Genomic DNA, 72,089 nt, shown 5'->3' with positions numbered 1-72,089 from the left:
TGCTAATTTTGTATTTTTAGTAGAGATGGGGTTTCTCCATGTTGTTCAGGCTGGTCTCAAACTCTCAACCTCAGGTGATCCACCTGCCTCAGCCTCCCAAAGTGCTGGGATTACAGGTGTGAGCCGCCGCACCTGGCCCTGGTTTTCTATTTTTTAAACTACAATAATTCTGTTTGTTTTAAATATTTGTAAAGATATGTACAATAAAACTATTCTTAAATCATAGGAGAAAACCAAACATGGAGCAATAGAGCAATTCTAAATGAAATGCAAACCTAAACTACTTTTTTAACACGCTTGTAAATAATCACTTGTTTACAAAGGAGGTGGTAATTCATGTGAGAGGAGTAGGAAGAAAGATTTTGGTCCCTTTGAAATTTTATTATTCTTCTTCTAAGTACATCCTCTAGAAAGAAAGCAAACCAATAGCATTTTGGAATTGTTTAGTCGCTAATTGTATTCCATGAGCATTCTTTCTGGTTCACTAGAATTCAGTGTATAAATCTGGGGACAAAGTGAAACTCTGAAGATACGAGCTTTGGACAGCAGGATGGTGAATAAAGGTGGTGGAAAAGGAGACTTTGATATTGGAGAAACTGGTGTAGCTCAGAACATAGAACAGAAGAAGCCAACTATTTGCCCAAAGTATCCGTCTTTTAAAGAGATACAATTTTAATCAAGTGAATAGGTAGGACTTCAGTCTGGGTGTTTATTTTTGTCTATTTATACAAATTCTTTATCACTCAGATCAAAGAATTTGCATTAGGTAATAGTTGTTTCTATATTTTCTTAAATCAATATACACAATGAATTGTTATAAGATTATAAGACATGCCGAACTGGATCAGATTTACAATTCATCCACCCAAATCCTACCTGTTTTAGACCAATCCAGGGATATTATGTATGGTGACCTGGTGGTTACTCTCCAGACAATTTTTAAAGTCTAGGATGAGCCTATACACAAAGCCTAAAATAGTATCTGGCAAGTGTTTGGCTTGGTAATGGTTAATATTTGTTGAACAAACGAGTGACGAGTGCAAGATAAAAATCTACCATCATGTAATTATCTACATTCTCTTTTTTTTTTTTTTTTTTTTTTTTTTTTTTTTTTTTTTTTTTTTTTTTTGAGACGGAGTCTCGCTCTGTCGCTTAGGCTGGAGTGCAGTGGCCGGATCTCAGCTCACTGCAAGCTCCGCCTCCCGGGTTCACGCCATTCTCCTGCCTCAGCCTCCCGAGTAGCTGGGACTACAGGCGCCCGCCACCTCGCCCAGCTAGTTTTTTTGTATTTTTTAGTAGAGACGGGGTTTCACCATGTTAGCCAGGATGGTCTCGATCTCCTGACCTTGTGATCTGCCCGTCTCGGCCTCCCAAAGTGCTGGGATTACAGGCTTGAGCCACCGCGCCCGGCCTACATTCTCTTGAAGCTAATCTTTTGTGTTATGTATTGTGTATGACAAGTCTTTTGTTCTAAGTGTATTACATTGTCTTTTTTTCCCTTTTTTTCTTTCTTTTCGTTAAAGTGTATTACATTGTCTTAAAAATTACTTAAGCATCAAGAGAGTTCTTTTCCAACTTTAGTATTACAGAATTTGATTTGATTAGTCTTAAAGCATTAGACAAGGAGGGAATGACATACCCCCTTATTTGATGCGCTCCCCACCCCAGCTGAACCCCAGTCTTACTCGGAAGTAGAAGGATTCTGGCTCAGGTTGTAAACAGTAAGCCATAAGAAGACAAACTGTTTTGCAGAGTATTTTTAGTAAGTAGCCTGGCCTACCTAAAGGATAAATGTTAATTAGTTATGATTTCTTCTTAACACGGAATGTTACAAGATTAACAGGAGCAGATAAGAAAGAGAAGCATAATTGATTAGTAATGCTGGTAAAAGGTTAATCACAGGGAATGATCTATTTCTATGAGGTAACGATTTATTACATAGCTCCTAACAAAGCTTTTATAGTATATATTAATAGCACTTTGAAAGGCCTGAAGGGACTAAAAGAGGAAGGACACAGAAGCTACTTCCTTTGGCCAACAGAGAATTTGTTGACAGAGAAACTCACTACCATATTTTACAATTTCCAGGAACTGGAAACAGTTGATTAGCCACATCTGTTGTGAGTATGGGAGTGAAGTGAGGAAGTACTTTGCCATATATTCGCTAGTCCAGTACTTTGCCATATATTTCCTAAACCGTGCAGGAATTTGGCTTATTCTTTTGGGTAAAAATGCAATTAAGAGAAAAGATCTAACTGAAGTTTTTAATGAAGAAATATACTGGATAGAGCAGGACACACAAGAAGGTCCTCAGATGAAACAACTCTACGCTAAGGCTATGAAAGTTTGACTCCAGTGGCCTTCTGAAACAATGCTGGAAATTTAAGATAGGGCTCTAGAGCTTACTTCCTTCCAGTTTAAATCTGGGAATTTGGTTCATGAATTAATTTTATTCACACTGAGTGTATCCAAAGAAAAATAAGTTTTTCCTGTATTTAATTAGAAAGAATAACAAGTAGCAAACTTTCAGAACTTTCTTTCCCCCAGTACCTTAATCTCAGGCAGAGGACCATATTTAAGAAATCATTTTAGATTAAGATTCGAACTCACACCTAACCCACATCAGAAAGTCAGTGCTGTTTTGCATGTGCATTGTTAGAAGAATTTTCTGCCTCTGGCTTCTCCTTAGTAAGGATTCAACGAACTGTAAGCATTAAGAGAATTGCTTTGGAAAGTACTTCAACTAGCAAGAATTGGGATGACTTCAAAATGTCTTTTACTGGTTTTGCGGGTACTTATTTTGGCACTTTTCCTGTGGGGCTGCTTCAAGTTGGAAGCCTTCTCTAGAGAAATGTGGAGAGGATAGCACGCTGTCTTCTTTCAGGGGCTTAGAACTGCTCTTTCTTCTTCTTTTTGGACATAGATTAAAAGTTTTGTTGTTACAAACCCTAAGCTACTGCACTATCCCTTGTGATCCTCTTTGGAAAGCACCCTTTGATTACTTTTGGCAAGCTGTCTGTTTCCTCCTGAAATCCTGATACATCACCTAATACTATGAAAGAATATGAGGCATTTTTAGTGTGATCTAAGAGTTTTGTACAACCAGAGAGACAGAGAGCGAGCAAGCAAGAGAGAGAGCGAGAGAGAGAGATTCCATTTCCATTAATGGATTACCGGACTTGAGATAGGCTTTGGACTCAAACTTGGTGAAACTCACCCAATAGTTTCGTAGACAGTTATTTTGGATAAACATAGAAATTGTCACTTCTCTTCTTAAAGCTTGAAACTTACATGTGTTTTATCTGTGTTTCTTCCTGAGGATAGGACCCCTAGCCCTCTCAAAAAGTATAAAAGAGCTGAAACTCACCAGATCATAACATCCAGACACTGAGACTCAGGGCCCCTCGTTCATCATGATTGATTGCTTTCTTATCCATCCCAAGTTCCTGGTTTTCCATACATAGTTACACTTCTTTCCTGCTATATAAAGTCCTAATTTTAGTCAGTCAGGGAGATGAATATGAGACTGACCTCCCATCTCCTAGGCTATAGCACTTGATTAAAGTCTTCTTCTTTGGCAATAACCACTGTCTCAGTGATTGACTTTCTGTGCTGTGAGCAGCAGGACCTAGACCAAACCCCTGGTGTTTCAGTAACACTGGCAGAGCATGGACTATGGAAAGTGGGCCAGGTAAAGTGAGAGACGCCAAGGTCTCTGCCTGCCCAGTGAGATCTACTGCCTGGGAATGGCTTGGTCTGCTGTAGTTACAAGTCTTACTTCTCTGTTTCCAAGTAGGATCATTTAATTCTGCCACATTTTCCTTAGGAAGCTACCATGAAAACTTTCTACCTTCGTCAATGTCGCTCTCCTTTCAGTGAAGGTACTTTTAATTCTTAGAATTAACCTCAGGTATAAGACTATTGCAGCATCCATGTCCTACTCCCTTATGAATTTAGAATCAAAGTCATATGTTTTTCAGTTTGGAGGGGCCATTTGCAACTATGTAGTTCAACTTCCTCCTTTCACAACTAAGAAACTGAGGTCTTTGTAGCCGGATGAGGAAGTCCCTCATCTAAACTTCATGGTTAGAGGTTATCATGGGTCCCAGATCCCATGAAACCCATACTCCTGTTTTCCCCAGTCTAATCTTTCTATTCGGAGACCTTGAACTTGACACGTGGCACTACTTAGATAAGAAGCCTGAGGATCAAAGGCCTCCGTGGAGGGGTTTTGTAGAATGAGATGGGAGATTAGAATAACACAATGAGAGGGAAATGTTTTTAACTTCTGCAGGAATTTTTTCAAGGTATGGTTTCAGGACCGTGGTTTCACCAGGAGTCTTGCAGTAATCCAGTCCCCTAAAATTCCTGTCATTATTTTGTTATAGGGAGGATATTTTCAGCAAATAGACAGGAGTAGAGGTCATGCACGAGACAGCCAGTCTAGGAAGGCAGTTCAGCTCTCCTTCAGGTTTGCTTTAGTCATGCTATATTAAAAGTTGTGAGAATTTTCCCAGAAAAGAAAGCTATATAACAGAATGTTAAAACTGAAATTTCAACAAGGCATAAAGATAAAATAAATGCAAAATTCTCCAGTAAGTTGCTAAGTCACAATATGTAGATGGTACAAGCGTAATATCTGGGAATGGATTCCAAACCCTTGGATCCCTTCAGAGAATAAAGAGAGGGTTTTTGTGAGCTTTCCTTAAAAGTGACTAGTAGCTGTGCTATGGGGCCTCAGCTTTTTCCAGTTGGGAAAGTTACTGTCTCCTACACCAAGCCCAGCAAATTGGCAGGGGCTTCTGTGGGACTACTCTTAAAGAGCTTAATGTGTGTTTCCAGTATGCCAGAGCACGCTAGACAAGTTGATTCTCTCCTGAAAAGTCTAAATGCAAAAGTTGGTTCATTAGGACTTTGAAGGTCAGGCCAGGAATCTGCTGTTGCATGGCGGCAAAGATGCTTTGGCAATGTTGCATGGGGGCAAAGATGATCAGGCCACGAATCCACTTTGCATGGGGGCAGAGATGCTTCATTGTTGCCTGTGAACCAAGGGTTGGTGATGGGGGGTAATAACTGGTGTATAGCCCCTCTGCTGGTGGACCAGAGGCTAAAGAGGTGTGGGCATCCTGGGGGAATGAGGAGTATTACTTAAGTCTTGAGAGTTGATGCTGGAGATGTCTCCTATGATGGAATGTTTAAAGAACGCTTGAAATTGGCTCAACTACATAATCTTCGCTATCTGCCATGCCCAAAGAAAAGGAAGTTGCTCAACAAACCAGATCCCCCTACCTCTCCTCTCTGCTTCACCTAAGGTTATCAGAAAAAATATAAGCCTCTCAGTTAAATTTGAATTTCAGATGGACAAGTAATCTTTGGGACATACTTACACTAAAAAATCATTTACTATTCATCTAAAATTCAAATTTAACTAGGCATCTTGTATTTCTATTGACTAAATCTGGTAACCTTACCCCCACTGCACCTTTCTTTGAGCAGCTGGTGAGTAGGTGAATAGTGAGAGGAAGGAAAGAACGAAATTGGCACCGTGTTTTATGCTTCAAAGCTCTTCCCCAAGAGTAAGAAGACAAGTCAGTGGACCTGCCAAATTCTTCAGGGAAGGGCAGAAGAAGAGTGCCCTAATGAATAAATTTTAAAAGGATAGGATGGGAATAATAGATAAAAATGATGTTTTGTGTATACCACAAATCTTTGTTAAATAATCCAGTTCTGTCTATCTAACTTTGTTTATTGAGCTGTTCCTCTCCGGGACCATAATTATTAATTCATCTTGGAATTTATGCTTTTCAGTATCTATTTAGGGAAATTTTACCTTATCATATAACTAAATAATTGTATTAGAGAATCTTGGCAAAGCTTTGGTGGGGAACTAGTTTATAAGGCAAGTCCCTTAGGATTTCAAGTAAAAGAAAATTCAACTCAAACAGGCTTAAATAACAAAAGAAGTGTATAGGTTGAGTTATTTGAAAGGCTCAGGTATAGGCTGATTAATCTAGAAGCTCAGTTATGCCAGCAAGGACTCCATTTTTATGTTTTGTTTTGTTTTGTTTTGTTTTGTCATTGTCTTTTCTCTTTACAGTCAACCGTCTAAACTTTATTCTAAGTCTGACTCCCTTGTTTAATAGGGTGACTTCAATAGGGAACAGAGGAAGAGACAGCAATGCTGTCTTGGCATTCCAAACAGCCTGATTGGTTGGTCACATGCCCACCTTATAGTGAAGTCTATCAAGGCTTTGCCAGGAGGCTAAGAGTGGGTTCAAGTTTTACAAAAACACATGAGCTGCATGAGAAAGACCAGACAGATGACTCCCTAGGGATAAGAGTAGGGAGTCCTGAATTATTTTGAGAAAGTGAAAGCATGAGAATGAATGCTAGGTCAACTGGCAAGTTTACACCACTGTTGATTATTTAAATTTCTGTAATTGACTGCCTGCAGAGGAGATACCAAAAACTATTTATCTGTCTGCATGTTTATGCAATCGACCAATCTGAAAGGACCTGGCTCTCAGTGGAGAAGCCCAGCTCCCAAGGATCTCTTGATTGCAAGGTGTTAACTCCTTAGTTGCTATATTGAAGCGTCCAAAAGCTACTAGGGAAGGTGACAGAAGACCATGATAGAGTGGGGCACTCAGAGGACACAGGGCAGTGGCAATTTGCCAACTGAAGCAGAAATATATCAATATATTTGAACAACCTTTATACTTGTACCCATGTGTACCAGCTGAATTTTTTTTTTTTTAAACCACAATGTGATTTTGCTTCTGAATAGACTCTCCATTTCTCTTAGTTTTCCCATTGTAAAAATGAGTGGGTTGGATTAGATGATTTTAACAATTCCTCTGAGAACATTGTTTGTGTTGTAGTCGATAACAATTTGTATAAATGACCCTTTAATTCTATCATGTACATTGTGATATGTCTTAAATAGAATATCGTAAGCTGTTGTTACAAATTTTAAAATGCAGAGAACCAAATTTCCATTTGAAATTTGGCACGTTAAATTTAACTGAAGTCAAGTCTAAATTTAACTGGATTTGCACACTGAAATTTTCAAATAGATTGTTTTTAAGACCATGAGGGATTTCTTGTTGTTTCTCATTTTCTGTGTTTTGCACTTAAAATGTGAGAAAAAGACAGCCAACTTAACACCTTAAAAACCACTAATGTTGTTTTGACCTTAAGGAGAACTGAGGAGGCACAAAAACAGAAATGGCTAAAGGAAAATTAGAGTTAAGATGGAAGCCATCCATTCTCCTAAGGATGGTTCAGTGGCTGAAGTTACTCATTTCTGGTAGCTGCCTTTGGCCAGCTTACCCAACGGTGAGGAGAGAGGAAGGGAGTAGTAGACACAGGTCATTCCCACTTTCCCACCCCCACAGGTTCAAATGCCCTCACAGGTATGGGTTTTTCTCCAGGGTTTCACCTGCCACTATAACACTTTCTGAGAAGTCTACCCAATCTCTTAGTGTTTCACCTGGCTTGTCATCTTAGATACAAAAACCTCAGAGGACAAATTTTTTTCCTAAAATAAATGGGAAATCAGCAACAATGGTGATGCTGTTTCCTACCTCACACCCCTTTCTTTGTCCTCCTTTACCCATCTTGCCCAAATCAGTTGATCATCCCTGAGGGCAGGGTTGCAGGCACTAAAATTATAAGCAAGAGGAAAGAATAATATGGATTATCTTTTTCTACAGAGACATGAATGTTTGTAGTATTTTGAATTTGTCTGATGGAGCATTTCAAACATTTGCAGATCTAGATTTGTAGATTTTTCTGAACAAGTTGCCAAAGCTATCAAAGTTAAGACAAGCTCTTGACGTTTGAAAGAGAACTTCTTGTCTAAAGCTAGCATTTTCTATCTTCAGAGCAAAACCAATGACTAAGTAAATCCCTAAGTCCCGCTCCTTCTCTTTATATATAATCTCTGATATAGTTGTATGTGTATACACATCTATGTTAATCAACTCAGATGAAAAACTTTACTTAGAGAAACTTCTACGGAAAAAGAGCCACAGGTATAGGGATGAATGATCTTATCTTTCTAAATGTGTTTTCTGTTATAGCAGTGGATATAGATAAAAATGTTAAAAGCATTCATAGTGCTTTTAACAAAAACAGTTCTGAAATATAATTTATAAAATTTGTTGCCCAGAGGCTAAAATAAATTTATTAGCCATAGATGAGTACTCTGGTTTAGGTCTGCATATGTGGGTAAGTATATATCACGCCTAATGTACGTTATATATAGTTGGTATATATTCCTCCAACAACAGCTTAATAAACATTGTCTCCACAATTAAATTATTTTAAAATCAAAATTCATTTTTGAATATTTATAGATCTGTCTCAGTGCATACAGGGACAAAAATATAATATAAAATGAAAACAAACATTACTTGTAAGACCGACATAAGTCACCTCACTTACTGAGTTCTCAATAACCTCAAGTTAAATAACATTATTTTCATTTTACAGATAAGAAAACTGAAGGTGAAAAATGTTAGTAACTTGTCCAAGGTCTCACAGAATTTGCTAGTGGTAGGCTGTCATGGTTTCAAACTCCATTTTTCTAATTCTAAAGCCCTTACATTTTCCACTGTATCATACTATCATACTATATATTTTTTTACTTTACCCCCCTTTTATTTTCTTAGTAAGGGGAACTGGCTATGTTGTCCAGGCTGATCTTGAACTCCTAGCTCATGCAATCCTCCTGCTTTCAGCCTCCCTAGTAACTGGGACTACAGACACGCCACTGTACCCAGCTCATTAGTATTATTATTATTATTGAGACAGAATTTCGCTCTTGTCGCCCAGGCTGGAATGCAGTGGTGTGATCTTGGCTCACTGCAACCTCTGCCTCCCGGTTTCAAGTGATTCTCCTGCCTCAGTCTCCTGAGTAACGGAGATTACAGGCTCCAGCCACCATGCCCGGCTCATTTTTGTATTTTTTTTATTTTTTATTTAGTAGAGACGGGGTTTTGCCATGTTGGCCAGGCTGGTCTCGAACTCCTGACCTCAGGTGATCCGCCTGCCTCAGCCTCCCAAAGTCCTGGGATTACAGGTGTGATTCACTGTGGCCGGCCCCAGCTCATTATTTTTAAGGCATTCCTCATTGTAATTTTCCAGGGAAATAGGAAAAAAAGGTTGGAAATAGTGGAAAAGTCAAATAAACAAACACTAGTAATAGCAATGATATTAGTCATATTTATAGTATTAAAAATTATTACCTGTACACCTAAGGAGTCATTGAGGACTATTTTATAAAGCCAGCTAACCAAGAGACACATTAGGGGCACATTTTTACAATTCTCTACTTGGCTTAAAATATGACTTTAGTAGCATGAAAATGCACAAAACACTTATCATGCCATTGTATAGTATGCTATTTCTTTGTCATACTTGAAAGCATTTCTCAAAAAGATGTCTGAACCTTCAGAAAATGTATATTCCCTCAGAAAAAAAATTGTTCTATATGTGTTAGCTCAGGTTTGCACAGAAGACCCCAAAATGGGATTAGGCAAGAACTCGGGGAGGGAGCTACATGAGATGGGGAGAACCCTCAGACTGAAGTCTGATTTGCATGGGGAGAAAAGAGGAAAGGGAGGAGAACTGGGTACCCAGATTGTTTTTCACAGGTCGTTTTGTGAATTCAATTGAGATAATATATGTGAATGATTTAACAGTTCCTGTGTGCTAAATATATACTCCATAAACAGGTTTTGTTTTTAATTTCAATTTTTAGAAATCATTGCAATGAGAATTATAGATACTTGATGCAAGTCATCTGCCCTGTGCATTTTTCTTATAACAAAGCCGTACCACTACAATGGAAAATTTATGCCAGACCAGTGGTTCTCTTTCCTTGACTGCTTAGTGAGCAATCTTCACACATCCTTGAAGCTAAAAACTTTCTAGGTAAACCCAAAGGAAAGCTAAAGCATTCAGAATCAACATTTTGCTCTTATGTCTGCTTAAATAAAAATTTTATTCTAGAAATATTTTACTTTAAAAATCTTCTTAGTTTTATAAAATATCATGCTCTTTGCAAATATTTTAGAATAGAACATTTGGAATAAACAGTAAAACTCAAAGTATTATTCTGTCCAACCAATTCTAATTTACACTTAATTTAAAAGTTGAAATATTTTAAAATAAAATAAAAGTTGTGTCTACATAAACAAATTAAATTGACCTTTGATTTAATAGACAAGTCAATTTAGTAAAAGTAAAATTGAAGCTTTGAATCAAAACAATGATTTCCTATGTTATATATGAGAACAAATATTATTTGATTGAGCTTTAATTTACATAATTTTTCCAGAACTTAAATTATATCAAAGTCATGGATGTTAAACTTAAAATTGGACATGACATTTAAAAACTTCCTATTTTGACTTTGAAGGAAAAGGCAAAACTTGTACATATTATTGTAATATAATAAATATACAAAATAAATATATATATTTTATATAATAAATATATAATAAAAATATGTGTTTTATGTGATACATGACATTTATTTCAGCATCCTTTATTTTAACATTTTGAAAAAGTACATGCTCATTATAGAACATGTAAAATATTCAGAAAAATATGAAGAAAAACAAATGAAGGAGAAAAATAAATTTGTCTTTGGTTCTACCTAGAACAGCCTTTGTTAACATTTTAATATATTTCCTAAATAAAGTAAGCTGGGATAATTGCTCTTTAATGTTAAAAATAAATGTTAGGATTAATACTCTAGTATCATGTTCTCTTATTCAAAATTATGTTTAATTTTTCTCCTTGGTTGTGGGTCAGTGATTTTTTTTTTTTTTTTTTGAGATGGAGTCTCACTCTGTTGCCAGGCTGGAGTGCAGTGGCACTATCTTGGCTCACTGAAACCTCTGCCTCCCAGGTTCAAGTGATTCTCCTGCCTCAGCCTCCCGAGTAGCTGGGACTACAGACACATGTCACCATGCCCAGCTAATTTTTGTATTTTTTAGTAGAGATGGGGTTTCACCATGATGGCCTGGATGGTCTCGATCTCTTGACCTTGTGATCCACCCACTTTGGCCTCCCAAAGTGCTGGAATTACAGGCGTGAACCACCGCACCCGCATGGTCTGTGATTATTAACTCATTATTTTACTTCATAACATCCTTAACTTCTCTTAAAAGTGATACTGTTGTTTTTTACTTAAAGTAACTTTAAATCAGGTTTCTATGTTTGGGGCAGTTTATAATGTACTACATAGAGAAACCCTTGTCTCTTAAAACTACAATTAGGAACTGCTATTAAAACGAGGAAATCATTAACATGAACGTGCCTTCCAAAAGTGTAAATGAAGTTTCAGAAAGACAAGAGCATTGTCTACCAAATTTCTTCTGCGCATGGCCCAGGGCAGCTCATTGTCTTAACATGTAACTTTTAATAAAGAAGATGGTAAAAGTTTAAACTCCTAATGCCAGTTTAGGTTCCATATCTAGATTTTGGGTCACAGGCACAAAATCTAGAGTGTGAGATTTGGGATTACGTTTACTTTTCTTTCTTTGTTGCCATAGATATATAAGAAATCTGTGACCAGAAAAATTTTAAAGGATAGAGAAAATGAGATAATATAATTTAGTACGTATCTACCGTTTTTTTGATTTTAATTTTTTTGAGACGGGGTGTTGCTCTGTTGCCCAGGCTGGAGTGCAGTGACACAATCTTGGCTAACAGCAACTTTCGCCTCCCAGGTTCAAGCCATATCTACTCTTTCTAAAAAACGTTTTCCGGTGAAGGACACACTGTCATAGGTGTGATAGCATTTGTGCTTTAGTGTGGATTTGGGTGTTAGATGAGCAAAATAGATAACTGTCCATTTCCTGTGTGAAACATACTTTTGAATCGACTACAGGCTTCAAGTGGCCGTCAATGGGATAGAAAATGCCATTTGTGATAGATCACAATTAAGAGATTATATAACAGAAAAGAAAACATGTTACAGTTTTTGGAGAACATTATATTTTTAATAAAATGGACTTCCTCTTCCCTCAAGAAGCATCTTTTTTTTTAATATTAATTGTGAATAGGCAAAGGATTTGTTTATTTGAGATATTTGCTTTGGAAAAAATAAGAAAAATAATTTGAGTGAAAATGATTGCAATTAGGCAAAGGTAGTGGGGAGAGAGAGAAAGAGAGAGAAAATCTGGGAATCAGAAAAGAATACAGTGAAGTGGAAAGACCATGAGCTTTGCGATCACATAGGTCTGAGCTTAACTGAAATTGGGGTTTCATTTTTGGTTCATTACATTAATAATTATGTGAAATGATTCCTCTGAGGACTATTTTCTTCATCTCTAAAATGGGACTGTTTCTCAACTATCATTTATTAAACTCTTAGTATGTACCAAGTAATTTGCAGAATTCCTTACATTTTCATCTTAATTAATTAGAGGTACTACTGTTTTCTAAGGCAAGTATAATTTTTCCTATTTTATAGAGAGAAATCAAGCTTAGGAGAGTTATGAAACTTGCTCATTTCCGTAGCTAATTAATGGCAAATTCAGATCTGTCAGTGTTCTTTAACCACAATGCTATCTTACCCTCCCAATGGTAACAGTTAAGTCATAACAAAAATTATAAATTGATGATTTAAACATTTTATATCATGGTAGTTGAGATAACGTTGTTCTTTTTGGGAAGTGCCAGCAAGGGAAAATTAGTCAGAATAGCATTTTGACAGCTGTCTTATTTCATTTTCTGCTGCTGTAACAGAATATCACAGACTAGGTAATTTATAAAGAAAAGAAGTTTGTTTGGCTCATGGTTCTGGAAGCTGGGAAATCCAAGAGCATGGTGCTGGTATCTGATGAGGGTCATTCCATGACAGAAGAGCAGAAGGTGGAAGGGTAAAAGAAAGGTGGAAGGGACAGACAGCTAAAGTCCCATAATAACTAACCTATTCCCATAATAATGGCATTAGTTCATTCATAGCGGTGGAGCCCTCCAACCCAATCACCTCATGAAGTTCCCACCTCTCAACACTGTCACAGTGGCAATTAAATTTCAAGAGGAGTTTTGGCGGGGACTCTTACACCACAGCACTTCATCCTTGTTGCCCCAAAATTCATCTTTTTCTTAGTACAAAATACATTCATTCCATCTTAATAGCCCTCAGAGTCTTAACTCATTCTGGCATCAACTCAAAAGTCCAAAGTTCAGAGTCTCATCTAAATCAGACAAGAGTGACACTCAACGTACAATTTATCTTTTGGCTAATACTCTGCAGCTGTGAGCCTGTGAGATCAAAACAAGCCATCTACTTCCACAATACAATGGTGAGACAGGCATGGAATAGACATTTCCATTCCAAAAGAGAGAAGCAGGACAGAAGGGGTAACTGGTCCCAAGCAAGTCCAAAACCCTGCAGGGAAAGCAACATTAAGTCTTAAATCTAGAGAATAGTCTCCTTTGGCTCCATGTCCTGCATCCTGGGCACACTGAGGTGGGAGTTGGGCTCCCAAGGCCTCTGACAGCCCTATCGCTATGACTTTGCTGGGCTCAGCCCATGCTTTAGCTCACTCAGGCTGGAGTTTCACACTCATATCCTATAGTTCTGTAATCTTGGGGGTCACTCCACTTGCACAGCTCCACCAGGCATTACACTTTGAAACCTAAGTGGAGGCAGTAATACCTCACAGCTCTTGCATTCGTCATGCTTACAGACTAAATACCACGTGGGCATTGCCAAAGCTTATGGCCTGTACCTTCTGGAGTAGTGGGCTGAGCCACTTGAGTCACACCTGGAGCAGCCAAAGAATACTGCACTGGAATGTGGGGATCAGAGTCCCAGGGTGGCGCTTGGCAACAAGCCTGAGTAGGGAACCCTGGGTCCATCCCCCGAAATGATTCTGACCTCTGATGGGGGGTGTAGCCTTAAAGATCTCTGAAGTGCCTTTGGGGGCTTTCTCCCACTGTTTTAATGAATAGCGCTTAGCTTTTTTTTGTATCCATATTCATCTCTTTTTAACAATACACCCTTAATATTACCTCCCAAACACACATTTTCACTGTTTACCTAGCCAGTCTGTGAATATTCTGTCTTTATGTTCTACTTCTCTTTTAATTATAAATTTCATCTTTAAGTCATTCCAGTATGCAGTTATAAGTAACTTTTTAGCAGTCTGAATGCTTTACTGCTTAGATATTTCTTCCACCAGATATCCTGATTTATCACTCTTTGAGCTCTGCGTTTCATAAAGTCCTAGAACATGGACATTATTCTGCCAGGGTCTTTCCTACTTTATTAAAATTTTTTTTTTTTTATTTTTTGAGATGGAGTCTCACTCTGTTGCCCAGGCTGGACTGCAGTGGCGCGATCTCGACTCACTGCAACCTCTGCCTCCCAGGTTCAAGCGATTCTCCTCCCAAGGTTCAGGAGGTTCACTCTCCTCCCGAGGTTCACTGCAACCTCTGCCTCCCAGGTTCAGCCTCCCTAGTTGCTGGAATTCCAGGTGCATGCCACCATATCCAGCTACCTTTTTGTATTTTTAGTAGAGATGGGGGTTTCACCATGTTGGCCAGGTTGGTCTCGAACTCCTGACCTCAAGTGATCCACTTGAGTGTAATGCTGGGATTACAGGCGTGAGCCACCACCCCCGGCTCCTACTTTCTGACACTTTACTCCAGTTTCCAATACCTTGTTCTTAATTTCTCTCTGACATCTCAGCAGAATAGCCTTTGCTGTCCACATTTGTATCAACATTCTGGTCACGACCACATAAGTAATTTCTAAGAAGATTCAGGCTCTTACTAGTTCTGTGGTCTTCTTCTGAGCCCTCACTAGAATCACCCTTACTGTCCATCCACAGCAACCTATGCTTTTTCTAGCCCACTCCTCAAATTCTTTCAGCCTCTATCCATTACCCAGGTCCCAGGCCACCTTCCACATTTTCAGATACTGCTTATGGCAACTGATACTTCTTGGTATCAGTTTTCTTAGTTTATTTTCTGCTTCTGTAACAGGATACCTTAAGTTTAGGTAACTTATAAAGAAAAGAAGTTTATTTGGCTCACGGTTCTGTAAGTACAAGAGCATGGCACCAGTACCTGGTGAGAGTCATCCCATGGCAGAAGTGAGAAAGATGGAAGGGTGAGAGAGAAAAAGAAAAAGAGGATAGAACTCCTGTGATAACTAGCCCACTCCCATGATGATTAAACCACTGCTGCAATGATGGAATTAATCCATCTGGGCGGGCAGAGCCCTCTTGGCCCAATCACTTCCCAAAGGTTTCAGCTGTCAGCACTGTCACAGTGGCAATTAAATTTCAACATGAATTTTGGCAGGGGCATTCAACACACAGCAAACAGCCTTTATGGAATTTATCTTCTGATCAATTGTTTGACTTCATAATCCCACTCTCACTCTCTCTCAAAAGTGCATAGTCACATAAGTTACTTATTATCTAATGTGGAAAATAGGTTTGGAGTTTGTGGAAAGATTTATAATACCCTAACAATAGCCGGTGGAACTCCTGACTATCACACAGTTATTAGAAATCACTATTTTTGGTTATTAGTCATATTGGATCTGTATTCAGAAAAATCTTCCATTTAAATAGAAAGTCAATGTCACACCAAGAAAGGGCTGAATGGGAGTCAAGTAAAGGATATTGCGTTACTTATTTCTCTAGTCAAATACAGCTGGAATGATCAAAAACGTTCCAGGACAGTGGCAAGATGGTTCCTAATGACCTTTGACTGTAATAGACTCCTTGTCCCTCATAGTTACAGCATATCAGAAGCAAAAGATATTTGAGCAAAAATATGAATATAAAAATTTAATATTTAACATTTGTAAATGTTTTTCATTTTAAGTTTAATCAACGGAGAGATTTTTCTAGCATGTTCAGTTTAGTTCAACAATGATGAGTGCTTGATATGGAAAAAGCAAGCATATGGCTACACAAAAATGAAGACGTGGCTGCTTCTGTTCTCCAACCCCAGGGAGGAGGGAGCTCTCTTCTTACCTGGTAGACAGACATGGCACTAGATGCGCCACTATGCAGGATACAGTAGTTGCTGTGCTAAGAGACATTATGGGAAAATAGAGGTCCTGCCTACATGCTGAAATGTTCATCACCATTTTCAAATTTTAAATGCATAGCAGTTCTAAAACTGTTGCTTTTAAGGAATTGTAAAGGAAACAGAGGGTCATCCTAGGAAAAAATCAAATGATTACTAGGGGAGGTCTCAAGGCCAACGTAGGGATTGTACTCACAGATCAGAAACACAGTAATTGAAAAACTAGAGGACCTACAACTCAGAAATGATGTTTTATAATAAATTTAGCTACTATTTTTATCTTGTGTACTTCATTAAAAGTCTAAACTAAATTTTAGCTTTTTTTATTACTACAAAATTAATGTATGTTATTTTTGGAAAATACAAGTAATAATAAATATAAAAATCACCTGTAACTTCACAAAGTTAACATTTTGCTGTATAGGGTTCCAGTATTTTTGCATTTGTAGATGAATAAAATAGTCACAATTATGTGGTCATCCTATAGATATAGTTTTGTAGTGTGCTTTTTTCACTTAATTTCATTGGATTTATTTTTAATGTCTTTCCACTTCAGTATATGGTACGGTATTTTTAAAGACTGCATAGTATTCCCTTGTAAGAAAGTACATGAAATTTAATTTACTCAGTCAATTTGGACATTTAGGTTGTTTTCACTTTTCTACTTTTATGAACAACGTTGCAATGAAAATACATGTGCATATATCTTTTCACCTGGCTATGATTTTCTAGGGTAAAATCTTAGAAGTGGAATTGCTTTTGATACAGGTTTCTAAATTTTTTCTACAAAGCTTAATCAATTTATACTCAATAAGCTTCCCTCATACCTGCAGACCCAATCCTGGTCAACCTTAGTATTTAATGTTTCACTCTTTGTCAGTTTAATAGGTAAAACCATATTTTGTTTTTTTAATATTATGTATTATGCTAAATATAAATGTACAAACTTTTTGGCAATATTCTTTTCTATGTTTGAATTATTATAGGAAGGACACATTGATTTGAAATCCTGAGGACTAAGTTATACAGTTCTGTGTTGACTTTTATTCAATTCTTTACTAATTTTCTGATTTTTAAGCTATTTCTATTAATATACACAAGTCAGGTGTGAACTGCATAAACATCTTTTTTTATTAGAAATAAGGTAGCTATTCTCATCTATCTTCAAGTGCTCTGAATCTGTATTTTTGCTTTAAACATGAAACCACAGGCCAAGTTTCGTTTCTCATTTACCACTTCTCCACCTGAGTTGTCAGTTTTGCTTTTGCTCTAACCCAAGGGCAAATGAAAGGGCATCTCGTTAAATCACTGTGCTGGGCAAGGTTCACGTATCGTTACCTACTTTGCTTTGCATACTTTTTAGTCTGTCATTTGGAAATAAGTTTAAACCTAATACTGTTCAAGATGTGTTCTTGTGTTTAAAATAATGAGTCTATACATTTAAAGTCTTATAGATTTTTAAGACTCGGGAGTCTTAAAATCTATAAAGACAATGATAGCATTTTCATTTGAGGATGCTAATGTGAACACTTTAAGAAAATGTAACAATGTTTAGGAAGTAACCATATCAAAATGGCAATTACATAAGTGACTTGTGTATGGACTAAGTATAGGCTTCTTCTAAACATTGGAAAAGACCAAGGAAAATTATTTGACTTGTCATTTTCCTTGCATATACCAAGCTCTTCTTGGGTGTCACTATTTCATTCTTTGATAAAAAAAAAAAAAAAAAAAAAGCAACTACGTGGATTCTAAACTCCATGAAAAACAAGTTCTGCTTCTACCTTTTAAACTCCTATAGAGTCGAATAAAGTGATATACATATATCACTCTATTTATTTATTGTGAACAAATACGAATAAATATATATATATTTGTTCAACTTTTTTTTTTTGAGATGGAATTTCACTCTTGTTGCCCAGGCTGGAGTGCAATGGCACTATCTTGGCTCACTGCAACCTCCACCTTCCGGGTTCAAGAGATTCTCCTGCCTCAGCCTCCGAGTAGCTGGGATTACAGGCATGTGGCACCACACCCAGCTAATTTTGTATTTTTAGTAGAGACGTGGGGTTTCTCCCTGTTGGTCAGGCTGGCCTCAAATTCCTGACCTCAGGTGATCCACCTGCCTTGGCCTCCCAAAGTGCTGGGATTATAGGCATGAGCCATCATGCCCGGCCTCAACCTTTGTTTTTTTTTTAGATAGAGAGGGGTCTCACTATGTTGACCAGGCTGGTCTCAAACTCCTAGCCTCAAGTGATCCTCCCATCTTGGCCTCTGAGAGTGCTGGGATTACAGGCCTGAGCCACTATACCCCACCATGTTCAACCCTTTAGTAGAAATTTCAGTGCATTTATATGCTTTTTGTAATTGCTGATGTATTTATGCATACATATGCCATTTTATTTTGTGTTTTTTATTTACTATGCGTTTTCTTTGCTTTATTTTCTCCTTTCTTGCATTCTGTATTTTGTCAGTGGATAAAATAGTTATATTCATCTCAAGTACTTCAGTCTGAATATTAACAGCATCATTCAATAGATGCTTTTCAGCTGCAACTGTATACAGTATGTCTGTGGGTTTGTGCATGTGTATAAGAGAAAGAAAGAGCCTGGGTGCAGTGGCTCATGCCTGTAATTCCAGCACTCTGGGAGGCCAAGGTGGGCAGATCACTTGAGGTCAGCAGTTTGATACCAGCCTGGCCAAAATGGTGAAACTCCATATCTGCTAAAAATACCAAAAAAAAAAAAAAAAAAGTAGCCTGGCATGGTGGTGCACACCTGTAATACAGCTACTCAGGAGACTGAGGCAGGAGAATCGCTTGAACCCTGGAGGCGGAGGTTGCAGTGAGCTGAGATTGAGCCAATGCACTCCAGCCTGGATGACAGAATGAGTGAGACTCCATCTCAAAAAAAAAAAAAAAAAAAGAGAAAGAAAGAGATTTTGTGAATGTGTAACTGCAATATGCCTGTTTTAGAATCCACCAATTGCAATAAAAAGATTTAACAATTTTTATGGCTGTCATGGTGCATTGTGTACGATAGACATTTTGCATTCACAGTTTGATGTTTGAAATTTTGATTGAAACTCCACAGCTGTATGACATAAAAAGCAGACATTTAAACCACTGACCTATGAGGTGATACGAAATGAGTCACTTAACTAGTGAGTCAGGCCAAACACTTAGGATAGATACCTCCTTTCAACTTTTCTTTTTATACATTTTGCAGTAGCTCTGAAAACATTACATTTTATTCAATTCGTATGAAGTAGATTATATGCTATATTGAAGTTGGTAAATTTAGGGATTTGTGGAGGTTTTACAATGGATGGTTATGAAATACAAAGGGTCTATATATACTCTGTAAGGAAAAGAGCAGTATTGCTTGCTGAAGGCTTTGCCACAGATATTTTTTAAATTAAAAATAAAGTCTCTAGTCATACATAAATTTTGATGCATAAAATGTTATTTTTTCTGTAAACATCACAGTAATAGTTTGTATCTCCTGTTATGTATATAATTAAGAGCAGATGAAAGAGTGCATTTATAGTGTACAGATCACAAATATGCTAGGCAGGAACACTTTTTTGTTTTATTTTGAACTAATAGAAACACAGAAATAAAATATTTTAAATCAGCATCGATAGGACCTAGCAAGTAAAAATGTTAAATTTCTTATCAATGTTGACAAACATGAAGCACTCATAGATGATGTTTAACTCTCTCTAACATGAGAGTGTTAGAAAACTAGTTAATTATTATATATATTTAATTAGCAAATAAGAAAAATCACTGAATAATATCAAATTGACGAACATCCTTTACTAGGTTGGCAGATAATTATAATAATAATGTGAATATTTTGTCATAGATCTTTAAGCACATGCAGCTAACTCAGAAAGTTTCACAGTAACTTGAAAGTACCTTTGGATCTTAGAAATTTGGTGCTTATATACATAAACCAGAAATTTTTTAGTTTTATAATGTCTGCCCAACTGGCAGAATACTTTCCCCCTACTTTTAGATTAACAATGAGCATTTTATGTAAATTTACATTTCACTACCATTTACCTTGTCATGAGAACCTTTATGGCTAGTTTGATACTTTGGATATTTAAAGTAGGGTTTTTTTTGTTTTGAATTTTGTTTTTAATGCTGTAGGTTTATCTTAGGATGCAATTTCCACTTGTCATATATGTTTAGGAAATACAGCTCTATTAAGGAAATGGCAAAGCTAACAAGAACCAATGAGTGTAACTCACCCTAGGGTGGATTTTTACATTTACAATATAAAATCAAGTCACTGGCACAGTTGTTTTTCCCTGTACACTTATACATAAAGTCTAGTCATAATCGTTTACTTCTAAAACTGATAAAAACAAAGAATGTTGGCTCAAAAAAAAAAAAAGAAAAAAAACCTTTAAATAATAACCAGCATTTGCAGGGGAAAATCCAATCCACATCAGACTCCATGAAAGACAAAAGGAACTTGCAGTGGTATGTAACGGTTCGCAAATATTTTGGTAGTTACAATCATCCTCTTGCTTTTTCTTCTGTGGCACCTCTTTTTCTAATGGGGCTGGAGCCATTATCTTGCTAGCAGGTTACACCAGTGGTCTGGTTTTAGAAGCAAATTTGTAATTCTTTTAGTTTTGCCTGGCTTTTATGAATGAGCTCTGTAGGAAAATAGGTTCTTTGTGGCATGCACATTTGACAAGTCATTTCTCACTTCTGAGATCGCTAGGTAGAATAGAGAGTGATTTGAGGAGTCAAGATGAATCACAGAGGAAGATTTTTTTCCACTCACCTTATCATCATACTGTGCATTTCTGCATCTATTTAAAAATTAACTTGTGACCCCTAGTAATAGTCCATTCTCAGTCACGCACATAGCTTCCCTTTATGACTGTTATAACTTTTCACCACAGAAGTGATTTTGACTTGTTAAGAGTGGACAGGTTAAGAAACTCCCAGGAATATCAGGTTAGTTTCAAACTTTCAATACAGCCCAAATGGAGTAAATATGTTTGGGACAATATTTGCGACCATGCCTGTCTTGAGTACATTTCTTTTAAAATTAATTGTAAAGTATCAGACAACACATTACCTAGGATTTAATGGAGAGGTTTTCTGGGGTAAGTTTTAAAAAGTTGTTTGAGAAATGCTTGAGAGATCACTATACTTTTATATTTGTCATTTACATCCTCGCAGTAACTTTGCAAATGACAACAAATAATGTTAATCTGTAGTGATTTCCTTGTGTGTTACGCTGAATTGTAAAAATTTTATTTTGTTTTCCTAACTTTGGATATAACTGGCAAGGCATGATTGTGTTAGGATGATAGAGTAATTTTCTGGAAATTCTTGGCAATGTGTTGATTTGTTCTTTAACGACATTAAATTATCACAAACTAGCCTTTAGGCTAGTTTAATTCAGATAATAAAAATAATGAAAAGTTATAAATATGAGTCTGTATTTCTATGTATATCTGTATGTATATGTAGAACATCTAAATATGTATAGAAATAGAAATTGTTCAAATTAAAAATGAAGAAATATTATGGTTTTTTTTTTTTTTGAGACGGAATCTCACACTGTCACCCCAGCTGGAGTGCAATGGCGCAATCTTGGCTCACTGCAACCTCCGCCTCCTGGGTTCAAGCGATTCTTCTGCCTCAGCCTCCTGAGTAGCTGGGATTGCAGGCGCCTGCCACCATGTCTGCTAATTTTTTGTATTTTTAGTAGAGACAGGATTTCACTATATTGGTCAGGCTGATCTCGAACTCCTGACCTCATGGTCCACCTGCCTTGGCCTCCCAAAGTGCTAGGATTACAGGCGTGAGCCACTGCACCCGGCCTATGGTTTTAAAAATATGCAAAATGTCAGACAACTAAATAATTTGTAATACATTTTTAATGCTATTATAATATAATGTAATACTGTAATATAATGTAAATGTAAATTACATTTCTTACCAGCAGAATCCATATATAACAAAATAATGTACAAACTTAAGCTTTGAACTTTTTTCTATTAGAGTTATACTACCTACAAAATTATAGCTATTTTTTTCTTTCAGAATTGGTACATTATGAATATAAAATACACTAAGATTTTATTAAAGCCTACCATTATTATATCTATTTAAAGTATTAAGAAACTGATAATACATATTTTTTGGTGTTATTTTAAATATTCTCAGTAAAATTAAAGTGAAGAAGTAGAAATAAAACAAAATCTCAGTATTTTAAAAATGAGAATGATTAAGAATTATTTGATGTTAGTTTGAAAATTTGTAAGTAGTCAATAATAACTTAATAATCAATTAATTAATAACAATTAATTATAATCAATAATTCATAAGTTTGCCAATTTATAAAACCGAAAGCTCTATTTTCAGCTTTTAATTAGGCTACAAGGAGATGTTTGATATTTCAGATTTCTCTTAATATGAAAGATACATGAGATGAAATTAAATTGGCTAGTCTTTGAAAGGATTCTAAGTTTTTTCTGATTTTCAAATCTAATATTTAGAAGTAAAATGGTCAAATCACTTTATACAGTAACTTTTTACTCCACATTTAAAACTTTATTATTTTTACAGTATCCTTGATAATTCTATAGACATAGATATTACCCACTACATTTAGGTATGAAAGATTAAAATGACCTTATTAGTATCACAACATTAAGGGTGAAGCTAAAATAAATAGCACAGGTTTTCTCCTTTCCCAACCAATAACTTAGCTGATTGATTCAGCTATTTTTTAAAGGCAGTATTTTTCAAAGGCAATAACTTTCATGATTAGTAACGGTGTTTTTGCTGATTTGTTTTAAAGAAATGTGTGTCTTCTACCTTCTATATTTTGTTTTTGTTTAACTTTTGGAGATCTATTCAATTGCATTGAATTTAGTTTTGAAGTTTTCCAAGAATATTTATTTGTTATTATTTACATGGTCTTTTTTTCTATAACCGTAATAATTTACTAAAAGGTTATTAGAATTAGGATTAATATTAATATGTTGTTAGAAATTAATACAGTTCAGAAGAATACTTATGTAAGGAAGTTATACTTTTATTTAATAATAGTTTAAGAAAAATTAACAAGTTTGCCAATTTATAAAACCAAAAACTCTATTTTCAGCTTTTAATTAGGCTACAGGGAGATGTCCAATATTTGAGGTTTCTCTTAATATGAAAGATACATGAGATGAAATTAAATTGGATAGTCTTTGAAAGGATTCTAAATTTTTTCTGATTTTCAAATCTAATATTTAGAAGTAAAATGGTAATTCATTCAAGTCAACAGTGGAGGTAAAAACATAACCCATTTTCCCTTGAATCAAAAGATGTTTACAGTAGCATGCTTGCTGCTGCAGAGTCTTTTGTGATTGCCACTCTAATTACATGTTTTTCACATCAAAGTCTTCAAAAGTAATATAGGTACAAATTGACTCATAACTATTTATTGGGTAAAGGAATTCAAGAAGGTTTCTGTGTATGGAAAAAATGTATGTAAAATACAAGTGATATCTTTGTTAGATATTTTCTACTTCAGCTGAATACAGAGCAGCCTGTCTCCCTATATTACTGGATCTTATCTTGAAATTATAGGCACCAAGCAAATAATGCTATAGGGAATGTGTAGCACTACCATTTTAATTAAAATACAAAATGATAATCTGCATCGGGGTAGAGTTAAGGATTTGATGAGTTCCAATTATATTAGTAATAACATTTTCATTTGATAACCAGATAACTGGGTAATTAAAAACATGTAATTAAAGCAAAATCAAATCCTAATTTATAAAGGCAATGAAAACAAAAGAGCATAGTAAAACCCCATTAAAAAGTAGTTGCTGCACCATTATGAATGAGATACATTTTTATCAATATCTTATAAAGCAAATAGAGGTTGAATCCTGCCATATGTTTATGTGTTAAAATACTAGAAGACCATATGATAAAGTCCCAAATCATAAACACGATACAAAATCCCCATGAGTTGTTTTTGCCAATCCAAAGCCATTCTGAATAGGCATAGGATGAAGTACAATGTTGGAAGATGATGAAGAATCACTGTACAAAGCTTCAAAGATTGAGGTCAGAATCTAGCTTAGTAACTCAGAAACAATTAATTGCAGAGTGCAGGTATATTATATTTTTGTTACCTGCATTGTTACTGCATTTCTCATCTGAAATAGGCAGATTCTAAATGATTCTGAAAGTAGGCAGAATCATTTAAATGTAGTCTAATTTGGAGCCCAGTATGAAGGGTGGTGGGGATGAAGGTACCGTGGTTTTTGAGAGAGGAAAGGCCCAATTGTGCATTAACAATCATGAAGAAAGGGACTGGTTCAAGCAGGAGCCTTTATCCAAGAGTTCAAGGACAGATGGGAATTGAATTTTCTCTGGTGGCCTTGATTGGCAAGGGTCGAAGAAGTCTGCTCAGCTGAGAAAACAGCACATGGCCTAATTATATCCACAACACAGGGATTTTTCAGTCCTCTCTTTAAAAACCAACTCTTCCTTGCATCTATGAAGCAACGTGAATCCTATCATTAACACTTCTTTCTTTGTTGCTGACAAAAATTAACTCCTAAACCCACCAACAGAGCTTGAAATGTCACAGTTCCCTTTAGAGGGACACAGACCTCTTCCTCCTCCTGGCAAAATCTTCTGCATGAATGAAGGTGGAGAGAGCCTTAGTGAGGTGACTATCTGATGTCTCAGTGCTACTCCCAAAGTCATAGTTTTTCAGGCAAGGGCACAAGCAGTGGACAATAGCCCGGCGGATGTAGCTGTCGAAGATATAGTAAATGAAAGGGTTGACACAGCTGTTGGCAAATGCCAAGGGTCCACTCACCTCCATACCAAGCTGAAGAATGGCTGAGGGAAAATAGCGTTCTTGCTGCAACCCAGAGACAATGGCCAGGAGCTTGAAAGTATTGAAGGGCAACCAGGAGACAAGAAAGGCTGCCACGACGATAAAGATGATCTTTATAGATTTCTTCAGCTTTTTGTTGTGCTTTCCTGACTGCTGGTAATGGGCACACAGCTTCCTTGCAATGCAACAGTAGCAGGTCACAATGCTCAACAAAGGGACAAAAAAGGTGAAAATTAAGGCCACCAGGGACCATATGAGTTTAACTGGAGTTGCCTTTTTCTCTGCACAGTATGGCTTATCATCAATCAGCGTGAGCTCCCTGGACAGAAGAGTAGGCAACCCCAGCAGGCAGGAGATAAACCAGATGCTGGCACAGACTACATATGCACAGTCTGTCCTTCTGAATTTCCTGGATATGACTGGGCACACAATGGCCAGGTAGCGGTCAACACTCATGCAAGTGAGCAGGAAGACACTGCAGTGCATATTGACGGAGATCATGTAGGAGCTCCCTTTGCACAGGAAGGAGCCCGTCCTCCACAGTCCTAAAGATGCTTCTTTATCCACCCAGAGAGGCAACGTGACAAGGAAAATGAAGTCAGAGGCAGCCAGATTGATGATAAAGATGTCGATCAGTCTTCGGCTGCCAGGTTTGAAATACAACGCTCCCATGAGAACAAGGTTCCCCAGCACTCCAGTCAGGAACACAGCTGTGTAAAAGACTGGAAGGAAGACCGAGGTGTAAGGAACATGGGAGTGGGTCTCCCTGATGTCAGGGTTTGGGCTTGTAGCATAGTAATAATCCAAATAAACTGAAGTTTCTTCTGGGTCCATCACCAAAGAGCAGATGCCAAATCTGGTGAGTTTCCTCACCTATGATGTTTTTGTGTAAATATTAGAAACCTCAAGGGAGCTTCTTTTATACAGTACCTGCCTCTCTCTCTATTTTTTCCCCTCCCTTTAAAGATCTTGGACAAACATGAAAGCCGAGATTAAAAAATGCAGTTTCTGCCAATCCTCAGAAAGGGCCCACAAGGTGCACCACTCTGATTGGTGTTGGTTGGTTGTGGTTGTGGTTTTTTTTTTTATTTGCATTTGCTCATGAAACTGAGATGCTTTTTGAGTTCTTTTTGCAAGATATTCAATTTATTTCTTTAAGGCCAGTAATTAAGAAGTGAATTAACTTGATTTTTCCCCTTCCTTTAAAGACGTCCTTTGCTTTTGACACTGAAATTTATTTTGATCTAGCCTTCTGTTTCACATAGAAGATACTGTTCTACTTTTAGAATTGTAAGGCAATGATGATGTATTCTTTTTATTTACTTTGTTGGTGAAATAGGAAGAAAACTAGTCTTTCATTGTGTAAAGAGTGAATGAAAATTTTCCCAAATCATACCAGTCTACAACTAGGTCAAACAACATGATTCCAATTAGGGCATGAGAATCTCCCCACCTATTTGGCTCTTTCCTTTCACATGTAATCAATTCTGTTTCATAAGTTTTTAAAAATCCCCCAAAGACTGGGACCACATTTTGTGCTCTTATTATTATTATTTTAAAATTTCCATTACAACTAGCATAGCATCTTGCACATAGTTGGTGCTTTGGAAATGGTAGTTTATTAGGTTTGATTGAGAACATTCTTTTTGTTATCCAGCATAACTAGCAGAAATGAATTCACTGGGGTCTAACTTCAGGTATTGTTGTTATTTATGTAACTTACAAACACAGGTTTAAAAATCTCCAATTGCTATTTTTACCCTCCTATCTGCTATTGTAATTCAACCAGTGAAGTTCCCTTTTGTTAAGAGTTAACATTGATTTGGAGATTTTCTTCCTATTAACCCTCAAATACGCTTCATCAGACTCTGGATCCCCTCTGATCTTCTCTTTATTATACCACACCTGTGTAGCAGTGATTTTTTTTAGCTTCTGAGCCATGGCCTTCTGGTACCTCCACACATGAGTGAACATCACTTTTGGAATTGCTGATTACTGATCTGGCAACAGATAGACCTATAAGTGACATCATAATGGAGGTGCCAGCATGGACACTATAAAAGGGAAGATTTTTTGGTACATTTAAAACACTTGGGGAACAGGCTAAAACAGAAAGAATTCTATCACATTTTTCTCTCATATGTTTCCTTTTATATTATGATGACCATAGTAAAATATAACACATTTTGAAGTGGGCTCCATTTATTTCAGCTCTTTACTGGCCAAAGTGACTCAAGGCTCTCTTGCACTCTCCTTCTCTCCTATCTGATTTAATCTTCAGAATTCTAGTTTCAGGTTGATATTGCTATTCATGGAAAAATGTATGTTTGTGGATGAAAATATAGTCATTAAACATTTGAAGTCCTTTCTTAAGTTGTTTTTTCATTTGTTTGTTTGTTTAATTTTCGAGACAGGGTCTCACTAGGGTGTCACTTTGTCACCCAGGCTGGAGTTTAGTGTTTTGAACACAGATCACTGCCAGGCCCATGCAATCCTCCCACCTCAACCTCCTGAGTAGCTAAGACTACAGGCATGCACCACCATGCCGGACTAATTTTTGCATTTTTTGTAGAGATGGGTTTTCACCATGTTGCCCATGCTGGTCAGGAACTCCTGAGCTCGAGCGATCTACCCGCCTTGGCTTCCCAAAATGCTGGGATTACAGGCATGGGTCACCAAGCCTGGCCCTGCTGAATTGTTATTTCTTCAGTAATTAGTATATTAAAAAGAATCATCCCGCCGGTTGCACTTCCTCCTTCCCTCTTCCTCCTGATACGGTATAGTGTCACCTGAGTCTTAGGCAAGTAAGCTGAGGTCAGGGAAGGATGAAGGCTCCTCTGACCTGGGACAGTCCCAGAAGTCACTCTGGAGTTGATTTGTGGGCCTGAGCCTGCCTTCTCCTGTGTCCCTGGCTGCTGTGTGCAATTCATTTAATTTCATGGAGGGCATATTCTTTACTAAATATAGACTACAGATCAGAGAAACTAATTAACCGCTTTGACATTTCTGGGACAGAAATCTTTCCCACTGGGTAAGCTTTAATTATTTAATAGAATCATTCATTTTGTCAAAAATTGGAGTAGGACAATATTTACTCGAAAAAGATTAATAGGGTAATATAGAATATTTAAACACATCATCTATATCTGTGTGCCTGTGTGTTAAAGTACTAATCATGTATATTCTTTAGGTGTACTAAAATTTTAATATTAGAATGTTGCACCCTAGAACCATAAGTTCTTTTGGCATTTGAGAAAATAAGGTTGATTCTGGGTCTAAGGTTTTTCTACCTTTTTTTTAAATCCTTTGATATGTCTCAAGAATTCTACCTAAAGATATTATAAAATGGAAAAAGAGTTCATGCTCATACTGTAGAGGAAAATATTTGGCTGCACATTCATTCTGTATCCCTTACATTTTTTTTTCAAATTTCAAAAGTTGCTGGACTGCTAATGTAAACTATCTCAAATCCGATTTCCTCAGCAAACTATTGAAGTAGTTGTAGATAAAATCGTTTGCTTTATCATATATGGCCACTTTGAAGTATGATATTTAATGGTAGAGTGCTACAGTGTGAGAATACCCACCGTCGATCAACAGTATCTTGGTACCCAAATCAGAAAACAAATTAAATGTTTTAAGCCAAAAACGGACACATAGCATAGTGCCAGTCTTTTAGTACCTCAGAGTGCAATGCTAGTACAAGACAGAATTCACAATAAAGCTGGTTAAAGTGGGGTTGTAAATAAGCTGGTGCAACGGTCAATTTTAGGACTTTGAGTCTTCTTTCAAATAAACATGAAGATACTAACAATAAAATAGACACCTACACATAGATCAAAACTCAAAAGCAACACTGGGTTCCATAAACATACGAAAAGTCAGTGTAAACAGAGTGATGGCAAAAACAAAAAAAAATAGAATAAGATGTAAGTATTAGTAACTGAATTAGAGCACATATGCCATTTCTCAGAAAATAACGCTCAACTTTCCTCCCTGACTCCTGGCAGAAATAACTGCTTCTTCCTTTGTATTTCCTAAGAACTTTAAAAATACTGGTTACAAAGTACTTGTCTCATTTCACACTGTTAGTTGTCTTTGTATCTGACCCCGTGGCTGATAATGAGCAACCTGAAGGCAGAGTCCATTAGTTATCTCTGGACTGGCCTCCAGCATACAGAAGTTACCCAACTGAAGTTCTTTTTGGACTCTTAAAAAAGCCATTGTTTTGAATCTGTGAATGTCAGATAGTATTACCCAGATTAGAGTCATCAGGGACACTTGCTAAGCTGTAGATTGCCAAACCCTGTTCTAGATGTCTTCAGTCAGAATCACCGGGTAAGAAGTCTAGGACTTTGTATTTAACAAGCATTCAAGGTGATTCTTACACACACTAAAGCACTAAGGTTTAGAATCACTGTTCTAATTCACATAAGTTAATCAACATTATATATTATGTTTTGTTATTATTTTGACTAATTTTTAAAAAAGGCTTAAAAGTTACCTCAAAATTTGAAATTTGTGGAAGTCTTTTAGTCTGAATATCACAAAATTTGAAGAATTAATTTAGATTTCTAGGCCCTACTTATTCCATGTTCCAATTCCTGAGTTATGCTCAGAACTGGTTCAGGTGTTGAAGATGAAGACAGAGAAAGGTTTTCTCTACTGAAACGTCTGCTCAAGTGGATCCATTATTATTTGCTGTGGCTGCAGCCTCTGCTTCACCAGCAGGCTGAAGATTTAATAATAGAGCCACCCCAATTAGGCTTATTGAACTTATGATTCTATTACTTTGGCCTCTTCCCTGTCAACCACCGTATCAGGTGGAGACTCATCAGATTACATGCATATAGCACAGAAGAAAGAAATCCCTGGATACAAAGCCTTTGACTCACACATGCTCTGCTGATATGTCCCAGAATAAATGGCAAAGAACGTGAAGCAACTAATTATTTCTCATTAATCTTATCAAACAGTGTCATTATATATTCACATGTTAGATACATTATCTTGTCCATTTCTTACAAGTATCATAAAGTGCAAAGTCAAATGGTTAAGTTTAAGAAAACTGATTATACTGTTTATACTCTAGGAGTTTATTTTTATTTTTAAATTCTCAGTTACTTGGAGAATTTAGTGCTATATAATTTAATATCACATCATGCCAAATTAAGGGTCATGTATTCACTATTAGGAGGGCCCCCACTTAATTTACTGGGTTATTTCCCTTGGTAACTAATACTTAGATAGAAATGATGTTACTATTCTAGGAATATATACTTTCGGTTTCTTCATAATAGTAGATTTAATCTGAATTTAGGTTGTGCATAACAAATTTTATGTTTATTTATGTTGGTGTCCTTGGCATCCAGCAGAGTGTCTGGCAAGCAATAGATAGTCAATAAATGATTGTAAATCTGGGATGAATCATGCTTGAATTCTGAGTTATTTCCAAAGAGTAGGGACTTTTCACAAACTTCTTAGCTTCCATTTTCTATTTTCCTGGGATTGTCACATCATAAACTAATATGAAGAGATGTTTCTAAGTTAATGCAGCATATTTTTTTGTCAACTTATGCTAATGTTTTCACTTAGCACATCTTGTTGAATCAGAAGCAACTTGCAAACGAATACATGTGAAAAATATCACTATCAGGGACTCATAATAAGTATGATGGATAGTGATGAGAAGAGGACTCCCTCAATGAAGACTCTTAAGTTTATTAATAATTAAATTAATTTATTATATTAGTTTCTTATCTGCAATAAAGATTTTTTTGAAAAGATATTTTTGGGAGGTCCACAATTCATACTCATAACTCTATACTAATAAATGTCAATTAGAAGAAATCAAAAAAGTTTCCTTCTATAATTTTACCTTCATAATTACTGTTAATCTTTGAAATAGCAAGGGCTTTTTTTCGGTATCATTTCTAATCAGAATGCACATAGTCTTCCTCCTTTTCCTTTGCAAACTACAATTGCCACTATCTCTGCTTCTAGTACATTGCCCAGGCTTGAGGTATAGGGTATATAAATTCTGCAATGAAACTCTAATGCTGTGGATCTATGAAAAACTGTATTTTGTAGTTGCATTATTCTTCTTCCAGTAGAATTACAAACTGTAAAATTTTAGAGTGTAAAATTGTAAAGTGAAATTAATGATCATTAGTACAACTGTTTTACTAATGAGGACCCTGGGGTCCATAAAGGGATCATTAACCAAAGATCCATTGATAATTTTAAAATAAAGGATAATTTAAACTTAAACTCCGCATTTACATATGGCTCATTTGCTGTCTTTCAGAAGCATGGGCATCTAAAAATTATAGTTTTTTTTTTACTACATGTGGCACTTTACTGGAACTGCTAAAAAAAAAAAAAGACATTTTAGATGCATTTTTCTATTTGCCTTGATCTTGATTCTGTTATTGTTCTACAGTGAATGGGTGCAAGGAAATTCAAAGACAGGTACATTTTTAAAAATGGTTTTTGATTGGAACCCAGAATTGTATATATTCCCATCTTCTTCCTTTCTAAAGTTCATAAGGAAAGCAAACAGGAAAAAAATTACATGAAAAAACATAATGTAAATATATCTTATAATGTAGATATAACTTTTAATTTCTAAAAATGTGCAATTAAAAATAAAATAATATTAAATGTATTGGAGAATTTGGTATTGATGGAAATTCTAGTGTGAAGGGTTGTTTCGTAAGTACATAGTAAAAACAAGTTACAACATCTGAGTATCTAGATTTTCAGTTATCGGTTTGATTTTAAATGCGCTATAACTATAATGCCTTCCGGTTGAAACTAGAACCACCTTTAACAAGTTAAGCTAGATGCCTCATTTAACTTTGCTTTTAAACCTAAATTCCATAATCTCCACATGGTTGCACAAAATCATCTTTCATATTTGTGAAAATATGAGGCTAGCTACCGTTTCTCAAACAGCAGAGTAAGAAGCAGAAGTAGAAATTTAGCTCCATTAATTAATTAAGGATTTATTTTACCTACTCATACAACAAACAAGCATAAACAGAAATTAGGAAACACCAAAGATGCAGCGATAAACCAGAAATACGGTTGTGTGGTTGGTGAAACTGGGTGTAAAGAGGCCGTTCAGGTCCTCTCTCAGGGTGATCGAAACCACAAACACATAGACACCTCCAGGTTCACACTAGGTTGGTCAGTGAAATGCGTCCTGAGTATTTTCTAGGCATTCTGAAGACTTGAAGGGTGCAAGTATCATCCTCCTTTGCAGGTCTTCCCAGAAACATCCACCTCCTGAGTCATGACGACTTGTGTATGATATGAACCCAGGCCTGGGAATCTACTGAGCAGGGCTAAATAAGGATGCCCAAAATACTAGCCCTGGCAAATCTTTCCTAGTCATTTGGTGGTCAGTCCAGAGCTTCTCAAACCTGCTGAAACGAGCAGGAACACCTATCTCTATAAATGGCTTATCTCTATTTAGAGGTAGCCTCTAGGGTTAATCCAGGAGCTTTAAAAGCTGTTTGTCTTTTTCGTCCTTTTTTCCCGGTCGCTGCTCGCTGTCCCGGTCCGCGCCTGCTCCCTGCGTGCCTTTTCGCCATGCCTCCGAAAATTGAGGAAATCAAGGACTTTGCTCACAGCCCGACAAAGGATGCCAAATCTGTTAAGATCAAGAAAAATAAGGACAATGTGAAGTTTAAAGTTCGATGCGGCAGGTATCTTTATATCCTGGTCACCAGTGTCAAAGAGAAGGCAGAGAAAGTGAAGCAGTCCCTGTCTCCTAGTTTGGCAGTGAAGGAGCTGAAATAAACCAGCCACACTGACTGGAACTGTATTAGAATATAAAAACACAAACAAAACAAAACAAAAACAAACAAACAAAAAAGCTGTTTTCACTAAGCTTACTCAAATATTGTAGACGTTTAACGAATATTTGCAAATACTAATAATTTAATGATTCTTTCCTAAGCCTCAGGTCCTGTGCTGGGCATTGTATATGTATTTTCTCAATCTTCTCAATGATCATGTGGGATAGATGTTACTGTCAACATCCATATTTTGGAGAAAAGACAACCGAGACTTAAAGAAAGTTAATTCTCCAAAGTCACAAAACGAGTATATTCAAGTGTGCTACCATGGCAGTCAGTTACTCTAATATCCAAGTTTGCTACCAAGTCAGTTACTCTCTCTAGTTCTTTTATCTGTGGACTGAAGTTGTTTCTTCTTTACTCTCCTTTAAACTTCTCTTTTGCCTGGTTTACTGACCACAAGATCTCAGTGGAGAGGTAAATCCGAAAGTAGGGGATTTCTCTCTTTTTTTTTTTTTTTTTTTGCGACGGAGTCTTGCTCTGTCGCCCAGGCTGGAGTGCAGTGGCGCGATCTCGGCTCACTGCAAACTCCACCTCCCGGGTTCAAGCGATTCTCCTGCCTCAGCCTCCCAAATAGCTGGGACTGCAGGCGCCCGCCACCATGCCTGGCTATTTTTTTTGTACTTTTAGTAGATGCGGGTTTTCACCGTGTTAGCCAGGATGGTCTCCATCTCCTGACCTCCGAATCCGCCAGCCTCTGCCTCCCAAAGGGCTGAGATTACAGGCATGAGCCACCACGCCCGGCGGAAAGTAGGGGATTTCTAATGAAGGCTAATGGATGAAGACGTTTCCTGGAGTATAAAGGCATTTATGCGTCTTACTACACACTGACAATTTGCCTGTGCCCCTCCGCCACTTTCTCTAGTTGGTGCCTCTGACAAATTTTTTTTGATTGTATGCTGTATGTGAAAATCCAGAGTCATGTTAGAATATATTTGGCTACTAGCTTATTATGTGCTGCATATGAATATCGGTTCACTCAGGTGAAAGAAATGTAACTACACTTAGAGAAACATATCATGCCTTTAATCTGTCCAAGTGGTAGAAATTTAGTATCACCTTGAAGCTCCCATCTTTCTCCTGTGCTAAATTACAAGGCATTAGGGGACAGAGTGGAGGTTTGAGAGACCCTCTGGTCCTTTAGTCAGCTTTCTCTGTAGGTTACTGTTGAGAAATCCACCATTTGCTGGTCCCAGGGCACGTTAATAGTTCCACTCATGTTATTGTTAAGATGTCCCTGCTTCCTGTCCATGAATTTCTGTGTTAAACCTGAGGGCTCAGAAACATTGTTGCCTGTGTGCCACACATCATCTGCAATCTCCAATGCTGTCCATGACCTTATCTGCTTGAGTGATGTTCCCCAAATTTCAGTCTTTTTCCTACTATACCCACAATTTTTTATTCATTTTTTGACATATCTGGTATTCTCAGTATTATTAACTTAATATTTTTTAAATTAAATGAAAAAAATTTAAAAGGAACAACATTACTGCAGTAGAAAACTAGTATCACTTGTCATAAAAAATAGGCAGCTACAAACACACATTTTATGAAACCCAAATAATGTCATTACATTCTTGATGGATACTGTCTGCCAGGTCACATCCTTCTTAGCCTAAACTTATGCAATAAAACGAGAGGGACTCTGCTCCAATGGGAGGGATTCTGGGAGAGGGAAATAAAACGGGTCAACGTTTCACAAGTAGAATCCCGTTTTTGTTCATTTATACTTAAATCTAGAGGCAGGGTGGTGTGATAGGGAAAGCACAGGCCTAAAAATCAGACCTAAGTTATACAGGTCACGATCATTGACTAGAGGTGACCGGAAACCGGTCCGCTTTACTTTCTGGACCATTGCTCCTTCCTCCCTAAAATGCAAGAATCCAACAGCCTTCCCTTCAGCGCACGGGCTTGCCCTGAGGAGCTGAACTACATCTCCCACAATGCCCCGCGCGCGGCGCCAGCATGCCTATCGCCGCCTCAGACAGCTTTCAGTCTGTCCCTCCTACAACTCCCACAAGGCCCCTCGGTCCCGGGCCGCGGCCCGGCCCGGAGTGGGGGCGGAGGCGGAGGCGCGGGAGTTATGGAGGGGGCGGGCTCTGCAGGGAAGTGCGTCAGAGGAGGCGCGGGGAGAGTAGGGTGCTGTGGTCTGAGCTAGAGGGTGAAGCTGGCGGAGCAGGAGGATGGGCGGTGAGTGAGCGGGACCTGCGTCGCTGGGCGGGGGTCGCGTCGCGGTTCGATGTTCCCGGCGGTTTGAAGAGGGGCCCCCTTCCCGGGCGTGGTCGGGACTGGGCGGGTTCCGAGCGGCGGGTTTGTCCCTGGGCCGAGCCCTCTAGGGCGGGGCCTGGTCGGGTACCGGGGGACTCTGGCTGGGGGCCGCGCACGGCTGCCCCACCCCAGCCCTGGCCTTCTCCGGCCCCGCCGTGAGGCCCGGGAGGTGACCGCTCCAGGCGTCTGGCTTTGAAGAACCGCCGTTCCCAGTGCTGGGACCCTTTAAGGTCATTTGAGAGCACCAGGATGAAGGGGGGATTTTTAAAAAATCAAAATGCAAATCCAACTTTTTGAGTTATCGTTGTCATTGCCCTTATCTTTCCTGAGTCACTTCCAATTTTCCAAACTCAGCAACCCCAGTTTGCGAGTCTGTTTTCGTGCACCTTTGTAAGGTCTTTGGTGCGGTCACGGTGTATACTTGCCGTGTAGTATTTGGCTCAGCGCGATCCGCCTTGAGTCATTTTACCGCGGCCATTTACTACTGCCGTTGAGCCCTGTCCACGCCTTGGGAGTGTTGATATTTTGAGAGTTTTCTGTCTGGCTGAGGAGGGATCATTTAGTTTTTGCGGACGTATGTTGCACTTAGGGTTTAGGGAGAGAGCAAGGTTTCAGTTGAGGAGGTTCAGAAGTATAAGGACTAGGGAGAGTAGATAGGAGTGTAGCATTTGGCAACGTAAAGAAGCGTGGCTTAGCTTTAATGGATTAGGGAGAGATTGCTATCTAGCATTATTATATGTTATTGTTCTCTTTGCTATTTTATACACCTAGAACAACCTTTCCCTCGGGGTTAACAAACTTCTTCAACTCTGTTTTCCGTGTGGCTCCTGACTCTTACCTTTGTTTTAGGAGGCTTCCCTCTTCAGAGGAAACTGGGAGAAGCCAATTTCCACTGCTTTTTCCTGTGTCTTTTTAACACTCAAACCCAGAACACTTAATCCTCTGCAGCTCGTGCAGAAATTCAGTCTGTGATTTAAAATGTGTGCACGGTAACACTGCTGACCATGGGCATGTCTGTTGTTTGTATCTGTAATGTGTATGTCCATTTCAGTGTTGTCTGTTTTAGTATGCAGGTGATAGACTAGAGAACAAGACCTCTGTCTCCGTAGCATCCTGGGTATGTGAGCATTCAATAAGTACTTTTATGAGAATGAGTTTTGTTTTAAGCTTAATTAAAAACATGCTTGCTTTCTAAAAAAAACATTCTTAATGGTTATATGTACGAAGGGATGGGGAATTGGGTAAAGGGTGCATTTGGAATAATTCAAAATAGTCTTTCTTATTTGTGCTTTAAGACTAACTTTCTTCTTTCTTCAACTTTTAAACAGAGCAGTCTGAATGCCAGAATGGATAACCGTTTTGCTACAGCATTTGTAATTGCTTGTGTGCTTAGCCTCATTTCCACCATCTACATGGCAGCCTCCATTGGCACAGACTTCTGGTATGAATATCGAAGTCCAGTTCAAGAAAATTCCAGTGATTTGAATAAAAGCATCTGGGATGAATTCATTAGTGATGAGGCAGATGAAAAGACTTACAATGATGCACTTTTTCGATACAATGGCACAATGGGATTGTGGAGACGGTGTATCACCATACCCAAAAACATGCATTGGTATAGCCCACCAGAAAGAACAGGTATTTCTCTTCTTTTAACTTCTCTCTTCTTTACCTGATTAATAATAGACAAAACGACCTAGTGATTGCCCAGTTACATGTAAGCAGGTTTATTGGTTCTCTCTCTCCTTAAAGAAATAAATCATGTGTATTTTCTCTTTCTACTGCCTTCTCTCCCCAACTTCTTTGCATTACCATGGTACTCATCAATATTGGTTGGATGAGGAACTTTTCTTATCTTGGGAAAGCCATTAAAATTTTTTTTATTTACTCACACATTAAAATACTTTTTATTAATCTAACACATGTCATAAAGAAATAGTTGGAAAAGTACATAGAAAGACTTTAAAAATATTTGGTAACTAGTAAAAGGACTACCATCGAAAATCAACTCAACAAATTGTCGTTTTATGGGTTAGCTGTATTATAATACATATCTATCATTTACCCCTATGTCTTCGGGGATATAATTTGACCAGCTCGACATTTAAATCTGTGTAATTATGAGACTGTTTTACAGCAATCTTGATGCAGAGTTTGTAGGTTACGAAATTGGTATTACAGAAGTATAAAACAAAACAAAACTAAGTTTTTCAGGTTTATTTTGCAGGCATTCTTATTTAACACTTAAAGATTTTAATTTCCAGTTATTAAAATGGTAGCCTTAGAACTCTTTGTAAGGAACAACGTTAATGACTACTTCTGTTGTCCACTTAGTGGGGAAGCGTTGTATTCAAATCATAGCAGAACAGGCTTGTGTTACCATAGATCAAAAGGATGATAATATGTCACTGTATCTGGGAGAAAAAGGAGGTAATTTGGAAGGAAAGGAGAGAAAGTTGGTTAAAATTCATTGTAAAATGTTCAGTTTGACTTGTGAGGTTACAGGAGCACTTGATATTGGAGTGTTACCATTTAGTCATTCGTTAAACAAATAATTTATTGCATGCCTCCATGTTCCAGGGCCTTTTAGCTGGGAGAACATCAGGAAAGAGAACAAAGTCCTTATTCCTGGGGAGCTAGCATTCTAATAAAGGATGACAGGCAATGAACAGAATGTAACAGTATAAACAGAATAAACAATTATTTAGTATGTTAAAAAATGACACGTGCTATGGCAAAATAGAACACAAAAGTGATTTGGAAATATGTGGGAAAAGGAATATTGGTGGCCATAGGTTATGATTTTCAATAGGATACTTAAGGTAGGTCTCATTGAGAAGACACCACTTGAGTTAAAGACTGTAGTTAAAGACTAGACAAAAGATTTGGCCATATGGGTAAATGGGGAGGAAGTCATTTAGGTTGGAAAGGACATCTACTGCAAAGGCCCTATGGCAGGAGCATGCCTGAAATATTCAAGGACCAGTAAGGAAGCCACTGGGCTGGAATGGAGGGAGAGACGGGAAGTTGGGTATATTGTCAAAGACCTACTTTGGGAGTGGTACTGGGGCAAGTCCTGGAGAACTGTAGGTATAATGAGAACTTTGGCGTTGATTCCAAGTACAATGCTGAACCATGCTTTGGTCATCCTGGTTGAGAACAGAGGCAGCAGACAAAGGTGGAAGCTAGAAGACTATGGTTAGGAGGCTATAGAAGTAATTCAGGTTAGGTGATGGTTATGACTCACACCAGAATGGTAGCACTGAGCAGCAGCTGGATTCTGGACATAGTTTGAAGGAAGAATTCCTGGGATTTCCTGATGGAGTGTAAATGTACAAGAATTCTCTAAAGTTTCTGGTCTGAAGAACTGGAAGGGTGGAGTTGGCATTCCCTGAGATGGGGATATGGTTGGTAAAGCAGGGTTGGATGAGAAGATCAACATTCCTATTTATTTCTGTCTTTGTTCCCTCCCCTTCTTCCTAGGCTTTCTACATAGCTATTCTGCCATTCATTTTACTGCTTCTACTTTATTTTTCTTCCCTGTGTCTATGTCTTCACTTGCCACTGAGAACCAGTGGCATCTATTGGACATCTATGAAACCTATGTGTCAGTCAGGGCCAGAGAAGTTGCTGACCCCTCTGGAAACATCCTTTACTTTTGACTTCAGAGAATAATTACTGAAAGAGATTTTTGTTAAATGTTTATAATTAAAACAACAGGCAATTGTTCTTGTTCCAGAGTCATTTGATGTGGTCACAAAATGTGTGAGTTTCACACTAACTGAGCAGTTCATGGAGAAATTTGTTGATCCCGGAAACCACAATAGCGGGATTGATCTACTTAGGACCTGTGAGTATTTGATTTCACCAGGACAGTTGGGGGAACAAAGATAATTTTATTTGTCTCTTTTTGGACTATGTTTTTGGAATAAGATGAGTTAGTAGATTGTGCCAACTTGAAATGAGATCTCTAACAGTATCCAATGAACTCTATTCTGTTGATATTTTAGAAGGTGGATACTTGCTTACCAAATTTCAAATGATTTGAAATTGACAGGGGCAACTACTTCATTGGATGATGAGATCTAGACCTTTAAAAGATGTTATTAGTGGGCCCATTTAATAAGAGGAAATTTAGTTGAGATAACTTATAAATTCCTCTACTTGAATTAAACACTTTCCACTGCTTGAGTTCAGATACGTATATGTGAAAAAAGTTGACTGCAAGCTCTAAATGAGTCAGTGAGTTGTCAGGCCTGCCAGAAGTGTTTATCCAGTCTTAGGTGATAGTAACTAAAGGGCAGATGTCAAAAAATATGAAAGTATTTATTAGGAACAGCCTATTCCTTGATGATCAGGCAGCCCATGAAATACTGTCTTCAGATTTGAGCCTCAGTTTTCAGGGCTATAGGGACTTGCCCAGAAGAATGACCATGTTTGTAAGAGAAAAGGGTGAATAAGGTGTAGGTATTCAGTTTTATAAAGAGAATGTGTAGCAAGCAGTTTATTACTAGGAGAGTTTGAAAAAAGTAAGCTTGAAAAACACTTAAGAAGTTCCAGAAAGCAAAACCAGCACCAAAAGGTAAAGTTTGGTGAAGATTGATATGAATACATTTCTAATAAGGAATATTGTCTGAAAATGGAATGGCATTTTTTGTAAGGTCATCAGGTTTTCTTCCCCTGTTGCTGAGGGATTTATGATAATTAAAACTACCTTTAGATTCTCAGCTTTGTGCTTTATGTATATTCTTTCAACAGCCCTATAAGACAGGTCATTTATAATTACCATTAATTTACCTGTTATTACTGCCTTTAGATCCTGTAAAGACCTAGATATTGTTGGTAGGTAGAGTCAGACTGATATTTGTATCAAATCCTGGCCCTACCACTTACTGTGTAATTTTTACAAGTTATTTATGACTCTTGCCTCAGTTTCCTAAATTACAAAATGGAATTAATAATAATACAGCTGTAGCTATGAGGGATTGGATTCAGGATCCCCTGCTAATTCCAAGGTTGCTAAAGTACCTTATATAAAATGGTATAGTATTAGCATATTAACCTACACAATCCTCCTGTATACTTTAAATCATCTTTAGATTGCTTATAATACCCAACACAGTATCAATGCTATGTAAATAGTTGTTATACTATATATTTGTAAATTTGTATCATTATTTATTTTCTGAATATTTTTAACCCTTGATTAGTTGAATCTGTGGATGCAAAACCTGCAGATATGGAGGGCTGACTGTACCTACTTTCTAGGGTTGTTGGGAGGATTAATACAGAAAATGTGTAGACAAACATAGCATGGAACATAGTGAACCCTCAGTAATTGCTACCTGTTAGTGTCCTTTTACTTTTATCAGGACAAGGTTAGCATCCTTTTGAATATTGTGCTTTAGAAAAGAGGCCTCAATGTTAAAATACTTTCTCACTTTTTGAGAAAAGATCTAATTAGAATATGAAAGAAATTGCCATTGTGGGGAAAGTGGTCTGAAATCATGGTAACATTTCTATTCTTTCTTTTTAAAAATCAGATCTTTGGCGTTGCCAGTTCCTTTTACCTTTTGTGAGTTTAGGTTTGATGTGCTTTGGGGCTTTGATTGGACTTTGTGCTTGCATTTGCCGAAGCTTATATCCCACCATTGCCACGGGCATTCTCCATCTCCTTGCAGGTAGGTTTTGTCACCATAGTTACCTTTTAGCTTCTTCCTGTCTCTTTAGAGACCAAAGAATTATAAATCTTAAATGTTCATGTATTAACTGCCCTGTCTCATTGCCTGAAAAACTCTTTACTGTGCTTTTACCCAGCCATGTTTTGTTTTGTTTTCTACATTTTCCCCCAAGGTCTGTGTACACTGGGCTCAGTAAGTTGTTATGTTGCTGGAATTGAACTACTCCACCAGAAACTAGAGCTCCCTGACAATGTATCCGGTGAATTTGGATGGTCCTTCTGCCTGGCTTGTGTCTCAGCTCCCTTACAGTTCATGGCTTCTGCTCTCTTCATCTGGGCTGCCCACACCAACCGGAAAGAGTACACCTTAATGAAGGCATATCGTGTGGCATGAGCAAGAAACTGCCTGCTTTACAATTGCCATTTTTATTTTTTTAAAATAATACTGATATTTTCCCCACCTCTCAATTGTTTTTAATTTTTATTTGTGGATATACCATTTTATTATGAAAATCTATTTTATTTATACACATTCACCACTAAATACACACTTAATACCACTAAAATTTATGTGGTTTACTTTAAGTGATGCCATCTTTCAAATAAACTAATCTAGGCGTAGACAGAAAGAACTGGATAAAGACTTGACACAGATTTATGAAAGAAAATTGGCAGTAGGAATGTGACCCGAAACAAGTTGTGCTAATGTCTGTTAGACTTTTCCGTAAAACTAAAGCAACTGTATTTGTTCAACTAAAAACTCTATATTAGTTTCTTGGGGAAACCTCTCATCTTTGTCAAAACTTTATGTTCACTTTGCTGTTGTAGATAGCCAGTCAGCCAGCAGTACTAGTGCTATTTTCAAAGATTTAAGCTCTGTAAAATTGGGAAATTATCTAAGATCATTTTCCCTAAGTGTTGACACATAGCTTCATCCGAGGTGAGATATGGCAGCTGTTTGTATCTGCACTGTGTCTGTCTACCAAAAGTGAAAAATACAGTGTTTACTTGAAATTTTAACTTTGTAACTGCAAGAATTCCAATTCAGCTGGGCGAGGATTAATATTACTATTATTATTTTTAACTCTCCATAGGATTTTCAGTACTACCAAATTGTTTTGGATTTTTTTATTTCCTCTTCACATACCAGGGTTATTAAAAGTGTGCTTTCTTTTTAACATTATATTACAGTTACAAAGTAAAATTCCCCAACTGCTATTTATTTGTTCCAGCCCAGTACCATAAAGAACGTTTCACCATAATGACCCCTCCAGAGCTGGGAAACCTACCACAAGATCTAAAGTTTTGGTTGTCGATTAACCTCCAACTATGGTCTTTATTTCTTGTGGTAATATGATGTGCCTTTCCTTGCCTAAATCCCTTCCTGGTGTGTATCAACATTATTTAAATGTCTTCTAATTCAGTCACTTTTTTTTATGTCTGTAAACATTGAACTTTTAAAAAATCTTATTTATTTATTCCACTACTGTAGCAATTGACAGATTAAAAAAGTAACTTCATAATTTCTTACCATAACCTCAATGTCTTTTTTAAAAAATAAAATTGAAAATGAAAAGAGACTCAAAGAATTGTATGTAGAGTCTGAATTGATTTAAATCTCAACACTTTAGGATAAAGAAGTAGAGGGAATCTCTGGTTGACTGTGGAAAGTGCGTCTTGCTGTACGGGGCTGTCATGTCCTGTGTTTGGGTCTCTTGTTTTATCTTCTGGAAAATGTGGGAACCCCTTCCCCCTATTAGAAATAAGAAAATCTTTATCTTTTATTTTTCAGAATTTTAAACTATGTTCTCAAAAGTAGTTTTGTTATTATTACATGTCATACTTAATGTGGCTAGTTTTCTGTAAAGTCATTTAGTGGCTGTGGATGTTTGTGTTCTATAGTAAGTAACCAAGTCAGCTTCTGACTTAGAACAAAGCCAGCATTACTCAGTAGCCAATTATTGCCTGTGAAATGGCTGGTTACTCAGGTTTCTATCTAATCTTAATTCTTGAAGATTCATTACCCTTCAGTCCCTTCTGTGGAAGGTGGAAAAGGGAAAAGCTAAGTGAACAAACAAAACACCTTTGGGAATGGGATAAGAAAATTTTTGGCAGCATGACATTTTTGTATTGGTCGGTTATTTTAAGCTATGTCCCTGCTTCTTACTACCCCAGAGTTACATGGGAAGCTGGCACCGTAACACCTGGTGCTGCATATGTGTTGTAGTTGGTATTTTTAGCATGTTGCAGGGTAGCTGAGGTTATCTTTCCTGCAAATACTTTTTTCTTTGGAATATATAGGGCTGCATTGTTTCATTTAATGTGAAGCTGATTCTAATCAGGTTGTACTGTATGAAACTGCTCATATTCAAGCATTTTTGATCAACCTAATAGATAAAATCTGGCAAAGCAGATCCTATTAAATTTAATCTTTGAAAACAACTCCGAAGTAAAAAATTAATTTTCAGATTTTTCAGAACGAAAATTTTTTTTTTTGAGACGGAGTTTCGGCTCTTGTTGCCCAGGCTGGAGTGCAGTGGTGCGATCTCAGCTCACCACAACCTCTGCCTCCCGGGTTCAAGCGATTTTCCTGCCTCAGCCTCCCGAGTAGCTGGGATTACAGGCATGCACCACCATGCCCAGCTAATTTTGTATTTTTAGTAGAGATGGAGTTTCTCCATGTTGGTCAGGCTGGCCTTGAACTCCCGACCTCAGGTGATCCACCCGCCTTGGCATCCCAAAGTGCTGGGATTACAGGCATGAGCCACCGTGCCCGGCCTCAGCATTAATTTTGTGGCAATTTAAGAAATATGTTTGAAGACCTTAATTCTAAAGCTCCTAACTAAATGATGGGGGTAAATATCCTCTATGATTTTTAGCATAAGACTCATTTCAAAATTTATTAAGTATAGCCATAAAACACTAGAATTTAGTACAACAACAACAAAAAGGAATTCCAGAAGAATTTATTTGTTCAGATAACACTAAGTGTGCCTTCTGTCTGCATCATATTACACTAGGATTTCAAATTCATAATGTAATGGGAATGCGTTAAAATTTTATCTGCTGTAGTTTGTGTGTGTGCGCGTGCACATGCACACGTGCATTAAGGATAGAGTTGACAAATCACTCCTAGGTGAACTCATTTAGTCATACGATTTGAGAAGAACGAGATGACCACAAATCTTATCAATTTAGTTTGTTTTTCCATTCCAGAAACATCACCAAATTGCAGACTAGCACAGTTAAAACCTATAGACCCTGTCATGTTCAATTGACTGTAACATAGATAGATCAGGTCATTTTAATGTAAAATTTCACCAAAAATGGTAACGTGTTAACCTAATCTTGCTCATTGCAAAACTTTCTTTTTTGTGAAATGGAGCCTCACTCTGTCACCCAGGTTGGAGGGCAGTGGCTCAATCTTGGCTCACTGCAACCTCCACCTCCCAGGTTCAAGGGATTCTCCTGCCTCAGTCTACGGGGTAGCAGGGATGACAGATGTGTGCCACCATGCCCTGCTAGCTTTTGTATTTTTAGTAGAGATGGGGTTTCACCGTGTTGGCCAGACTGGTCTCAAACTCCTAACTTCAAGTGGCTCACCCACCTTGGCCTCCCAAAGTGCTGGAATTACAGGCGTGAGCCACTGCACGCGGCCTGATTGCAAAACTTTCTCGAATTCTCTAGCAGCTAAAAGAGCAGTTAATGGGTGCAGCTCTGAAGATGCAAATTGTTATTCCACAGGCTTAATGCAGCTGTGTCCTGGCATAGATGGGTGGAGGCTTTTGTCCTCCTTTCAGCACTCTTCTCAAAAGGAATAATGATTCATACCTTGAAAAGCAAGCAATAAACAAGGAAACTAAATTATTTTGCTATTGCTCATCAGGTGTTCTTTTACTCCATAGTAATAAGATATGCTTTTCCCTGGGACCAAATTATATGCCATCATCCTGCCGATTCATAATGTGAAAATGCTCAATTGTAAAAAGAATAACAGAATTATTATTTGCCCTATAGAAGAAGTTACCATATAGTCATTACATTCTCTTCGATGCCAGAATTTCTATTACTAGCATTACATGTATACAAATATATGTTATTTGACATATAAACATTTACATACTTTCAGCAAACTTTTATAAAAGCAAGATCCAGTTTATATTTGTATATTTGCAAAGGTTTAGAGATGTGAAATGAGATTTTTTTTTTTCTGCTGTACACCTTTTAAAATAGCTGAGTTACTAAGTAATGTGTCATCTTTACTGGTCCAGTGTTAAGTGTCTCAGTATGTGAGCTTTACCTCACCTGTCCTGCAGCCTTTCAGCCCCTCCCAGCCTTTTGTTCGTTTTTTTCCACCCTTGGCTTGTATTGTCATTGTATGTTCACAAGCATCTTTGGTTCTCTTGCTCCCACAATTTCCCATGACACCTTCCTTCACAATCCTTAGCCCTATCTTCATAGACTGTGCTGTCCAGTTTTCTTAATCTTCAGATATCAAGGATGGCTGTTCAGAACTACTAAGTTGATTCTATAAAAAAATTATGCTGTATGACTTCAACTGCTTTATAATTCTAAGCATCTCTATTGATGTTTTAACACCTTGCCACACATTTTCCAAGTCTCTACAAATGTTAGTTTTTGGAAACCTTTATTCTTCCTGCTTAACTTCCATGGAAGGAGTTTATGCTTTCTTTTAGAAGGGAATACTGGAGTCAACTCTTGTAGTATCTCTAAGCCTTATTTGCTTCTCTCTATAAAAGAAGAATGTATTATGTGGTTGGAGAGATTGCTGGAATCAGGGCATCCACAGGAGCAGCGTGGCATATGGTGGTTAAGTATTTAGCTTGGGAGACAGAATACGAACTTTGTAATCCCAGGTCTGTCTCTTGTCTCTCAGCCTTTTTCCAAGCACCACTTTTCCCATCTGTGAAATGCTGTGATTATCATGTGTCTCTTAGAGTTGTGATGAGGATTATGCAAATTGCTTAGTATAGTCACTCAAAAACCGCTAGTTATGACTGGCTGCATTATGAGGGGCTGGGGTTGCCAAGCCTATAAAGTGGTGGCTCTTAGTCTAGGCTGCACATTGGAATTTCCTGGAGAACTTAAATGTTTTTGTTCCAGAGAATCTGATTTAGTTGGCCTGGGCTATGGTCAAGTCATTGCAATTTTTAAAACCTTTCCAAGTGATTCCAGTGGGCAGTTATGTTTGAAAGCTATGTTTAAAAGCAAGAAATAGGATTCTGTCTCTCCTAGGCAGATTATGAAAGAGATAGTGGGCTGTGGAGTAAACAGACCTGGCTCGGTATCTGCCTTCTAAAAGCCGTTTCTCTACTGTGCTTTCCACACTCTTCTGTTGACTGGCTCTTTGTGACAGGTCCCAATCCATCACACCACTGATGGTTGGAGATATGTATGAAGAGTCTTCCCCGCAGATCCAGTGCACCCCTGGTTCTCAGGTTCAGATTTGGTGGGATGTAATAGGAAGCCTTGCTTGTTTTGGCTTCAAGTCCAAATTATTTTCTCTAATGAGGTACTTTCAGGGACCCTGTAATTTGAGGTCATTAGGCCTCTGTAAAGAAAGTGAATATTCTGATCCCTGTCTGCTTCATTGTGTTCATACTCGTGGTTAGAACTAGGAAGGAAAGAGGCATGCATGAGTGATTGATGTTAACTTCTACCCAAGCTAGAAATTCTGAGGATGAACATATAATAGCATTGTCTATAAAATGGGATATTTTCTGCCTCAATAGGTTTTTGTGATGGTTAAATAAGAAGGCATACGTGTAAGTGGTTAGAACAGCTCTGGAAACATAAGAGCTCAAAAAGTGTGTGGTACTGTTATTTGGAGATTAATGCAGTGCACGGGAAGGAGGCAGCCTTTGCTTGCCCTGTGTGGTCCAGCTCCAGGGCATGCAGGACTCTGATCTGTTGTGGTTTACCACAAGGCTACACTCCAATGGGGATTAGAACTGGGGCTTGTGTTACATTATTGGAGAAGTCTTCTGTTTCCAGTAAAGTTTTGTTTCAAAACAGAAGGAACTTCATTACATGGACTTTTTAGCCATACAAGCCTCTCAAGGTGGAAGAAGTTTTACTTTTAAAACTCACATTTTAATCTTTTTTTTTTCAAGTAGGATGGCAGTGGGGTGGAGCTTTTGGCCTTTCAATAATTGTGCTATTGGTAAATCAAGATAAATGCATCAAAAACCTTTCTGTTAGTCCATTTGTGATTCTGTAACAGAACACATGAGACTGGGTAATTTATAAATAATAGAAATTTATTTTTTATGATTCAGGAGGCTGGAAAGTCCAAGGTGCCAGCAGATTTGGCAATTCTGATTCCAAGACAACACTTTGCATGCTTCATGCTTCAGAGGGGAGGAAAACTCTTCCTCACATGGGAGAAGAGTAGAAGGGCAAAGAGGGTGAGAGAGGGCCAAACTGTACCAATTCCATCCATGGGGGTGGAGCCCTCATGGCCTCATCACCTCTCAAAGGTCCCACCTCCTGATAGTGTTACAATGGCAATTGAATTTTGACATGTGTTTTGGAAGGGGCAGACTTTCAAACCATAGCACTGTCTTTGTGTTGTTTAAAATTGAACTCAGGTCCATCGAGGGAAGTGGAAGAACTCGGATTCCTGTGGCTTGTTTGCAGGCTCCTGAAATCACCCTCTACCACATGCAATCCAATTAGATTTGGATGGTTCATTTTAAATTCTGAGGGTGGAAGTAGATTTCAGGGATCCACACTATGGTTCCACTGCTGAGTAATGGTGGGTATTATTCATGAGCACTTAACAAGATGCCAAGTGGCACTTGTTACCATGGACTTAAAGGAGGATTCAAAGATATGAAAGATAAGACATTACCTAAAAAATTCTAGAGAGAGTTCCAACACTTGACACTAAAACACCCTTGTAATGGTTAATATTAAGTGTCAACTTGATTGGATTGAAGGATGCAAAGTATTGTTCCTGGGTGTGTCTTTGAGGGTATTGCCAAAGGAGATTAACGTTCGAGTCAGTGGACTGGGAAAGGCAGACCCACCCTCAGTCTGGGTGGGCACAATATAATCAGCTACCAGGACAGCCAGAATAAAAAGCAGGCAGAAGAATGTGGAAAGACTAGACCGACTGAGTCTTCTGGCTTCCATCTTTCTCTCGTGTTGGGTGCTTCCTGTCCTTGAACATCGGACTTCAAGTTCTCCGGCTTTGGGACTCTTGGACCTTTGACCACCGACAGAAAGCTGCACTGTGGGCTTCCCTACTTTTAAGGTTTTGGGACTCGGACTGCCTTCCTTGCTCCTCAGCTTGCAGACAGCCTACTGGGGGACCTCACCCTGTGACCATGTGGGTCAATACTTAATAAACTTCCCTTTATAGAAACATCTATCCTATTAGTTATGTCCCTCTAGAAAACCCTGACTGATACAGCCCTCAAGGACTAATTTAGAGCAGCAGTACCCAATTTATCATCCTAAACTTTCACCCCAGGCCTTGCACCCTCCACCTAAAACTCCCCAACCCCCAGGCATTTCAAATAAGATGTCTGGGGGAAGGAAAGAGAGGGAAAGGCCTTGAGCCTTTGAGTGGGGAGTGCTGTGGTCTCTCCCTCTTCACCACAGAAAGTTAGGTGTAGACTCCGTCCTATGCACTAGACACTATTCTAAGCGAACAAGTAGAGCTGCTCTGTTATTAATTCCTGACTTTAACATCCACAGAACTACTCTGGATTTAAACAGATCTGTTTGCAATCCCAATTCTGTTTACTAGTTGAGAAACTTTGGGCAAGTTCTATCATTCTTTAGTTCTCAGTAGAATAATAATGCCTATTTTTCATGTTAACTGTGAGGCGTATAAGGTAATATATGTAAAGTGCTTAGCATGGAGTCTGGTACATTTTAAGCTTTCAATAAATGGTAACCGTTATTAATCTTCAGATGATTTCAAATCTCCAACCCTGCCTTCTCTTCTAAACTCCAAGTTCCTAAGTGCCTTCAAGACAGCTCCATTTGAATATTTTCATGATACCTAAAATGTAATATGTTTAAATTTACACTCATCTGTCTTTTCGTAGCTACACCAATTCTCATTTGTTTTACATGTTTTCCCATCAACTAGACTTTTAATGTTGACATAATCTTTGACTCCTCCTGTTCCCTGGCCCTCTATATCCAATTAGTTATCAAGATTTTTTGATTCTATTTCAGTAATGCCTATCTCACTGAAATTCTGTGTAGTCACCTTAGTTCAGGTTCCTTCCTGGATGATGACAGTAGACTCTCTGCTGGTCTCCTTGCCACTAACTAGCTCACCTGAAACCCATTTTACACATCCTGCCAACCTAATTTGCTAAAGCATAGATGTTATTGCATCAACCTTTTACCCCAAAACCTTCAATAACTCTCTCCTGCTTAGAAAAACAATCTAGAATAAAGTCTAGATTTTGTCTAACATCAAAGCTGTAACATTGTCTAGCTCTATCTTTGGATCTTTTTCTCTGATTCCTTTCCTTATACTTTAGTCACAGTGATTGTTACTTATACCCAGTTTGGACTTTCTTATATCTGTGATTCATCTTATATTGTCTTTATTTATGGAATGCTATTCTCCACATACTCAAATCTTGATCTGTACCACTTCACTGCAGTTCCAGTTGCAAAAATCATGATCACTTCTTTACCAACTGAAATAACTGAAGACTCGTCTCAAATGTCTTGGTCTTCTGAATCCCTGTAGCATTCTGAGTAACCCCCTTCTTGCTGCTTTTGCCACTTTCTACTTTTTGTATAACAGTGATTGTTGTGCATATCAACCTTCCTACTAGAACTTATTGCCTATTTAATCTTTGTATCCCTCCAACATCTTCCACATTGCCTTGCAAAGAATAGTCCCTCAATAAATGAGAGAGTGGCTTCTGAGTTATAATCCTTGACATTATCAGAAAGCTGCATTGTAAAATATATACATGAAACTAGATAAACTAGGGAAGAATTAGAATTGATAGACAAGAGCTCAAATTGAACACCTTGAAGAGACTAGGCTATGCAATGGGTCCTTCAAGGTAATTTTGAGATTTACACCTCCCCCACTTCTTGCCCTGGAGCTGGAAGAAGAAGAAAGAGAGTTTGGTTGTTTGTCTATTGTGATATCACATCCACAATTTTACCCAATCACATGGGCTTTTGTGATTTTTGTTCACTTCATATAACGTGCTTATACTAGAAAATGTTTAAAGATTTTTGATGACATAGTTAGAAGATAAAAACTCAAAGCTGACCACTGTTGGCAAAGTTTGATGAAATAAATGTATCCTAATCTGTATTTAAACTATGAAGTAAAATGCTACAATGAAATCAGAGTATTGTTAGTTACAAGTTTAAGAGATGAATGGAGGGGAACATAAATACTTTAACAAATCTCAAAATGATGATGGCTCTTATTTCAAATGCACATTCATCAAAAGGTAACTTTTCATCAAGAGGAAACTTTACCATACATTTCTAATCTGTCCTGGTTACCCCCAAATCTGCCCAATATTATACAGTCTGTCTTGATTACTATAGTGGTGCTCGTCTTGATTAAAAGTAGATTCTTAACAGGCAATAATTTATTTCTTTCCACAGGAAATTACTCAGATTCTTGGCTCCATGAATAATTTTAACGATCTTCTACATTATCCTTGCTAATTACTCATTTCTCAGTAATCTTTTAATTTCATCCCATGATTCTAAGGATAGCTTCCAAGCTCTTTAAATGGCCTGAAAACTCATTGGCAATTTTTATACTTCAGACACACTGAATTTTTAGTTTTTCCATTGGGCCATGACTATGGTAGTTTAAAAACATGGCCTTAAAATCCTTTGATCAGTCTTGCATTGAGATTCCCATCCCCTTGAATGTAGGCTGGCTTGTGGTGGTTTTGACCAATAGAATGTGCCTGAAACGACACTCTTCTCATGAGGTCATAAAGATCATGGGTCCTTAAACCAGTTCTGGAACACTCAGTCATAGAACACTCCCACTCCAAACCCAGATACCATGCTGTGAAGTCCAGGCCACATGGAGGGGTCCTGTGTAGATGCTCCAGCTGAAATCCCAAGCTAAGCTCCCAGCTGATAGCCAACAGCATTTCCAGCCATGTGCGGGAGCCATCCTGGATGTCCAGCCTTAACGAGCCTTTAGGGGACTTCAGCCACAGCTATTATCTTACTACATCCTTGTGAGACTCTAATAAAGAACCAACTAGCTGAGCCCAATCAACCTATAGAACTGATAGAAATAAAATGAATTGTTGTTTTACGCTGCTATGTTTCGGGGTCATTTGTTATGCAGCCACAGTATCTGCAGCAATGCCATTTCCTACCACAGGCTTTCTCACGTTTTTTTTTCCCCTTTTTTCTGAATAGCTTTTTCTGACCTTTACGCTCCTGCATCCCACTCCTTTTACGCAGGTAACTCTTATTTTTCAGATCAAAACGTAATATTTGCTACTTCAATCAAGTTTCCCTAATTATCTATTTTAGGTTAGTTCTCTTACATTTCATCGCACTGTGAAGTTCTTGAATGTGGTAGTTTATTGACTGCAGTAGACAGTTAAGTCCAAATATAAGAGTGATTCCACTTGCTACTGCTCCTTTGAGACTCTGTAGATCCATTTTTTCTATACTGCCATAAAATCTAAGGTAGGGTTTTTAGTCATTTAATAATTAATTAGCCAGGCATGGTGGTTCATGCCTATAATTCCACTTCTTTGGGAGGCTAAGATGAAAGAATGGCTGAGGCCAGGAGTTTAAGAGCAGCCTGGCCTTTGTCTCTACAAAAAATTACCAAAACAAAACATAAAAAATTAATGAAGTAACCCCTTTTGAGGTAGAGAAGCACTAAAAAGTCAGTCTAATAATCACACTCCAGTTCAATTAGGGAGGTATAAAAACTCACTATTCAATGTTAAAACTCTTCTCTCCCTTAGCTTCAGTTTGCCTGTCATTGGGAGGCTCACAGTAGGGGAGGAGGCTTTCTCAGCCTCTTCTCTCTGTCCTCAGTCACTGACTGTTTCTGATCTCTCTGTGGTCAAACCAGTGGAAGAGTAGATTAGGGCAAGTATATTTCCATTGTGGCTGGTACTGTTGTCATCTGAACCTGGAGCCATGGAGAGCCCATGCATAATGCCGGCTCTTCTCTTTTTAGAGCCATTCTGTGAGTTTCTCAGAGACTTTTTGCAGATCTTCAGACTGCAGCTTTGCTAACATGTAAAATCAACATCTGTCCTTCAGGGGGCTGCCCCTCAATCCCATTCCTGGCAGGCTGGTTCCCCTCTTTTGGGACCACACTGAAGAATTCTCTTTGGGTCTGGGCACAGTGGCTCACGCCTGTAATCCCAGCATTTTGGGAGGCTGAGGCAGGAGGATCACTTGAGGCCAGTAGTTTAAGACCAGCCTGAGCAACATGGCAAGACTTTGTCTCTACAAAAAATTTAAAAAATAGGCATGGTGGCACATGCCTGTTGTCCCTGCTACTGGGGAGGCTAAGGCAGGAGGATCGCTTGAGCCCAAAATTTGAGGCTGCAGTGAGCTATGATCTTAGCCTGGGTGACAGAGTGAGATCTTGTCTCTAAAAACTTTTTTAAAAAGAAAGAGTTCTCTTTTATTAGGGCCCCAGGCCAGCTCCTTCTCTTAGGAAGACTTTCAACCCACAAGAATCATGAAGGATTAATGGATATCTAGACAGTGGGAGTGCTGGTCTCTCTCAACTCACCTTGGGGTCTCACTATTTCAGGGCTGTCTAATCAAGCCCTTTCACCTTTGGACCCCTCAAAGGGGAGTCATATATTCTTCCATGGGTTTCCAAAACTCCAGGGGACATGTATCAAACTCTCTGAGTAAAGACCCTCTCAATTGGGTAAGTAGAGTGAGCAGAGACAAGCTTCCTCATTGCAATGGGTGGGACTAGAGGAAAGCCCGTAAGTCGTTCTAGAGAATGTCTGTGTCTGAATTCTCCAAATTCTGATTAATTCCCGAGACTCATAGTTAGTTGAGGGGGATAATGAATCAAAGGTCACAAGATAGGGTTTTAAACCACTCTCTGAAAATCCTGCACAGGAGTTGGTGTCTTAATTTGGAATGTGGAGCTTCTGATAAAACTAAATTGAGATGTCAGGAGAAATTGCACATAAATCTTAAACATTTATTAAATTGTAATGATTTTAGTTTAACATCTTCTTCCCAAGACTTTTGTAAGACCCATGACAGAAGAAATCTTGACTGACTTTACTCATAGTGTGTGGTGTATTTTAAAAATGCTCAGTATTTATTGAATGATAGATGAATAAATAAATATATTTAGATTATGCCACTGGCATTTCGTTGTCTATGAACTAATTATTTGGTTATCCATAATACACATATTTCAAATGTAAAAGTACATAGTCATACTCATAATTATTACATTTTGAGCTTCATTGTTTTCTAGCAGTCCTTAAACAAATAAGTTACTTTGTTGGTATATATTTTCTCAAGGAGAGTAATCAATCTTTCTATCTCAAAAATAGTAATTTCCCTTTAAATAAGGGTTATGTATTTAAATATGAAGTTAAATAGAAGAAAACATTGAGAAGGGAAGTATTGTGGATAAGGTTCTACTAGGTTTACTATTGGTCAATTATATTAAATGTGCTATAAATATCCTACACCATTTTCTTTTGTTTTTTAATAGCCTGCATTAGATACATTTCTATGAGCAGGGATTGTGCCTATGTAATTCTCTTTACTGTGTGTGTAGCCCTTTATCATTACCCAAGCGATATGATTTGGCTGTGTCCCCACTCAATTCTCGTCTTGAATTGTAACTCCCACAATTCCCACGTGTTGTGGGAGGAACCCGATGGCAGGTGATAGAATCATGGGGGCAGGTCTTTCCTGCACTGTTCTCGTGATAGTGAATGAGTCTCACCAAATCTGATGGTTTTAAAAATGGGAGTTTCCCTGCACAAACTCTCTCTGGCTGCTGCCATCGCCATATAAGAAGTGCCTTTCACCTTCCGCCATGATTGTGAGGCCTCCCCAGTCGTGTGGTACTGTTAAGTCCATTAAAGGTCTTTCTTTTGTAAATTGCCCAGTCTCGCGTATGTCTTTATCAGCAGAGTGAAAACGGACTAATACACCATGTTAAGAGGAACTAATTCAATACATACTTTGCTGGGATGAAATGAGACATGCTTTACAGGAGGGGATGAGGAGGCAAGGAAGAGCAGCAGCAAACGAGAACAGCCATCAGATTGCTGAGGAAATTATACCAGATTTCATCCCTTTGGTGCTCATTGCATGCCTCTCTGCAAGAATTCTCACCATGATACATTTCAGTCTTACTTTTTGTGTGTGTGTGACAGTATGAGACTGAGAGGGCTCAGGTAATGGGGTTTTTGGAGAGTCACACTCCTAGTTCAGTTGACATAAAACTAAGAATGGAACTTGTATGAGGGTCCTCCTCCCACCCACTTTTAGAACTGCCTCTTCCTGTGAACCCAGCTGCCCCCAGTCTTCCAGGAACCTCAGTTTGGGACATTATCTTGTCTTGATCTCTGAGAATTAATGACTTCCTTGATATGTGCCTCATTCATCTGGGCTGTTTCTTGTTGAAGAGCAAGCAATATAGATTAATTGATGTGTGCTACTGAGACAATGAGTCACAACTCCCAAAGTTTTTGCCATTTTGACACTTGAACTTTCAAGACCTTAGTCTTACTTTTTTGCTTCTTGTCTTTCATGCTTCCTTTTTTTTTTTCCATTTCTTTATTATTATTATTATTATACTTTAAGTTCTAGGGTACATGTGCACAACATGCAGGTTTGTTACATATGTATACTTGTGACATGTTGGTGTGCTGCACCCATCAACTCATCAGCACCCATCAGCTCGTCATTTACATCAGGTATAACTCCCAATGCAATTCCTCCCCTCTCCCCCCTCCCCATAATAGGCCCTGGTGTGTGATGTTCCCCTTCCCGAGTCCAAGTGATCTCATTGTTCAATTTCCACCTATGAGTGAGAACATGCGGTGTTTGGTTTTCTGTTCTTGTGCTAGTTTGCTGAGAACGATGGTTTCCAGCTGCATCCATGTCCCTACAAAGGACACAAACTCATCCTTTTTTTATGGCTGCATAGTATTCCATGGTGTATATGTGCCACATTTTCTTAATCCAGTCTATCACTGATGGACATTTGGGTTGATTCCAAGTCTTTGCTATTGTGAAAAGTGCTGCAATAAACATACGTGTACATGTGTCTTTATAGCAGCCAGCATAATTTATAATCCTTTGGGTATATCCCCACTAATGGGATGGCTGGGTCATATGGTATTTCTAGTTCTAAATCCCTGAGGAATGAATCCCCATATTGTTTTCCACAATGGTTGAACAAGTTTACAATCCCACCAACAGTGTAAAATGTTCCTGTTTCTCCACATCCTCTCCACCACCTGTTGTTTCCTGAGTTTTTAATGATTGCCATTCTAACTGGTGTGAGATGGTATTTCATTGTGGTTTTGATTTGCATTTCTCTGATAGCCAGTGATGATGAGCATTTTTTCATGTGTCTGTTGGCTGTATGCATGTCTTCTTTTGAGAAATGTCTGTTCATATCCTTTGCCCACTTTTTGATGGGGTTGTTTGTTTTTTTCTTGTAAATTTGTTTGAGTTCGTTGTAGGTTCTGGATATTAGCCCCTTGTCAGATGAGTAGATTGCAAAAATTTTCTCCCATTCTGTAGGTTGCCTGTTCACTCTGATGGTAGTTTCTTTTGCTGTGCAGAAGCTCTTTAGTTTAATTAGATCCCATTTGTCAATTTTGGCTTTTGTTGCCCTTGCTTTTGGTGTTTTAGAAATGAAGTCCTTGCCCATGCCTATGTCCTGAATGATATTAGCTAGGTTTTCTTCTAGGGTTTTTATGGTATTAGGTCTAACATTTAAGTCTCTAATCCATCTTGAATTAATCTTCGTATAAGGAGTAAGAAAAGGATCCAGTTTCAGCTTTCTACTTATGGCTAGCCAATTTTCCCAGCACCCTTTATTAAATAGGGAATCCTTTCCCCATTTCTTGTTTTTCTCAGGTTTGTCAAAGATCAGATGGCTGTAGATGTGTGGTATTATTTCTGAGGACTCTGTTCTGTTCCATTCGTCTATATCTCTGTTTTGATACCAGTACCATGCTGTTTTGGTTACTGCAGCCTTGTAGTATAGTTTGAAGTCAGGTAGCGTGATGCCTCCAGCTTTGTTCTTTTGACTTAGGATTGTCTTGGCAATGTGGGGTCTTTTTTGGTTCCATATGAACTTTAAAGCAGATTTTTCCAATTCTGTGAAGAAAGTCATTGGTAGCTTGATGGGGATGGCATTGAATCTATAAATTACCTTGGGCAGTATGGCCATTTTCATGATATTGATTCTTCCTATCCATGAGCATGGTATGTTCTTCCATTTGTTTGTGTGCTCTTTTATTTTGTTGAGCAGTGGTTTGTAGTTCTCCTTGAAGAGGTCCTTTACATCCCTTGTAAGTTGGATTCCTAGGTATTTTATTCTCTTTTAAGCTATTGTGAATGGGAGTTCATTCATGATTTGGCTCTCTGTTTGTCTGTTACTGGTGTATAAGAATGCTTGTGATTTTTGCACATTGATTTTGTACCCTGAGACTTTGCTGAAGTTGCTTGTCAGCTTAAGGAGATTTTGGGCTGAGATGATGGGGTTTTCTAAATATACAATCATGTCATCTGCAAACAGGGACAATTTGATGTCTTCTTTTCCTAACTGAATACCCTTGATTTCTTTCTCTTGCCTGATTGCCCTAGCCAGAACTTCCAACACTATGTTGAATAGGAGTGGTGAGAGAGGGCATCCCTGTCTTGTGCCAGTTTTCAAAGGGAATGCTTCCAGTTTTTGCCCATTCAGTATGATATTGGTTGTGGGTTTGTCATAAATAGCTCTTATTATTTTGAGATACATTCCATCAATACCAAATTTATTGAGAGTTTTTTAGCACGAAGGGCTGTTGAATTTTGTCAAAAGCCTTTTCTGCATCTATTGAGATAATCATGTGGTTTTTGTCTTTGGTTCTGTTTATATGCTGGATTACGTTTATTGATTTGCGTATGTTGAACCAACCTTGCATCCCAGGGATGAAGCCCACTTGATCATGGTGGATAAACTTTTTGATGTGCTGCTGGATTCGGTTTGCCAGTATTTTATTGAGGAATTTTGCCTCAATGCTCATCAGGGATATTGGTCTAAAATTATCTTTGTTTGTTGTATCTCTGCCAGGCTTTGGTATCAGGATGATATTGGCCTCATAAAATGAGTTAGGGGAGGATTCCCTCTTTTTCTATTCATTGGAATAGTTTCAGAAGGAATGGTACCAGCTCCTCCTTGTACCTCTGGTAGAATTCAGCTGTGAATCCATCTGGTCCTGGACTTTTTTTGGTTGGTAGGCTATTAATTATTGCCTCAATTTCAGGGCCTGCTATTGGTCTATTCAGGGATTCAACTTATTCCTGGTTTAGTCTTGGGAGAGTGTAAGTGTCCAGGAAATTATCCATTTCTTCTAGGTTTTCTAGTTTATTTGCATAGAGGCATTTATAGTATTCTGTGATGGTAGTTTGTATTTCTGTGGGGTCAATGGTGATATCCCCTTTATCATTTTTTGTTGCATCTGTTTGATTCTTCTCTCTTTTCTTCTTTATTAGTCTTGCTAGCGGTCTATCAATTTTGTTGATCTTTTCAAAAAACCAGCTCCTGGCTTCATTGATTTTTTTGGAGGGTTTTTTGTGTCTCTGTCTCCTTCAGTTCTGCTCTGATCTTAGTTATTTCTTGCCTTCTGCTAGCTTTTGAATGTGTTTGCTCTTGCTTCTCTAGTTCTTTTAACTGTGATGTTAGGGTGTCAATTTTAGATCTTTCCCAGCTTTCTCTTGTGGGCATTGAGTGCTATACATTTCCCTCTACACACTGCTTTAAATGTGTCCCAGAGATTTTGGTATGTTGTATCTTTGTTCTCAACAGTTTCAAAGAACATCTTTATTTCTGCCTTCATTTTGTTATGTACCCAGTAGTCATTCAGGAGCAGGTTGTTCAGTTTCCATGCAATTGAGCGGTTTTGATTGAGTTTCTTAGTCCTGAGTTCTAGTTTGATTGCACTGTGGTCTGAGAGACAGTTTGTTATAATTTCTGTTCTTTTGCATTTGCTGAGGAGTGCTTTACTTCCAACTATGTGGTCAATTTTGGAATAAGTGTGATGTGGTGCTGAGAAGAATGTATATTCTGTTGATTTGGGGTGGAGAGTTCTGTAGATGTCTATTAGGTCTGCTTGGTGCAGAGTTGAGTTCAATTCCTGGATATCCTTGTTAACTTTCTGTCTCATTGATCTGTCTAATGTTGACCGTGGGGTGTTAAAGTCTCCCATTATTATTGTATGGGAGTCTAAGTCTCTTTGTAAGTCTCTAAGGACTTGCTTTATGAATCTGGGTGCTCCTGTATTGGGTGCATATATATTTAGGATAGTTAGTTCTTCCTGATGAATTGATCCCTTTACCATTATGCAATGGCCTTCTTTGTCTCTTTTGATCTTTGATGGTTTAAAGTCTGTTTTATCAGAGACTAGGATTGCAAACCCTGCTTTTTTTTGTTTTCCATTTGCTTGGTAGATCTTCCTCCATCCCTTTATTTTGAGCCTATGTGTGTCTCTGCATGTGAGATGGGTCTCCTGAATACAGCAAACTGATGGGTCTTGACTCTATCCAATTAGCCAGTCTGTGATTTTTAATTGGACCATTTAGTCCATTTACATTTAAGGTTAATATTGTTATGTGTGAACTTGATCCTGTCATTGTGATATTAGCTGGTCATTTTGCTCATTAGTTGATGCAGTTTCTTCCTAGCATCAATGGTCTTTACATTTTGGCATGTTTTTGCAATAGCTGGTACTGGTTGTTCCTTTCCATATTCAGTGCTTCCTTCAGGGTCTCTTGTAAGGCAGGCCTGGTGGTGACAAAATCTCTCAGCATTTGCTTGTCTGTAACGGATTTTATTTCTCCTTCACTTATGAAACTTAGTTTGGCTGGATATGAAATTCTGGGTTGAAAATTCTTTTCTTTAAGAACGTTGAATATTGGCCCCCACTCTCTTCTGGCTTGGAGAGTTTCTGATGAGAGATCTGCTGTTAGTCTGATATGCTTCCCTTTGTGTGTAACCCGACCTTTCTCTCTGGCTGCCCTTAACATTTTTCTTTCATTTCAACTTTGGTGAATCTGACAATTATGTGTCTTGGAGTTGCTCATCTCGAGGAGGATCTTTGTGGCGTTCTCTGTATTTCCTGAATTTGAATGTTGGCCTGCCTTACTAGACTGGGGAAGTTCTCCTGGATGACATCCTGAAGAGTGTTTTCCAACTTGGTTCCATTTTCTCCCTCACTTTCAGGCACCCCAATCAGATGTAGATGTGGTCTTTTCACATAATCCCATACTTCTTGCAGGCTTTGTTTATTTCTTTTTCCTCTTTTTTCTTTAGACTTCTCTTCTCACTTCATTTCATTCATTTGATCCTCAATCGCTGATACTCTTTCTTCCAGTTGATCGAGTTGGTTACTGAAGCTTGTACATTTGTCACGTATTTCTCGTGTCATGGTTTTCATCTCTATCAGTTCGTTTATGGCCTTCTCTGCATTGATTATTCTAGTTATCCATTCTTCCATTCTTTTTTCAAGATTTTTGGTTCCTTTACACTGGGTACGTAATTCCTCCTTTAGCTCTGAGAAGTTAGTTGGACCGAAGCCTTCTTCTCTCAGCTCGTCAAAGTCATTCTCCGTCCATCTTTGATCTGTTGCTGGCAATGAGCTGCGTTCCTTTGGAGAGGGAGATGCACTCTTATTTTTTGAATTTCCAGCTTTTCTGCCCTGCTTTTTCCCCATCTTTGTGGTTTTATCTGCCTTTAGTCTTTGATGATGGTGATGTACTGATGGGGTTTTGGTGTGGGTGTCCTTTCTGTTTGTTAGTTTTCCTTCTAACAGTCAGGACCCTCAGCTGTAGGTCTGTTGGAGATTGCTTGAGGTCCACTCCAGACGCTGTTTGCCTGGATATCAGCAGCAGAGGCTGCAGAAGATAGAATATTGCTGAACAGTGAGTGTTCTTGTCTGATTCTTGCTCTGGAAGCTTCGTCTAGGGGTGTACCCTGCCGTTTGAGGTGTGGGGTGTCGGTCTGCACCTATTGGGGGATGTCTCCCAGTTAGGCTACTCAGGGGTCAGGGACCCACTTGAGCAGGCAGTCTGTCCGTTCTCAGATCTCAACCTCCATATTGGGAGATCCACTGCTCTCTTCAAAGCTGTCAGACAGGGTCATTTGCATCTGCAGAGGTTTCTGCTGCTTTTTGTTTAGCTGTGCCCTGTCCCCAGAGGTGGAGTCTACAGAGACATGCAGGCCTCCTTGAGCTGCTGTGGGTTCCACCCAGTTCGAGCTTCCTGGGGGCTTTGTTTACCTACTTAAGCCTCAGCAATGGCAGGCACCCCTCCTCCAGGCTCACTGCTGCCTTGCAGTTAGATCTCAGACTGCTGTGCTAGCAATGAGGGAGGCTCAGTGGTTGTGGGACCCTCCTGGCCAGGTGTGGGATATAATCTCCTGGTGTGCCATTTGCTAAGACCCTTGGTAGAGCGTAGTGTTATGGTGGGAGTTACCCAGTTTTCCAGGTGTTGTGTGTCTCAGTTCCCCTGGCTAGGAAAAGGGATTCCCTTCCCCTTTGTACTTCTCAGGTGAGGCAATGCCTGGCCCTGCTTCAGCTCTCGCTGGTCGGGCTGCACCAGCTGACCAGCACCAATTGTCCAGCACTCCCCAATGAGATGAACCCGGTACCTCAGTTGAAAATGCAGAAATCATCTGTCTTCTGTGTCTCTCACGCTGGGAGCTGGAGACTGGAGCTGTTCCTATTCGGCCATCTTGCTGCGGGTCCCATCTTTCATGCTTCTTACTTGCTTGCCTTTCTTTCTTAATATAGTGCTGAACGCTTCAGCTGATGTCATGCATTTAATAGATTCTGAGACACAGACTGCACCCCTCCCCTCACAAATAACATGGAATATGTGCCACCACATTTGTTTTCAAAATAAATAATTTCTAAAAAATATGGAAGCATAACGCATTTCATTTCTGTGTCCCATGAATCGTCCTCTTACTCATTTGGCAGGAAAGATAAAATCTATCCATCATGTTTGCCTCAATTTAGTATTCTAATAGTAGAATATGTACTTGCTATAGAGTTGGAGAAGTATTTTGACTAGAATAGTTTAGGTGCCCCTCATATTACATTACTTGACCTACACATCGGGTTAGTCTATACATATTTGCCTTCCAGGCATGAGTAAATAAATTTTCCCTGCCCTGTTATCCCCACTTGTGGTAACCTAGAGTAACTCATTTAGTCTATATTCAGATTGATTGCAAACATTCAAAACATGTTTCCTCCCAACCCCTGACTGCCCATCTTAAATGGTATACCAGTAAGCTCCAACACCTGCATTCAGGTTAGAATGTCCTAACATGCCCATCAGGGCATCATAGCCAAAAGGCTGTTGTTTACTTTTCTCACGTTAATTCTCTGGTTTTTTGAAGAACTAGTTCCACATAGATACATATCTCTGTATAAAGTCATGTTTAAAACAATCTCCAGTAAGTTTAAAACAATCTTAAGTAAGTTCTCCCAGTAGAAATTTTGTGACTTTTGTCTCAGTCAGTTTTCCTTCATTTCATAAGTATTATTTTATCCTGATCTTCCAAAGGGAGCATCAAACAAAATAGACCTATAAGTTATATCAGTATATGACTCATTTCTCCAAAGTTATCACACTGATTTGATAATACATGCTGTCCTACATTAGTATTTGGCTTTCTTTCCTTTATGAAAATGGAGGTACCTTTATTGTTAACACCTTAAACAGGACTAACTGGTATTTGTTCTCTCTGTTCCCTGGGATTGATGTTGATTCATCAACATAAACAAAACATAAAATTATAATGCAGAGATGAAACTAATTCAAACCAAATAAAACGGCAAGTTTATAGTTAATAAAAGGGTTGGTCAATAACCATATTTAGTAAAATGTATTTACTTAAAATGAATTATATTGATTATTGTTCTACCATATTTCTATCAAGTTCATACCTATATCTCCTGCTCAGTAAAACTGAATAATTTTTTTATAAAGAATGTACAGCTCAACAGTTAACTGTTTACTGTATAAGATTTTCTTTTTTAAAATAATGTATTTGGCTTATTTTTTTCTTTTAAAGTTTTCTTAAAGTTTAAAGGAACAATTAATATTTTATCTCTTTTTTTGTTAACCTCAGTACAAAAATGCAGTTGATGACTTGACAAAAAGGCTGCATCTATGGCTTGAAGGTGCAGCGCTTTCATCAAGTCATCAATTGTATTTTTGTACTGTTGAATTTGTCCAACAGTCACAAAGGAGAGCATGATTCCAGCTGGAGCTGAGTCGAAGCACACAGCCATTCCTGCACACGCATGCGTGCAAACAGGGAAGCCCAAGTAGGAGAAGAGGAAAAAGGTTGTAGGGATTTGGGAAGAAATCTGATTATTCCCCGGAGGAAAAGACAAATCTACTTCCCTGAAATCGCCCTGAAATCTACTTCCACCCTCAGAACTTAAAATGAACTGCATCCTTCTTTTCATCTTCATTTCTTCCCCAGTGAATATGATCTCCAAACCATTATTTTTTCTTTGAACTGTAAATTTTCCACTCATGGACGATGTAACCAACAGATGCAATCTCTGAGAAGATGAAAGTCGGGGCCCTTACTATAAAATTGACCTAGTTGGACTCAAGAAACCAGGGAAGAAGTCAATGCAGGCATTTAAAATGTAAAGCTTTTTCTGGTTAAATCTATTTATATTTCTTGTAGGTTGAGTATTTCTTCCCAATTTTTCTCCTCTGGTGTATAACAAACAGGTCAAAATTTCCCATCTTTCCTCCTGGTACTAGTTGAATCCTACATTGCATACTTAATGCATAGTGAAAAGCCATCTAGCAGAAATACACACCCCAAAAGCACACCACCATTTTATTAGGTGCCCAATACATTCTGTATTTAGCTTATTTGTTTATTGTTATTTTTGCTTTTTCTTAACCCACTACATGTGACTGCAAACGAATTAATAAATTATCCCTTCGGAACTTTTTGGTCATTTCTTTTTTTAAATGTTTTCACTATAAAAGATAAGCTGAAACATTGAGAAATTGTTCAAGTTAGCATATTTTATAATTCACAACTACAACTTGGTAAATATTTTTATTGTAAGTAAGCCCTGAAATAATGAAGTATGATGAGAGGCAGTAGTTTTTAATGCAAAGTTTTAAATTTAAATGTTCAGAGGGGCCAGGGAGGTGACATAAGAATTGTTGCCAGTTTTTCAAGAAAAGTCAAATTTTGCTTTTATAAAAATTTTTAATAAATATTCTCCTGAATTTTAAATCTGTTAAAATTAATTTTCCAAAGAACACTATGCTGTTCTGCATTGCGTGGGATACATAATTCTGTGCAATATCTGGGTGACCTTTTGTGATTTCTTATGTAATAATTGAGAATGTAGTTTTTGTAGTTAGGCAGCCTGGGATTCAGGTCATGCAGACTCCTGTGGGTCATTGAACAAGTGACTCAACCATACTGCCCTTCATATTCTCACCTGTCACATGGGATAATAATTGTAGTTCTCTCACAGGATTTATGAGGGTTAAATGAGGTAATAATGTGTATATACAGCTTAGCACAGGATGGACACATAGTAAGTATTCAAATCCATTTGGTGATGCTGATGGAAGTAAATTAAGCAAAAACTCAATTGATGGGGTTTAAATTTGAAACAGGCAAGGAAATACTGAAATGTCTGAGTATAACTGGAATGAACTAGGATAGGTTTTCTTGGAGGTTACAAATATACACTATATTTTTATAGTTTTGCATTCATGGTTTAGGGAATTCTATCTAGAAAATATATCTGTTTTCTGCTCCTTTCTCTATATAGACTCAGCATGCTGATTTTCCATGTGATGCCAGCCTCTGGTGGCTGGCTAGCTTGAGACCCACTGCAACCTGACAATTGCCTTCTGAAAATTTAGATGTGACCACAGAGCATCAAGAGAGGAGGTGGAAGGGAGAATTTTTCTGTTACCTGTTACGGGTCCTCCTTGTTCCAGAAGTTAGTAATTAAAATAATACCAATGTTCCATTATTTAAGAAGATGAAAAGAGTGGTGTCTTGGTCATTAATATGTCTTAACATCTAGAACAGTGCTCACGCATAACAATCTCAATAAACATATATAGAGTGAATAATTGGAAAGTATTTCTTTATGATGTCACATAAGATTATTAGGTTCTATCCATATTAAACAACTTTAAGTTTTGCAGTGGTGAAGGAATAAAAGAAAGTATTTGAGATAAGCCCTGCCTACAGTTCAACAATCATACTTTTTGACATGTCTATATATAATATACCAAAAGGTTGTGTCTCCATTGTTTAACCCCTTCCTCACCTCTCAGGAAGTGGCACAGAGAAGTTTAGCCTAACTCACTGACAATGAAGGCTCTTCAGATCTATATGAAGCTTGAACTGTTTGTCTAGAACTTTATGATATGATATCTTTATGCATGCAGATTTTGGAGTAAATAAAACTTAATGTAACCTATCTTGAAATTTGACATTCTGATTTTAATTATTTAAATGTTTAAATCATTTAACAACAACTTCAATTTGGAAATACAACACTCACTTTTTTTGGGCACAATCATTTCCTGACTACCCCATTCTAACTACGATAATGTCCCCCACACACGATTACATTTTCTTTCTCAAAATCCACTTGCCATTTTTGTTGCTCATGGATGTAAGTAATTTCATTGGTTGACTGTTCACATGCTCTTAAACACTTAACTGTAATGCTCATATTGTAAGCTATTAGAATGGGCTGGTTATCAAAGCCCACTTTGTAAATGGAATAGCCTTTTATATTTGTAACCTGTAGTTTTGCTGTTGTTTTGGGTGTTAATCATAATTGTTACTAACATAGTCTATAGGCATGGTGGCATTCTACATTGCTGCTTGAATGAATTCAATGTCTGGATGTGCTTTTAAATTCTGAGTAAAGATTTAGCACAATTCACTCCTTTCCATGAATTTTCTCTGTCACATATTTCTGCTTAATTTGATTGCATTTTGACATGTTTTAATATTTTGTATACAATTAGTACACTTCCTCTGTGTAATTTTATTTAGAAGGTTTTTGAGCGTTAAACCATTAAGCTAGGATAGATGTCATTTGTTCACACTTTGAGATTTTATTTTCAGCAGAATTTTTCTTAAGACACTTATTACTTCCTTGTTTCTCAGACTATAAATGAAAGGATTCAGTAAGGGAACTACTATTGTAAATAAAATGGCAGCTGGTATATCTTTATCCCCTTCTTCAAGCAAATTTGGTCTAACGTACATGAAGAAAAGAGATCCATAGAACAATGAAACTGATGAAAAGTGGGATGCACAGGTAGAAAAGGCTTTGGCCCTTCCCTCTTTGGATTTCATTCTGAAAATAGTAAGAAGAATATAGAGATAAGATATTAAGACACTACCTATGGTAAAGACTTGAACTGAACCTGAGAAGATGAATAGAACCAGTTCATTGATGAAAGGGTCAACACAGGAGAGTCTATACAAGGGAAGAATATCACAGTAAAAGTGGTTGATGTGATTCGATCCACAGAAAACTAACCTAAATACAAGCCCTACATGAATCATGGAATGCAGGTTTCCAGCTATGAAGGCCCCTGTGGTCATCTGAATGCAGAGTTTCCTGGACATCATGATGTGGTACTGCAGTGGGCTGCATATAGCCACATAGCGGTCATAGGCCATTGCTGCCAGAAGAAAGCAGTCTGCAGTTTCCACAGTGCAGAGAAAATAAAACTGTACTGTACATTCAGAGAGGGAAATCCTTTTGTCCTCAGAAAAGAAGTTCTCTAACATTTTGGGGGTAATGGCACAGGCACAGCAAGAATCCACAAGAGCCAGGTTTCCCAGAAAGATGTACATTGGTGTGTGAAGTCGACGGTGTGTAAATATCAGTGCCACCATACCAATATTCCCCACCATGGTGATCAGATAGATGGCAAAGAACACCACAAACAGCAGAGTCTTCAGCTCTGGGTGATCTGTAAATCCTGTGAGGATAAACTCATTTTTCATGGTATGATTTTCTTCAGCCATTCCTGACCTCTCTGAAAAAAACGGTGGAGAAATAAGGCACTAATTTATAATATGCCACAATTATTGAGGTCTCTTTGGCTTAAAAGAAGGAGAACATCTTCCACAATGCTTCCTCATGTTGCTTGGAATTTGGTGCGTGCCCAATGCACGGTGAGAATGAATCTCCTGAGGCTACTATATTTGTGGCTACTGGTTGAACATGTTTCTAGCATATTTTGAAAAAAAATATCTGATTGGGTGCACAAAGATGGCTTTTGAGGTCTTGAGAGAAATACGCAGAGCACAAAACTTCCCTATATAGGATAGGTAAAGCTGATTCATAATTTAAGTGCCAGTAATTGGTACCAGTGTTCACAATTTCAATGTTTGTATATGTAGTGATTAACAATGTGTTTAAAAGATTATTTTTGTTAACAGCAGCATTACTCTCAGTAGCCAAAAAAAAAACCAAATGTTCGTGGACAAATGAATGGATAAATAAATTGTGGTGGAATATTATTCAGTCTTAAAAAGGATTGAAATTCTCATACATGTTACAACATGGATTAACCTTGATGACATAATGCTGACTGAAATAAGCCAGACAGAAAAGGACAAATACTGTATGCTTCCAGTTACATGAGAAAGCTAGAGCAGTCAGATTTATAGTGACAGAAAGTTGAATGGTAGTTGCCAGGGGAAGGGCTCTACAGGGAGCTGTTGTTTAATGGGTACAGTGTTTCTGTTTGGGAAGATGAAAAAAAAGATGAAAAAGTTCTAGAGATAAATGATGGTGATCATTGCACAACAATATTAATGCACTTAATACCACTGAACTATACACTTAAATCTGACTAAAATGATAAATTTCATGTTGTGTATAATTTACCCCAATAAAAATATTTTTAAAATACTATTTTCATTAGCTTATTTCTAGCAAATTACTATCTTCAATACTAGTGGAATATACACTTAAAAATAAGATGCTCTGGGGGAAAGGGGAATATTTACAAGATACTTATATTCCTGGGAGTTGGGGAGTAAAAGTGTCATGGATGGAAGGTGGGACAAATAACAAAAGGCTGTATTTAGAAAGTTGGGCCAGTACAGTGGCTGACTTATGCCTGTAATTCCAGCATTTTGGGAGGCTGAGGAGGGAGGATCACTTGAATCCAGGAGTTCCAGACCAGCCTGGGCAACATAATGAGGCCCTGTCTCTACAAAAAAAAAAAAAAAAAAAAAAAAGAGAGAGAGAAAAAAAGTATATAAAATTACCAGGGCATGGTGATATGCTTCTGCAGTGCCAGCTACTGGGGAAGCTGAGGTGAGAGGATTCATTGTGCCTGAGAGATGGGGGTTGCAGTGAGCCATGATAGCATCACTGCACTCCAATCTGGGTGACACAGCGAGGCCCTGTCTCAAATAAACCAAACCAAAACAAAAAAGCCTCCCATGTTACTAATGATACTATGAGTAAAACTACTTATGTGCATAAAGAAATTAACGCTATTAAGAGCAGTTGGAGAAATCCTAAGAGTTAAAAATACATTCAATTGTCTAACTACATATCGAAAAATTATGAATAAAATAAAATGTCAAACAAAAACTGGGAGATTATCTGCAGCAAATTTGATAAAGTTTCTGTACCTTTGTTCTATAAAAATCTCATACAAGTGACTAGGAATAATTACTAGAAAATCGGTAAAGCTCAGGAATAGAAAAATCTCAAAGAAAATAACCTTTTTTCTTTTTCTTTTTCTTCTTTTTTTTGAGACGGAGTCTCGCTCTGTCGCCCAGGCTGGATTGCAGTGGCGCAATCTCGGCTCACTGCAAGCTCTGCCTCCCGGGTTCACGCCATTCTCCTGCCTCAGCCTCCCGAGTAGCTGGAACTACAGGCGCCGCCACCTCGCCCGGCTAATTTTTTGTATTTCTAGTAGAGACGGGGTTTCACTCTGTTTTCCAGGATGGTCTAGATCTTCTGACCTTGTGATCCGCCCGCCTCGGCTTCCCAAAGTGCTGGGATTACAGGTGTGAGCCACCGTGCCCTGCCAGAAAAAAAACTTTTTTAATAAATTAAAAATGTTTGATTTTATTACTAATCAGAGAAACATCCTTCAAAAACACCTGTGAAGCTGTATTTATTTTGTCTATGAAAATAAGAGTTTAAAAAAACTGACAATATTGAGTGTTATCTAGGATACAGTAAAATGGCAACCTAATTGCATTCCTGGTAAATGTATAAATTGGTGTACTCATTAGAAAATAATTTGGTAATAGATTAAAAATTTTTTAAGGTTCATACCTTTTAACCAGTAAAAATAAATCTGTCAAAAAGAAATAACTAAAACTTCAGAAAATATGTACATATAATGATGTTCATTGTAATCTCATTCATAATAGTGAAAAATTTGAACACCTAAATGGTAACCGTTTAGTTAACCACTATGATTAAATAAATGTGAATCATCCGTATAAATGTATACTGTCAAATATTTTAAATGGTATTTAGCTAGAATATTTATTAAAATAAAACAGACACAAAATATTGAATAAAAACAAAATAAAAGGTTTTACATGCAGTATAACCTGAATTTCCAAACAAATATTTACATGTAAATGTAACAGAAGGTAGTAGAGAAGCACATCAAAATGTTTTTACTAGTTTTTGCTATGTATAAAAATTATTGGTCATTTTTTCCTCTTTATATTTTTCTCTATTTAAAATTTTTATAATAATTATTCCTCATATTCAGAAAACGATATTTTTTAAGTACATAAAATTAAGTACCCTTAGAACTGCTATGCTTTATACTTCGATAAATCCATAAAAATCATTGGGGATTCAACTAATGTTTTCTGCACTTTAGAAATCTACAGTGGAGAACATCACAAAGCACTTACTGAACAAGTGCCTGCTTCATTCTCATGACGATGACATTGGTAGTTATAATAATTATTTGCTGACAGTCTTGCATGTATCTCAAAACATTCAGGGAGATGTTCACATCTGGTGGTAATGCATTCTTATGATCCTTTACCTATGAAAGCAGTATCACCTTAGTGTCAACTTTTGCTCTTTTGAACATCATGATTTTATGGTATTCCTAGATTCTATTTGGAATAGATTCTAGATCACATTTGTTAAAATTTGAGGATTTTTTAAAACTTCCATTACTAACCCCTTAGGTAGGTCCTTAAACATGGAGTTCTAATCTGTTGGGGCATGTTTTATTTCAATCTACCTTCATTTATTATAGTTGCTTTTGGAAACATGTATGCATGCACTGGTATTGAATGCCTGTTTTATGTTACTTTCTTTAAAAGATAGTTGAGACTGTTCTAGACATTTACAAATTGATAATTTTCTGGATAGTAAGTGACCACAAGTACACACCAAATTTCAGGAACAGAGAAAATGTTTTGGAGAGACATAGAAAGACCTCTTCTATTTTAGTTTCCTGAAAATATTGCTGACTTTTAAATATCAGATTATTTGGGGGAATGATATCTTTAGAAACAATATTTTAAAATGAACTTTGAAATGTATATAAATAGAATTTGAATACTTTTCCTTAACTAGTTACCCTTGCCAGTTTAAAGTCACATAACATAAGATTTCCGTCAGTTTTCTCGGTTGATTATAGTAAATTAAACAGATATAAGGTTTATATTGGTATTTGATTTCTCTAAGAATCAAAAGAGAAACAAGAACACTCCCTAAAATTACATCGGGGGTTTAAAAGATTGGTTTGAAATTATAGTCCTTGCTCATATGTTTTTTTAATACATAGGGAATGCACAATACATTTTCAACACTATTTCATTGTAGAGGTTACCTCATTTTTAAAAGTTTAAACATCTTCCCTAATGTATTCTGTTATTACTACAAAAGTGTGCTCTTATTTATTTTTGAATCAATGTAGGCTCCTCTTGGATTCATAAGTGATACAAATGAATTATAGTAAATTGTCTAGAGTTTACACAATAGACTTTAGATTTAGAAAAAGAATATAAGAATCTTAAAAAATTGAAAAATTAGAAATGTAAGGAAAAAGAAAACCATAAATAACTCAAAGAAAAAATGTTTCAGGATATCAATTTTTTTAAGCAATAATAAGTGTTAAATTCTCACCTCGATTTTCCTGATAAGAGTTTTATAGAGACCATCTGGTTGCCTGGTATTAGTTTTTAAATTAGATGCAGCAATTAAACTATCTTTTTGGTCATTTAGGAGACTATAGGTACAATGAGATCAATGTTAATATTTATGTCATTGTAGAGAATGATCCAACTGTTCAAAATAATTCTAAGAGGATTTATTTGGCATTGACATCAAGGTACAGCCTAAGAGACTTAATCTTCTGAACATTACACACATACTAAATAGGATTAATTAGACATATCCTTTGAGACCTGGAGAATAAGCCAAAAACTGATTAATAAACAAATTTTAAGGGCCATATTTTGATTTTCATTCATTTGAGTTTATACCACTTATCCTTATCATCAATCTGAATATATAATCCTTAGTGGGAAGAAAATATTCATACTGGAGCAGTCGGCAAAGGCTTCATGGAGGAATTGTCAAGTGAGCCAGGATTGGTTGCCTTGGAGGGGAGATTGCTTGTTGTGAGCAGAGGTTGGAAATTAACACATTCTCCATATTTTTTTTTCTTTGGTTAGTGATAGTATTTTATTTCAGGAGCTCTGACCTTACTGTATTTTTTTAAATTTATTTTTAATTGGCTCATAAAAATTGCATATGTTTTTTTTTTTTATTATACTTTAAGTTCTAGGGTACATGTGCATAACGTGCAGGTTTGTTACATATGTATACTTATGCCATGTTGGTGTGCTGCACCCATCAACTCGTCAGCACCCATCAATTCATCATTTATATCATGTATAACTCCCCGATGCAATCCCTCCCTCCTCCCCCCTCCCCCCTCCCCATGATAGGCCCCAGTGCGTGATGTTCCCCTTCCCGAGTCCAAGTGATCTCATTGTTCAGTTCCCACCTATGAGTGAGAACATGCGGTGTTTGGTTTTCTGTTCTTGTGATAGTTTGCTAAGAATGATGGTTTCCAGCTGCATCCATGTCCTTACAAAGGACGCAAACTCATCCTTTTTTATGGCTGCATAGTATTCCATGGTCTATATGTGCCACATTTTCTTAATCCAGTCTGTCACAGATGGACATTTGGGTTGAATCCAAGTCTTTGCTACTGTGAATAGTGCCGCAATAAACATACGTGTGCATGTGTCTTTGTAGTAGAATAATTTATAATTATTTGGGTATATACCCAGTAGTGGGATGGCTGGGTCATATGGTACATCTAGTTCTAGATCCTTGAGGAATTGCCATACTGTTTTCCATAATGGTTGAACTAGTTTACAATCCCACCAACAGTGTAAAAGTGTTCCTATTTCTCCACATCCTCCCTTTGAAAACTGGCACAAGACAGGGATGCCCTCTCTCACCACTCCTATTCAACATAGTGTTGGAAGTTCTGGCTAGGGCAATCAGGCAAGAAAAAGAAATCAAGGGTATCCAGTTAGGAAAAGAAGAAGTCAAATTGTCCCTGTTTGCAGATGACATGATTGTATATTTAGAAAACCCCATCGTCTCAGCCCAAAATCTCCTTAAGCTGATAAGCAACTTCAGCAAAGTCTCAGGATACAAAATTAATGTGCAAAAATCACAAGCATTCTTATACACCAGTAACAGACAAGCAGAGAGCCAAATCAGGAATGAACTTCCATTCACAATTGCTTCAAAGAGAATCAAATACCTAGGAATCCAGCTTACAAGGGATGTAAAGGACCTCTTCAAGGAGAACTACAAACCACTGCTCAGTGAAATCAAAGAGGACACAAACAAATGGAAGAACATACCATGCTCATGGATAGGAAGAATCAATATCGTGAAAATGGCCATACTCCCCAAGGTTATTTATAGATTCAATGTCATCCCCATCAAGCTACCAATGAATTTCTTCACAGAATCGGAAAAAACTGCTTTAAAGTTCATA

General features: G+C 37.8%; 3 protein-coding genes and 1 pseudogene across 7 annotated transcripts; 2 read left to right on the top strand and 2 right to left on the bottom strand.

Moving 5' to 3' along the window:
- Nucleotides 1-22,516: 22,516 nt before the first annotated feature.
- GPR15 (G protein-coupled receptor 15) lies at nucleotides 22,517-25,925 on the bottom strand. Its single transcript, XM_010353731.2, has one exon. The coding sequence runs from the start codon at nucleotides 25,794-25,796 to the stop codon at nucleotides 24,714-24,716; it is 1,083 nt and encodes a 360-aa protein (XP_010352033.2). The 5' UTR covers nucleotides 25,797-25,925; the 3' UTR covers nucleotides 22,517-24,713.
- A 6,633-nt stretch (nucleotides 25,926-32,558) lies between these two features.
- Nucleotides 32,559-32,808, top strand: LOC104654530 (annotated as a pseudogene).
- Nucleotides 32,809-34,797: 1,989 nt separating this feature from the next.
- On the top strand, nucleotides 34,798-62,988 carry CLDND1 (claudin domain containing 1). Of its 5 annotated transcripts, none has more exons than XM_030939990.1 (5): nucleotides 34,798-35,325; nucleotides 36,424-36,733; nucleotides 38,835-38,945; nucleotides 40,639-40,776; nucleotides 40,949-42,361. In XM_030939990.1, the coding sequence occupies exons 2-5, from the start codon at nucleotides 36,442-36,444 to the stop codon at nucleotides 41,167-41,169; spliced, it is 762 nt and encodes a 253-aa protein (XP_030795850.1). In that variant the 5' UTR covers nucleotides 34,798-35,325; nucleotides 36,424-36,441; the 3' UTR covers nucleotides 41,170-42,361. The 5 variants fall into 5 exon arrangements, with proteins under 5 accessions (XP_030795850.1, XP_030795852.1, XP_010352034.1 ...); XM_030939992.1 differs by lacking the exon at nucleotides 40,949-42,361 and adding an exon at nucleotides 62,260-62,988 and having other exon boundaries at nucleotides 34,827-35,017; XM_010353732.2 differs by having other exon boundaries at nucleotides 34,827-35,017.
- A 2,116-nt stretch (nucleotides 62,989-65,104) lies between these two features.
- On the bottom strand, nucleotides 65,105-66,149 carry LOC104654533 (olfactory receptor 5K1). Its single transcript, XM_010353735.2, has one exon. The coding sequence runs from the start codon at nucleotides 66,076-66,078 to the stop codon at nucleotides 65,131-65,133; it is 948 nt and encodes a 315-aa protein (XP_010352037.2). The 5' UTR covers nucleotides 66,079-66,149; the 3' UTR covers nucleotides 65,105-65,130.
- Between the last annotated feature and the right edge of the window lie 5,940 nt (nucleotides 66,150-72,089).

This window comes from Rhinopithecus roxellana, chromosome 1 (assembly GCF_007565055.1).
Source record: "Rhinopithecus roxellana isolate Shanxi Qingling chromosome 1, ASM756505v1, whole genome shotgun sequence".
NCBI classification, from domain to species: Eukaryota; Metazoa; Chordata; class Mammalia; order Primates; family Cercopithecidae; genus Rhinopithecus; species Rhinopithecus roxellana.
This window is presented reverse-complemented; position numbering and strand designations above follow the sequence as displayed.

Coding starts and splice junctions, on each gene's coding strand:
- GPR15 (XM_010353731.2), bottom strand. CDS start 25,796: ATGGACCCAGAAGAAACTTCAGTTTATTTGGATTATTACTATGCTACA.
- CLDND1 (XM_030939990.1), top strand. CDS start 36,442: ATGGATAACCGTTTTGCTACAGCATTTGTAATTGCTTGTGTGCTTAGC. Junction 38,946..40,638: donor GATTGATCTACTTAGGACCT/GTGAGTATTTGA, acceptor TTTAAAAATCAG/ATCTTTGGCGTTGCCAGTTC. Junction 40,777..40,948: donor CATTCTCCATCTCCTTGCAG/GTAGGTTTTGTC, acceptor TTTTCCCCCAAG/GTCTGTGTACACTGGGCTCA.
- LOC104654533 (XM_010353735.2), bottom strand. CDS start 66,078: ATGGCTGAAGAAAATCATACCATGAAAAATGAGTTTATCCTCACAGGA.